This window comes from Chiroxiphia lanceolata, chromosome 4 (genome assembly GCF_009829145.1).
Source record: "Chiroxiphia lanceolata isolate bChiLan1 chromosome 4, bChiLan1.pri, whole genome shotgun sequence".
Lineage (NCBI taxonomy): Eukaryota > Metazoa > Chordata > Aves > Passeriformes > Pipridae > Chiroxiphia > Chiroxiphia lanceolata.
In genome coordinates this window covers 14,305,437-14,372,558 of record NC_045640.1, presented here as the reverse complement: position 1 = coordinate 14,372,558, position 67,122 = coordinate 14,305,437, and the positions used below count along the sequence as shown (strand labels likewise).

The 67,122-nt window shown below is 40.4% G+C and overlaps 1 protein-coding gene across 1 annotated transcript; it reads left to right on the top strand.

Moving 5' to 3' along the window:
- Positions 1-34,215: 34,215 nt before the first annotated feature.
- On the top strand, positions 34,216-53,766 carry WDR1 (WD repeat domain 1). The gene is made up of 15 exons (XM_032686157.1): positions 34,216-34,461; positions 34,724-34,845; positions 38,651-38,741; positions 41,640-41,787; positions 43,177-43,357; positions 45,194-45,271; positions 46,035-46,115; positions 46,234-46,467; positions 47,286-47,373; positions 48,286-48,442; positions 49,069-49,156; positions 50,028-50,138; positions 50,611-50,784; positions 51,937-52,081; positions 52,371-53,766. The coding sequence occupies exons 1-15, from the start codon at positions 34,446-34,448 to the stop codon at positions 52,478-52,480; spliced, it is 1,824 nt and encodes a 607-aa protein (XP_032542048.1). The 5' UTR covers positions 34,216-34,445; the 3' UTR covers positions 52,481-53,766.
- The last annotated feature ends 13,356 nt before the right edge of the window (positions 53,767-67,122 follow it).

The following is a 67,122-nucleotide window of genomic DNA, read 5'->3' as shown; positions in this document are numbered from 1 at the left end:
GCTGGCCCACTTTGGGTAGGTGACCCAAGATCAGGAAGAGTAATTAGCAAGATGACTTTCACAGGCGTTGAATCCCCATTAAAATACAGAAAATACTCTGTAGGAAAACTTCTTTTATACTATATCTTTCTCTGCATGACAGAAATATATTGTACCACCAAATATCAAACAGCGATAAAAAGACTGAACTCCTCCACATTTCTTTAGGGTATCTTTCAAAAATTAAACATACATGGAGTTTTGTAATTACTGATCGTACCACAATACATAAGGAAGAACAGACATGAATGAAAATCTTACCAATTTACCCATGAAATTCAATAACATCTTTTTCATGATCCAGGATATGACTCACGGAAACAAACAGTAAATATATGCTTAGAAACTAATTATAGCTCCTGTTGTTTTGGCTGACAGTGAAACCAGTCTTGTGGTCACCTACTGTTCCTACTCAAGCAGGCAAGAGCAAAATTTTAGACAAGCTTACTTAAACTCTCTATAGTCTTAGAAACATGAGTAAATAAGCAAATGGGAGAAAATACTGAATCAATTGCATAAAGAAATCAAAACCCTCAATAGATATGTAGAGAGAGAGAGAGGTGCTGTTATATCACTATATGGAGAGATATAAGAAGAAAGGTATTAAATCAGATTGCTCAAACTATCGTGGTATTACTCTGCTCTCCATCGCTGGCAAAATCCTGGCAAGAATACTCCTGAACAGACTAATACCCACTATAGCAGAAGGAATTCTACCTGAAAGTCAGTGTGGTTTCAGAGCCAACACGAGCACCACAGACATGGTGTTTGTTCTCAGACAACTGCAAGAGAAGTGTAGGGAACAGAACAAAGGTCTCTATGTAACCTTTGTCGACCTCACCAAGGCTTTTGATACTGTGAGCAGAAAAGGTCTCTGGCAGATTTTGGAACGTTTAGGTTGTCCCCCCAAGTTCCTTAAAATGATCATCTCACTCCATGAGGATCAGCACGGCCAAGTCAGATATGGCAACGCACTTTCTGAGCCCTTTTTAATTAAGAATGGTGTGAAACAAGGCTGCGTTCTCGCTCCTACCCTATTCACCGTCTTCTTTAGCATGATGCTCCAAAGGGCCTCAGCAGACCTCGATGATCAGGACGGTATCTACATTCGATACCGTACTGATGGAAGCCTGTTCAATCTAAGGCGACTGAAGGCCCACACCAAGACCTTAAACCATCTTGTCCGGGAGCTGCTTTATGCTGATGACGCCGCCCTTGTTGCCCACACAGAAGCAGCCCTGCAGCGTTTAACATCCTGCTTTGCAGACGCTGCTGAGCTCTTTGGGCTGGAAGTCAGCTTAAAGAAGACAGAGGTCCTCCATCAACCTGCACCTCAGGAAGTCTTCCATCATCCCCACATCACCATTGGCCAATCAGAGCTCAAATCAGTCCAACAGTTTAACTACCTTGGTAGCCTCATCTCCTCAGATGGTAAGATCGATGGAGAGATAGACAACAGGTTAGCTAAGGCATATAGTGCCTTTGGAAAACTCCACAAAAGAGTATGGCGTAATAAACACTTGAAGAAAAGCACCAAGATCGGTGTTTACAAAGCCATAGTCTTGTCTACTCTCCTATATGGTTCCGAATCATGGGTCATCTACCGCCACCACCTGCGTCTCCTAGAACGCTTCCATCAACGCTGCCTCCGTACAATCTTAAACATCCACTGGTCAGATTTTGTGACCAATACATCTGTACTAGAGCAAGCAGCAGTCACTAGCATTGAGGCCATGTTGCTGAGAACACAGCTGCGATGGGCAGGGCACGTCTCAAGGATGAAGGACCACCGCCTCCCTAAGATCCTGCTCTATGGTGAACTTGCCACTGGCTGCCGCATGAGAGGAGCCCCGAAGAAAAGATTCAAGGACTCCCTGAAACAACATCTCAGCTTTGGCCATATTGATCACCATAACTGGTCTACTCTGGCCTCCAATCGGGAGGCCTGGAGACACACCATCTATAACGCAGCTGTCTCCTTCGAGAACACACGCAGGATCACTCTCGAGGAAAAAAGGCAACGCAGAAAGAACCGTGTCTTGCAAAATACACCATCTAAGGAGTCTTTCTGCTGCGCCTTTTGCAATCGGATATGTCTGTCACGTATTGGCCTCATAAGCCACCAGCGTGCCTGTAGCAAAAGTGGATAGTGCCTTCCCAAATCTTCGTTCGCGAAGCCAAGCCATGAAAGTGAAAGTATGAATATACATATATTTAAATAAGCCACCTTGCCAAATTGGCTACTGTTTAAAATATATACACAACATTTTAAAGAAATTAGTGCTCTTAGAAAATTGATACAAAACTAAGAATATGAGATAGGGCAAATTAAGGTGAGTGAGAAAATGTTTCTTGGGCCAAATAGCTTTATGATGAAAATTTATAACATGATTTGAAAAGTGTAAAATAATAACTCAGGGTGTGGGGGGTTTACGGTGGATTAGTTGGATGGGGAACCTTCAGGCTCTGGGTACCAGCCCATTACCTGGAAGGTGAATGCTCTTCCCCCTTGCCCCCGCCACGTGGCCTGGCAACCCCGTAAGAAGCTCACACAGACCGCCAGGGAGGGATGGACGAAAGAGGAAGTTTATTGTGGGGATAGGGGTTTATAAGGCTTTTAAAAGGGTCAAAAGGGGACCAATTACAAGTTCAGGGGCACACAGAAAAAAACAATCAGGTAAAGAGTTAACAGCCAATAGGAAGGGGTTAACAAAGACCAATAAGAAACACCTCAGGACATCTTCCCAGGACACTCCTGTATGGGAGATAAGAGTCTTTCACAGGGCGTGTCGGGAAGAAGGAGCAATGACTTTGCAGAAATGCAAAAGCCATTTTGAAACCTGTTTAAACCACATTAAAAACTTCTCTTTCTATAACATTTGAGCAGTTTTCTTCTTTTTCTTCACTAGTCCATCTCTGACAGGACTTCTTCCATCCTACATATGGCAAATCCATTGCCACAGGGGTTTAAATCTCTGAGAAATTATACTATCCTAAATACTTGCACTAAGTTCAGTGCAAGACTGACAGCTATAATGCTAATCAATAAAATAAAAGCTTCTGATTTGCACATTTCAGAAAATGTAAAGTGATAGTCTGAAAAATAGCCTCTTTATCAAATACAGAATTCATACAAAATCACATCTATAATCTCATACACCTATAGAAAGTGGATTTGCTTATGAAGATTGCCACATTTACTTATTCATAATTTAAACAGGTGATGCATAAAGTAGAGCATGACATAACTCCAGAAACTGTCACAATAATGTCAAACTTACAGTTGGACCATCAAACCTGCTTGAGCCAGGCTTAAAGACATGCATGTATGAGCAAATGCTGATCTTGGAGTCCTATGGTTGCTCTAATCTAACAGTTCACCATAAAGAAAAAGGACATGACATAACCCTGCTACTGTGGAACCTTAGTAATTCAACTTGCTACTCAGGCTAGATTTTTAGCGATGAACAATGCTGTTTGACACTTCTGGTCTCCAAAATACCATTCTTGTTTTGCTGAACTAATGAAACAATAAGACTACCCAATAAATCAGGCCAGTGATGTGCTGTCTTGCTCTGTAAATACAGCAGTTGTGTTCCTGGATTATCTAATAGGCTTCTGCAAAAGACAACAAAGAAAAATAAATATATTTTCAGGTTTAAATCCACTTCAAACAACTCTACAGTGCTGGAAGAAAATATTTACAGGCTTGAAAGCTGAAAATGGTAGAGATATTACAAGGAGATATCACCAGGAGACTTAACTTTGAAAGACTGAATGAAAACTGGAAGGAGGGATTGCAGTGTTCTGTACACCCTTGGAAACATTACACTAGCTTGATGTTAAAGTTGTCATGGACTACACTACAGGGTACCACATCTCCAAAACAGGCAATAGATTATTCATGTACTTCATCTGTAATTGTCCTGAATGCAACCACTGACTCCAGTAAGCAGCTGGCAACTCTAACTATGGGATTAATAACTGTGACAGCTATGAGCATATTCCTCTCCCAGTTAATGGTATACTATGACAGGAAAGATGCATTTTTTACATGCTGTAATGGTTAACGTGAGGGATGTTTGGGGAGTCCAAATATGTATGCTTTAAATTCAGTCATCTTTGGACCAGATGCTACTAGTTAAATTGCATCCTGCTCCACACTGCTCCTGAATAACAATATAATTTAGGATTCCTGACAACTCATTAGGACACAGATGGGCTATGAGTAAAGTAATGAAAGAACTTGTATTGCTCTCTACTGTTTGCTTACAAATCTTTGGCTTTTTCTGTGTATGCATTTAGGGCTACTTAGGAAGATATGCTCCCTGAAAGTGCTGCTGTAGCAATATCTCTTTCTGCTCATCTGTTATGACACCAGCTGTCTCAGTGATTATATATTATCAGAGGCTAGGGACTGCTCATGATTTACAAGCCAATATCTTATTCTGTCTCTCAGACTTAAGGTTTTTGCACACCCAAAGACTGTAAGCTACAGCCACGCTATAGTGTTTGCAAAATATCTTGTTCCAACCAAGAGTGCTGGAACAGGAAGTGACTAGACTGGTCTTCAATACTTCACTTTGTATCTTGCACCAATAATCTGTGTGCCACCACCAGCTAAGCTTTTGATAGCTTACATCAGGAAGGAAAAGTATTGTGGGCAACCCGAGTGACCATGCTGACTGGATGAGTTTCCTTCTATTTTTGCTTGGGAGATACTTGTCACCCCCAAAGATGAAAAACTCCGAAGTGAAAAAGACACAGTCAGAAACTCTGTGCTTTTTGAAGAACACCTGTCTCCACTCTATTAGTCTTTTGCTCTTCCAGAGTTGTGTTCGAAATGTGACACTTGGATGATGGTGTGTAGTTGTTTAGTCTCGGCCTTCCCTGGCAACCAGTTCGAAACCAAGGAAACAGCCATGTCCCAATATTCCATCCCATTATTTATGTAAGCAGTAATATAAATGGAAGGGAAAGGAAGTTAGGGGTGGCAAAAGTGTGTTTAATACTGTGTATTTTATTGCTTTTTAGTTTCTATTCTGTTAGCAATAAGTTTTAATATTATTCCTCATGTCGAGTCTCTCTTGCCTGTTGTGAAACCTCTCTCACCTTTTAGCAATTTTTTGGGAGTTTGGAAAAATTGGGCCAGAGTAAACCCATGACATGGTGTTACGAAAGAAAGAAGTCGCAGTGGCTTTCATACTTCAGTTACTGAATATTCTCCAGGGAAAATATACACAGAATTCTTGTGCAGCTTTTACCTTAGAGTTATCAAACCTAATATAATTAACATCCAAAGCACTAATTAAGCTGTCAGTCCTATTTTGTATGGCAATGCAAAACCCCTTTCTTTAGAAGTTCTGGCCCTCTTTGGTTTTGACAATGCATCCAAGTCCAATGCAATCAGAAATTTTCATTTTTAAGCATTTACTGAGTCACAGTCATCAGAAAAGGCTTCAAATAAGAGCAGTTCTAGGAATGATGCTCAAGAATGGTCATTGCTCCATGTCCTGATGCATTCCTTTGCAACACAGCCCACTGTTCTCTCCTTTTTCACGAGCTCCCTATCCATTGTTATACCAACTCCCATCTGTGACAACCCACCTGTAAAGGGAAGAAAGCACCAAATCCACCGTGTGACTAAAGCCAACTTCTCTGGGACTCTACACCATCTTCTATACCGTACTTAGTACTTTCCATGTATTGCCTTTGAACTACAGTAAGGCTACTAGGAGAGTTCTTGATTAATAAAACCTGACAACATCCATCCATCTAAAATGTAAGGACTTGTACAGAAATGTCAAGCACATTTCACAAAAGAAACGAGTCAACAACATAGTGTTTACAGAAAGCCACATGAGATTCATATAATGTTCTTTCTGTAGAAAACTGGAAAGCGCTATCAGGATAGCCTGATGCCATCTATCCTGGTATATCTATATTGCATTTCACCCTGCTTTCCAGGTAGCTTCATGTCTTTAATTACTCTTTAAAACATATACAAAAGATTTATGTGCTTCATGTGCTTCAAAATTTATACACTTACTCTCATTGCTGTAATTGTCCTAATCCATGTGTTTTGTCAGGCTTCAAATTAAGAGTGGTTTTCTGCGTTTGTAGGCTTTGAAGCGTTACAAGAAAAATCCCCCCAGCACAAGCATATCAGAGCAGGCAAACAAAAATTATCAGCTAAATTTTTGTTTATTTGTTTAACATACTTCAAGTGAATTGAAGACTAAAACTGATTAGGCTTGAAAGTATTTCTTTTGATCCACATTCATCATGGCTGGTGCACACCATCTGCCAGGCTGAGGGGGAAGAAATATCAAATGTGACATGCAAAAGAAAAAGAGAAGTTACATTGTGCAGAGAGACAGGGGACAATAAGGCAGGCATTTTAGTGTCTTTGGCCCTTTGACTATGGCCAAACCTGCCTTTTTGCTTCCCAACATGGAATACAGATCCAAGGCTGACTCCAGGCTGTGGGGATCTGAGATGACCCTCTGTTCTTCTCCACAGGATCCAGTCAGGGCTGTATTTCAGAAAGAGCTCTGACATTTTCTCATTATCAAAGACCCTCCTCATTCTGTAGCTAAAGGGGATTGTGGGGGGAGTTTTCTGAGAGGTGTCTCAGTCTGAAGAGACTGGAATGTTTGCTTAAGAGGATGAGTTATGAGACAGACCAAACTTCTCTCTCTCAGCAATTGTAAATTCAAAAATTAAGGGGCTTTAATCAAGGAAGTGTGGGGAAAAAAAAAAAGAAATAACAACCCTTTATTAAAAGATATATGTATATTGGCAAGAACAGTAACAGAACATAAAAATAACTGAATAATGGTCCTGTACCCAGAAGTTCCCTTCAAACAAAAGAAAAAGTCTGAACACTTCTCTGTCTTTAGCGCAGTTCTAACCACGGTCGGCAGGGGGCGCTGTTGGGTCACTGGAGGTGCAGAGCCTGCAGTTCTCTGTGTTGGCCTGCAGGGGGCGCTGTTGGATCACTGGCGGTCACCACACGGGCAGAGGGGTCTGGGGGTTGGTCTTGGGTCGCGGGAGAAGCCGAAAAGAAGATGGGGGACCCTTCTCCCCCCAATGGAAGAAAGGGGAAAGGAAAGCCGTCCACCCCCAATGGAACTCACTGTTGTTCCCAGATGACGGTGTCTCAAAGCTCCTCTTCTCTCTCCCTCTCCGATGAAAACACAGTAGGCTCCAGAGTCACGAGGCAGTGTGCGAAGACAGCCAAGACCAGTGATCTGGCTTCACCAGGATGAGAAGCCAGAAAAGCCCAGCTTCCACACCTTTTCTCCAAAAATGCCCCCACACAGACTTTGTCTCGGTTCAAGAGAGAGAACTCAGCAGTCTGCCCCTCTCCCCTCCAAGCAGAGCCAGCCACCCTCTCCCAAAACTCCTCCCCTCTCCCCCCAGTCTCTGATGGGCCATCAGCTAGGAATGCGGTCCAGCCAGCCAGACCCTTTGTAAGGCTAATTGACCCCTTCCCCCTTTCCGTTCAAACTCCATCTTTCCTACAGTGGCGGGGCAGGGTGAAGAAAAATTCCACTCTTAGATTTATAACCTATAACAGGGGACTGTTGCTTGGAGGCTGAGCGGGCATCACTCAGTGGGAAGTGACTGCTTTTGCATTGTTTTGAGTTGTTTGGTTTGGTTTGCCTTTTTTTCTTTTTTTTTTTTTAATCCATTTATTTTTTAAATTGTATTCTCTCTCCCATCCCACTGAGGGCTGTGAGCAAGCAGCTCTGTGGGACTGAGCCAACATCCAGGGTGAGCACAACACAGTCCTTCCTGGCACCCAACACAGGGAACTAAGTGTTCAAGATAATGACGGATTTGATCAGAGCATGCTGGAGTAAACTAGTTATCATACCTGTTAAGCCATTGCTGTTGACTTACTTGTCCTTAACACTGACTTGTTTGTTCCCTTACCTGCTCTGTGCCATGCTCCTTGCTGTACATCAAATTTAAGAGTGTTTTAAGGGCTGGTTTTGGCTTTTGCAATTTGCTGTGCTATGTAGCACTTGGCCGTATTTCGTCTGGGAGAACTACGCTAAAAGTTCCCTGGCTTTAAGATTAGTCTGGTATTTGAGCCCAGCCTTGCAGCCATCCCTGCAAGCTGGGAACCATCTCATGAAAACAATTAATGGCTACACATTTTCTCTTTTCTTTGAGACCTAATTTATGGTCAAAATGAAGAACTATACCTTCCCCTTCTCCTGTTGGGGAGATGTTTTCTACCTTGTTACAATGGTCTCTCAGTCCCTTCCGCATCCTCAGATAATCAGAATGCCCACACTGGTGTGATTCAAGAATCTGTTTCTGGCTTTTCCTAAGATAAACCTATTTAGGAATTTCACACAGGGACATGTCCTTCAGCAGTATTGGTCATGGGTAACAAGATGTGTGGGAGAATACGGGCAGGTACCAAGAACGGTTTTCACCCCTGAGGGTGTGGGACTTCACCCCAAACAAGTGTGGAAGGATGGGGAAATCTGATGTGCAGCTCAAGAAGAACTAACCTTGGGTGAAAATAACCCACAATTTGAATTACATGGTGCCATCACTGTATGATGTCATTGCTGTATGAGACAGTAAAATATCTTCAGGATAAAAAGACTGATTTGGTCTAAAATGAGCAGCAAGCAAACAGTATATGAAAGAGTGAAGCCTACCTACAGGACCTGGGTTTTGAACTCTTTTCTTTAAGCTAAAATGACTCCACATTTGATGCATCAGAGCAGTATTGTGTCTAAGGTGTCTTGCCTGCGCCTGGTCCCGCAGTAAGAGCTTGCATCAGCAGCAGGAACTGGCTGGCACTGGTGTGGAGCAAGGCAGGGCTGCTGGAGCTCATCACTCGCTGTATGCACACTCCTCTATGAACAGGGAGACAAAAGAAAGGACACAATTACAAGCCTAGTGCTCATATTTTCTAAAACCAGATCAGCCTGATCACCCCATCTGCCCAAAAGGAAGGCCATGCCACCACCCATCCATGAGGGAAATCCATCTGGATCAAGCAGTAATGTTTGTTTGTATAATAAATGAGTTTGCATTGATTATACGACTCCATTCTTCTGTCCCACTTTTACTCACAAGCCTGCACTATAATCCCAAATGGAACACTGTCTGTTTGATCAGGCCATCATAATGACACACAGGGCTGGTATGATAAGCACAATACATATATATTCTCTCATACACACAGAGTTTAACTCTGTGTTTAAAGATTGCTTGATTTTTCACAGCAGTAACAGCATACACCGAGTACTTTATGTTTTTTGCATTTTTATAATGAGGGAAAAAAAGTTTAAAAAAAACAATTCCAGAATAGAGAAAAGTGAAGATATTAAATACATCCAGATTCACAAAATTGTTTTGAATTGAAACTGCACACTCTCAATGGGGAGTGAGCTCCATATATTACACGCTGTAAAGGGCAGACATTGTTCACAATTCCTTACTGTCCTCTAGCAAACAGCACATACTGGCTGGGAAAGCCAGGATTTTATAATTAAATTACAGAAACTAGTAAAGAAAATATTTCATTGTTTGTTTACTGCTTTAATAGCTATAACAATAATATAATATGAGAAACCTCTTTATTTATAATCAATGTATTATATGTTCATATATATACTGGATTCAGACTCTTCTCCATCCATAGCTGTGCTAGTTTAAAGGTAAATCAGCAGGGGAAATGAACACAACTCAAAAGAGATTATAAGTCAGAATAACAATTTAATAATACAATAAATACTATTACACAGACAAACAATTGGTTTTAAACCACAAAACCCAGATGTATAACCCAGCACTCTGGGGCATGAACAGAGTGGTGTTTGTTGGGACCCTCTCTCTGTGCTGAGCCCCACGTGGTCCCCCTGAGTCCAAAAGTAAAAAGAGAGGGAAAACCTGTTGGTGAGAGTGCTGGTTGCAGTCCGGTTGAGGGAGGTGATCGCAGTCCGGTTGGGAGTGCTGTTGCAGTCTGGTCGAGAGTGGTGGTCTCAGTCTGGTTGAGAGTGGTGGTCTCAGTCCAGTCCAAGTTCTGGTCCTTCTCTGGATGCCATGAGAGGTACCAGAAGTCCCAAGAACCCAAGATTATATGTCTTCAGGTTCAGGTAGGAATGCCTAGTACCTCCCTCAGGGCAGGGAGTTCCACAATGAGTATGAGGACAGGAGCATCTTCCTATCTCACAGGCCTCTTAACACCCAGCTTATAGCCTGAGGGGTCAGGCGTGCTCTGAGCAGCTGCTGTAAATGGTTTATTGTTAACAGTTTCTGGGAAATGGCATGGAAGGGTGTAGAATACACAGTTTTTGGTTACACCCACACAGTGATGAGCTGGTCCCAGCTGTTCTAACTAGGAAAATAGCTGTGTACAGTGTTGACTGTCATGGTTGTTGCTAAAATTTGTATTTGTTTCTAAACAAAACATATAAATAAAATATTTTTCATCCAATTTAATTTTCATTAAACACTGATTTACAAGGCATATTACAGGCACAAGCATGGTAACATGGGAATGTCGCAGATAAATCAGCATGTATTATTTCAATTTGTGATGATGAAATAAGAATCACATGCAGGTCTGAACATGATAAGAACAGGAACAAACATTTAGTCTGTATTTTGCTGGAGATTGTCAGGATTTTCCTATTATGTAGCAGGCAAACCACTACAATGGAAGTGAGAATAGATGGGGAAAACATTAATGCTTTCCTAGACTGCAGAACATAACTGGATATTGTATTTCAGTTGTCACCAATCTCTACCATCCGTGTATAGTCTCACATTCAGCTGATAGGAAAGCAAGGAAAGATAATAGTTTAATAAATTAAAATTACAAAATTCATGCTACAAATGAGGAGCATTGTCTACCTTAATGAGTCCCTATCATCAGCTAAGAAATGCAGGTATAATGGAATCAATGGGAAAGAAACACCAGAGGACTTCATGCAAATTTAAAGGTATTTTAAATACAGGGACGAGACAGATCTCTCAGCAACTTTTCTGGAACACTTATAGAAAAAACATAATCATGTGATTAAAACATATTGTCAGAAGACATTTGTTCCTGATGTCTGCACTTGCATTCCCAGTGGCCATTTCAACTCAGTAAGACTTGTCACTCCATATTACAAAAAGGTTGCTTGTGTATGCAATATAATAAAAAAAATACAGTTTGTATCTTAAAATCTATAGCAACATGTTACAAGATTTCTCACAAAGTTACTTGCAAGGCCTGACAACTAGGCTCATAAAAGAGATAAGAGTCAAAGCCAGCCCTTGCCTGAAAAGCTTGTAGTCCTACAGATGGACATAGGTCAGAAATTCAAGAATTTATGCCAGCATGTTGTTAAAGAACTGGTAGTGTGTGAAGTGTCTGACAGCTTCCCAGAAATACTTTATGAAAGTATAATACTCTTTATGAAAGCTTTGAACCTCTGATTGCAGGTCTAGCTCTAAAAACACAATGTGGAAGAACTCCTGTAGAGAGGAAGAAAGGAAGAAAACAATCCAGAGAAAAGACTGGAACCATTACTGGACCAAGGGGAGCAAGGTAAGAGAGAAGATCAGACTGCTGAACAAGATGGAGCTACAAGGACCTTCAAGACAAAGATGAGACATTTAAAGTTGCTGTTGGAAACAAGCAAAAAGGAGAAACTGTGGAAGTGGTTGGAGGGCGTTGAGTTTTGAGTGACAAGGAGTGAAGAAATACAGTTCCCAATGAGACTGCAAGGAAAGAAGTTATAGCAAGGGAGGAAGGATACCTGAAGGACAGTGGGTATGGTTAACCTGTATTTAACTGAGTAGAGGGAAGGAGCAGAAAGACTTTCACAGCCAATTCAGGATGTAAGGGATGGACAAGCTTGCTCAGTTAGGAGCCTGAGTGCCAGGCTGTTGTCAACAGCAACAGATAAAGACGGCAGTGAGAGGATTAAGGACAAGAAATAAGAAGCTTGGTGTCACTAGTGTGTTAAGCCTGAGCTGCCAGAGACACTCTGCAGCACAGCACTGGACACACAGCAAAAGGCCAGGAGTGGATTCATGATTCACCAGTGAAAAACTAATAAGGGAAATAGTTCAAGAAGTTTTTCAGGGTTGACAGATGAAGCAGTGAGTTAAGCTCCATACCACAAATTCCTGTCTTTCCTCCAGAACATTTGCTCTCTTTGGCCCATGCTGTGTACCAGCTTTGTGGACTGCCTGGCTCCTTCTGTGGTACCTTCAGTTTCCATCAGCTCTTGTAAGCATCCTTTTCTAGAGTGTCCAACAGTTTCTGCAGTTTCTATCTAATGCATGCACACATCTGCAAGATCTTCACTACTGACCAGGAAGGTGGTGCTCGCTTTACATTAGACTCCTGTACCTCTGCTTTTTGAGTCTTTAAAGGCTTGTCACTTCTTAGAGCATACTTGATCTACCACTTTCTTCTCCTACATTTATTTGTTTTGCAAAACTAACATGAATATTTTCACTTTAAGACTTCATTTTTCTGACATGAGTTTTTGTATTCATAGAATTTCAGTCTAAACAATGCAAAATCTTTTCTTCACAAAAATATACCAAGAATAATGCTAATAATTCTGCTGTGACCCAACTCCAGCTTTTCCTGTTTTATTTTTACTTAGGCTGTCTCACATAACCAAGAAAGTTTTTTTTCCTAATATGAGTATTTTATTTTGCCTTTTAATTGAAAATGGATCAGGCACTCAACAGATCTGTAGAAGAACAAGTTACCCATACAATATCTTTTATATGAAATACTAAAAAAGTGTGAGTTACAAGAAAATTCACTAACCTATTTTAAAAATTTGAATGCATGTAGTAGGATAGTGCATTTTAGGATATTCCAGTAAGGTGGGTTTTATTAGCTAATAACTATTGCTGTCTAGCTTTAAAGATAAATATAATTGGTAAAAAATTAATAAACTATAGAATTAAATACTTAGAATTAGGCAAACTTGTTCCTCATTCAGTGAAATACGATTAGTAATATTTCCATGTCTTAATCTGCCTTCTGGAGTGCTTTAAGACACACAGCATAGGACTAGGCATTAGAGAATGTAATCCTGACATTTGTCCCTACAATAAAACTTAAAAGATACCTCTGGCCCATTCTTTTCAGGATAACTTGGAAACCTGAATTAATTTAGAATTAATGAGTAATGTTACACAGGGAAATACATTTGACATAGCTGTCATTAATCTCTTCACTATGAACCAAGGCTAAACAGACACTTCTCCCTTTCAACTCTCCAAATATCAACCACACAGAGGTTTATGGCTCACAGCAACAGTTGTAACACTGTTTAGGGGAGAAATTTTGCAACAGGAGCCAACACAAGTTCTCATCACCTTCTGATTGCAGCAGGAATGAAAAAGTTTATATAAGAAATTTGCATAAAAGTATAGCAGATTTTAATTCCTGCACCAGAAAGAGAGGATGGCTTGAAAGTGAGAGTAACGCCAGACAAGCGGCAGATGAACACCCCTATCTTTTCTGTCCTACTAAAAAGAGTGGAACACAAGCTATGAGGCAGTGTCCCTTTCCCAACACACAGCAGGCAGCCTCACACTTAGCATTTAGATTAGCAGCTGCAACAAAAAGCCCCTCAAGCAAACCTGAAGCTGCCATTTCCACAAAGGGTGCAGAAAGCCCTCTAACCTATAACAGAGTATAAAGCTATTCTAAGAATAGAAATTAAAAGATACAGTCAACTTAGTACAGAAGGCCAAGTACTTAAAAACACAGCAAAAATCATCTGTATTGTTGGTATGGTCTGTAAGGAAGAAGAGTTACGAGCTACGGAGAAATTGATTCAAACAGGAAATCTCTGCTACTTCTTGCCTCTGGGAAGCCAGGTGTACACTCCTGGGGACATCAGGAACACCCCTGGGAACAGTGTCACAGACATATGAACTCATCAGTTTTGCTTGATAAGAAAGGCAGAAATACCTAAAACTCAGCCTAAGATCCCAGGAGACAACATAAGCAGGGATGAGATTGGCAAGTGAATGAGCACCAGTTCAAAAATATCAAAGCTCCTAGAATATCTCCATGTCTCAGTAAAAAGGGATGCAGATAAAGACTATAAATATTTTATATGTAATTAGCTCTACATTTAACAGTGATTGCAGTGGGGAAGACTAATTTCTGAACTTGTCATTCTGAACAAGGACTCTCCCTGTAGACAGACACTGATTAATGATACCATCCTCTGAAATCTGAGCCACAGAGTCCTTCAGACTTCAAGAACATTTTAAACTTAATTTATGTGTCCTTCCTAGTTCACTGAGCCCATTGTTTCATTGTGTCATATTTGCTTACAAGAGAAGAATCAAGACTATAATTGCCCAATATTTTTCATGTTTTCTCATAGCACATTGACACAACATTTGGGAAAAAATTATAATTTTGAGCAGCAGTGGTCGCTCTGATCATATATAAAGGAAAAGTCATGCACACTGAAGAACTGCATGTCTTTGCCATTGCTGTTTATGCTTCTAAATTATTTACAGTTCACATTTTTTACCTGATCTCATTATCTGTGTATCACAGTGGCACTCTACTAATGAGACTAAAATGTATTCTCATCAAGAGGATAACCCCCTTTGACTTGTTTTAGAGAGAGATTCTCACAGCTGGAGTATCTTCACTGTCTGCCTGATGAACTCCTTCCATGTTTTCACTTATTTAACCTGGTCCAAAGTGCAGATGATGGTGAGTCCTGAAATCCTTATCATTGCAAAAACCCTTCAAGGTCACTGTTAGGGATGAACAGTGAAAATTAGGGTCTCTGGCAAAGAATTACAGACAATGCTCAAACTGATATCCAAGCTTATACTTACTGGTATAAGCAGGAGTATAATAACCTCAGCTGTCTTACTGTCATTTACACTTCTTAATTTAAGGTTTTCACTTTTACTCTTCTTAGGCATAATCCCTAAAAAAGTAAAACTCCCCGGAAATTCACATACTTTTATGTCACTGGATCAAGTCAATCTATCTGGACTCTGCCCATCTCCAGGACAGGAGGAAGGAAAGGTATGATACTGCAAGCAGAAAGATTTGTGCCAGAGACAATTCTTCCCCATCATGTGAGTTAATTATAGAATCTCATAGAAAACTCTAGGTTTCTGATAAGCAAATAGTAAAAAGACTTTATTGCTTACACATTTTACGGTAGACGTATCAGGTTACAGAGGTTATGGCTTCCCAGCACACTCTTATCTTGTGTGGTACTTCTGCCACAGGAAAATCCCTTTCTCCACTTCTAAAGACATCCTGGATGAAGTCAACCCTGATACTGTATATGTTTGGGAACATAAGGAACAATCCTGATAGATGAAATATTTTGATTTTGTCTCCCTAGCTTGTGACAGGTTAAATGGATAAAAAACAACAATAAAATGGCTGGCAGAGACCAGGAAGATTGTCAGCTGGTCATAATTTCTATATCCGAGTGAAAGAGAAAATGTGTCATCAACAAAATGGATACTCACTATTTTCATTGTAACTTGAGCTGAGGATGCATTGCATGTCCCGTTTATCTACCAGGCACACCAGAGCAGGTGATAAGTGCAATATAACCAAAGGGCAAGTTAGGACCCTTGCCACATACTGTGGAGGCTGCAGCCTCAAATCCAACATCCGCTAGAAGAATAAGTTATAGAAAGATTGCGGTGGGGGAAGGGGGAGTGAAGAGCGATACTGTTAAGGAAACAAGACTAAATACAATTGGCTTCATGCAGAAAACCCGAGTGGAGCACCCTCCTATCCAAACTCCTGACACTAGATGTCGTTGGCACCGCACCTCCCAAGGCACCAGAGCCGGCTCCTGCGGCAGGGCTGCCTCAGTGCCTTGCTGCCAGAGACCTGTCATTTGCAACACGTAGGAATATATAAACCTTTTGTTCTTGTTGCTGCAAATATGCTTGTCCTTTTCTTCAGCCTGTTTTTAGTACTATTGTTTCAGATGCAGACTGGTGCCTGAACACACAGGGTCAGTCAGGGAAGGAAGCTACGGAAAAATCTCAATTCCTTGAGAAAGTCCCCAACACCCGCAAGAGGTGTCACACATCTGTAATTCTGCCCTTGCATTATGTCAGTAGATGTACAAGACACATGTGGACAGATATCTCTGCCTGTGCACATTGCTGACAGGAAGGCAGGAAGGGCCTCCTATTGCTCCAGTTTCATGTGCTCTTTGTAGGGAACTACAGGGCAGCATCCTCTTCACACTCAGCATGCCTTGCATTTTTCTCTGAGAGTGATGAAGGACTGTCTTCAGTCATATCAGCATTTCAGTCACATGCAGGGTTAAAGATTTATCATCCTTCAGCTTGATGCAAAGGAAATTCCTCTGCTTTCTCTCATAACAATTCAGATGTAGCTGGGGGTATCGGAAATAGTGTATTAAGGTTGCATCATGAAAAACACTGATTAATTAAAAACAGAAAATATTCTTACACAGCTGGTAGGTGGAAGATCATGTTAGAGAGAGAAAAAAAATGCCATAAAACATGCCATATTAAATTAACGGAGCATCCAACTAGCCCATAACTTTTCACTAACAAAGTTTTCCTAAGGTAGAAAAAAGTGATGCTCTTGATGATTAGAGAATTACTGACCTCCAGGAAATATTTTCATTGAATCCTCAAGAATCAGAGGTTACAATTTACTCCAATAAAGAGAATTTTTATATTTAGAAACTTTAGTCTTATGAACTGTAAAACTCTCTTGAGGTATTTACTGATTCTTAAAAACAAGTAACTCCAAGATTTGATTAACTAGATTGTTGTACCCTGCAAAGCATTGAAACTCATGTTTTCATACTACAGTTCTCACCCATGTTTTGAAGAGTGCTTCAGAAGACAGAATGTTTTTAGCTGAGTGGTGCATTTCTGAATCCGAAGAATGTGAAAGAGATTTTATTGTGTCCAATTTTGGGTCACCTACTGCCAGAAAGATAGATGAGGCATCCCAAGGGATGATCAAGGACATCCACGTCTAGAGCACCTGCCCTAAGAGAGGCTGAGGGAGCCTGAAGAAGAGATGGCTTCAAGGGGGGCCTGATAGCAGCTTTCAAATTCTCAAGCTGCCCTGAGATCGAGCTCCATGCAGTGCAACTGCCTTAGTTTCTGGATAGCCAAACACATGAGAACACAAGTTCGCTTCTGCTAGCGCAGGAGCAGAGTGCCACAACTCCTTGTTTTCCCTCTGCTTTTATTCCTCTCTCTGTAAAACAGGAAGAACAGGACTCTGTTTTTCACCTTTGTCTGTCTGAGCTGCAAATTCTTCACCTCTCACTATCAATGTGTGTGGTATCTAAAGCAGCTGATCTCTGCTAGGGTTTCTCCTCGCAGTGATGACACAGATAGATAGTGAAAATCATTAGAGCGCTCAGTTAAATCTCCTAGAGTGGTTTCAGAGGTTGAGGGCTGCCATCTGCAGTTTTTAGCTATATTTTCAAGGATTAGGTTTTTCATAAATCAGATATCACCAGAAGCTATTGTTCTCAGGGATCACTGCACCACTTGTAAGAAAAATTGCAAGTTATTTATCATCTGCTTAACAGGCATAATCTGCCACACAGCTCCATGTTCAAATAAAGTGTATTGAGACATAAAACAGGCATTCTTCATCTGTAACAGTGGATTTCTTCATTTAGCCTTTGGATAGTTTTTCCTGAAACTGTGGCAATCCCATTATGCTCTTACTAATTTTTCAGAAGGACTCTTTCTTTCATGACTTTCTTAATGCTCCTTGGTCTACAGGCAGCACTAGCAGAACAGTATTTTGGCAGCATCTCTGACTATATCTTTAGTTTCATGGTGTTTATTTTTTATTCTCAAAATAATCCTTATGCCGTAGTGTACCTTTTTGTGTAACATTAAATATTGCCTAAAAAGGATATTTTCCTTTTGGTTCAGTGATGCAACTGGGTTTGATGTTGACCCATATAAGGATGCAGCACATTAACTTTGCTAGATCCGAAGTACTGGCAGTCTTCTTCACTCATTTCTGCAGCCAAGGGAAGGAATCTAGTAAACACCTCCACTCCAGCCATGCACCCTGTTTCCAGAAAGATACAAGAGAAGTCATCATGGGGACTTCTTTCTTTGCAGGAATGAATCAGCTTAACCAACAGGATTTGTTTTGGTACACTCTATCTAATTTGCTGGAGAGCTCCTGATTTGCCAGAACAAAATGTCATGGTAACAGAGTTCAATAAACACTAGTACTTCCCTCTGCCCTAAACAAGAACAAGCAGCTGTCATCATGAACTTTCTTCTACTTCCTTCAGAGAGGCCAAAGAACACACCTTTAATGCAAGCCAAAAAGGCTACATTTTCTGTTTGGTTCCTGTGAGTGGAACACGTCAGCCCCTGCAGTGCTGCAGTATGACTGCAGGGAACATGACTGACCTGACTTTAACACAAGGAAGAAATCCTTGTGTTTTCAGCCTACTGTGCTTTGCAGCCAGGAGTACACAGGCAAGACAGTTACACGCCTACTCAGGAGTGCCTACAGAAGCCGTGGTTCCTGCAGAAAAGCCCTAACTCAGTACGTTGAGGGCAAACCCATTCCCTCAAATTTGCACTGGCCTCATGACAGAACTGCTGCTTCCCAAGCGGTTCACTCAGTTTTGTGTTCTTGGCTCCTGTCACGCTTCACGGTCTTGCGTCTTCTGCATTTCTCGGTCCCCTCACTCACATGCAGACAGTTCTGCTGGGCTGAAGTTAATATTGTATGACTGTTTTCTGTAGAAAAAAAAAAAAAAAAAAAAAAGAAAGTCCTTTCTCCTTTTATTTTTAGACTATGGCACAGTTTTAGATGATCCTGGGCTCATTTCTACATGAACTGACACTTGCAATTAACTTCACAGTTCTGTAAAGAAAATAGTTCTTAAAAACTAAAAAACTCCTGTATCTCTAGTAAAAAGGCTATGGAACTAAGCTGAAACCCAAGCCAGAAGTGAGAGCTGCTTCTCCCTGATGCTTGCTTGCCTGCTAGCATCACTTCTGCCCACTCCCCCAGGGAAGTCAGGCTTTCTGGTAAGTGGGAGGCTTATCAGATGGTGTCTGTCTACATCAAAGATCAAAAAATGCTGTTACACAGAATACAGAGGTGTTTTGTTTTGGTCCTTTTCCATATTTTTTCCTAAAAAATATGCCATCACAGTAAGAATATAGCTTTTATAAATGCTCCTTTAATAATGGCTCATCATTCTTTGGGAAACCATAAACACCCTACTGTTTCACTTCACTTAGGAAATTAAACATCTATTAAAGAGAGGTTGTTTATGCTTGGAAGTCTTTCAGAGTGTTAAGGCAGTGCTGCAATATATCCTGCCTTCAATATATTTCAGGGGATACAGACTAGTTCTATCATTTGAAAGTATTAGCACCTGTAGGCTAAATATCACTGTTAGAGGACAGTATATCATGCTGGATCTAACAGCCCCAGAGGTGAGGCTGCACCAGCCATGCCTCCAGATCCAAGCAGTAGTGAGGCTTAGATGTGTTCCCAGTAGACCCATGCACGCAGGGGACACATATGTGACATATATACCTATAAACATGCCCAGACACACAGATCACAGATACACAGACCACTCACTTGAACACTGAGGACCCATAGGAAATCTGCCTTTCTTCTTCCTTTCTTTTCAATACTCTATCCTTTTCTCTCAAGGCTCTTTCTCCACTGGCAAACCACAGCACTGGTAACTGCCACACCCGAAGTGTCTGTACACAACTTGAAAAGCAACTGAAATTAGTGTTCCTCAAGGAAAGGCCTCATTATAAACTCAACAGTCTTCTGTTTGCCTGCCAAAACCAGACAACAACACAGGTCTGTAAGGACTTAAAGAGCACAGTTGCCTGTCTCAAACACTTGTTAAGGCCACAGAAGACTTTGCCATGAGATAAGCACAGAATGGAGCAACAGGATGGTGCTAACTCCAGGCCTGATGGAGGCATGATCTGGTCAGCACCTCCTGGGTAATGCATCCAGACAAAAATTCCCACTGCGGCAAACGGTGTAAAGAAGCAACTGCTTGTACACATATCACTGGTCAAACAAAGACCACTCCAAGTTATGGAAGAGATGGGATCTGTGACCACCACCAACCATCGAAGCCTCCCCAGTCCCGAATATGCCTCCAGGGACAGCTGGAACTTGGACTATAAGCTAAGCTACCACAGTGCGAACTTGGTACTACTGTCTGGGTGTTATCACAGACCTAGGGAGAGGTTAACAAAGCTGGGGGAGAAGAATGTATCACTGATAATGGACGCAAAGAGTGTAGAATTTATAGGCCACAAGGAAAGCCAACTCAGCAACTGTGGTGAAGTCAGCTCCATCAGCTTAGAGTGGGTAAAAGGTAATTCTGGCAGAGGGAGATGATGGTGGCCACCAACTCACAACCCACTGACCCAAGAAACCCGCTGACTCAAAAGAAGAGAAACACTGACCATGCAGACTAATTAGTATTAGAAGAAAGGGAATGATTTAGCCAATAGAATAAGAGAACTGTGGCCAGTTGGAAGACGCTGGATCTGCATGTGGTGACTATCTTCTATTTGATCTCTCTCTCTTTCTTCTCTCTTTTCTGTTTCTTTCTATCTCTCTACCTCAAATTCATTGTTAAATGAAATCCATACTATTGGCTTTGGCATGTAGTCTTGTTTGCACCTGGGCAGAGGCATCTCTCAATAATCGGATCATAACAAGTTCTGTACTGGACACAGCTGTACTTAGGTAATGTACAGAAGACCTGGTGTGAAAATTATGGTCAGCTATTAAGTGAGGGTTAGTGGAAGCATTACAGGTGTGATGAGTGTCACAGGGGACAGAGCAGGAAAATTCCAATAAAATATAGTGAGAGGAGTGTATAAGGAGTACACAAAGCTTTAGAACTCAGGTGTTATTAGTTCCATCATTAATGTAACAAGTTGTTCTGCTGAGATCAGTGTAGAAAGTATGTCTTTTTCTTAAAGACACTAGAACCTCAATCTTGCCGTTAGAGGAAACTTTTAATGTCATAATTTCCACTTCAGTAAGCAAAAAGGGCTCTGTACCTGTGCTATCTCAGCTGGAATGCCTCAGGTAAAAGCAGACAAAGAGAACACTTCAGATTAACAAGCTTGCCTAAAGTATGCCTTGCTTCATTGATTGTCTTCAAATACTGAACTCCCTACTGATGTTACTAACAGACACAAGGGTGTTGTCGTAGAACTTCTGGCAAACAATTGCAAATTCAAATTTCAAAGGTCCCCTGGTACACACAAAAGAAAATGAATAACAATATGAGTTTATGTAAAGTATTTCTTATGGGTGCATAAATGTAAAAAGAAATCTGTACTTAAGTCAAAATTGTGTCATGATTACAAGTTACTGCTTCTGTACTGCCATGAACGAGCAGCAGCAATCCTGCAATCCTATACACAGAGTTTGGCTGGGAAGCATTAGGATGCTTTCTGAAATTACAAAGATGTCAGTTATGAAACAACATTTACGCAAAAAAAAGAAAAAAAAGACAAAAAGGAGACTTGCAAAGCTCAGGAAGATGCACTTATTAGTCAGTGTCTATTCATGCACTGACTAATGTGAGATGTCACTTGTACAGAACCCAATGTGTCTCCACAGCCTGCAGCAGTGGAGGCCCACAGGTGGTCTCCAGACAGTTACAGACTTCCCTTAGATCAGAAAATATTCTGTTTAAAGTGGGTTGATATTTTTTACAATGCACAGTTCAAAATTATAACTGTCTTCCCTAGGGTGTTGTGTCATTTTCCTGAACTTATCACTCTTTGAGACTTTGCTGCCTGTACTCTTCCCTTTCCTCATTCTCCCATTTCTTGTCAGTATAAGGGAACAGAGGAAACCACAGATACACAATAATTGTGTCCTTGCGCTCTTACAACACAGACTGATGTTATAACCTGGAATCTCACGGTCTGGAGGCAAGGGGATCCAGATGTGCTAAATAACAAGATACTTCAGACTGACGATGCAGGATAACTCTGAAAAAGCAAAGACAAACCTTGGCTGTATTAATTACAGTATTTCAAGCAGAGATAGAAAAATATCAATGTTCTTGTGTGAAGCATATCTGCTATCTTCTCTGGGGTAATGCATATCATTCTAATCACTCAGACTGAAATATGGCCAGAATGACCCTGAATTCAGAGACCCTGTCACACAGGGATGGCTTGGCTCATTTAATTAACCAAAGCAGCACTGACAAGTGATATGATCATTGATTACAAATACATTGTTGCATTGTTATGAAAGGAAAATTCTCTCAGAGTGAGAGAATAATTTGTCACTACTAATTATACTCTCATAATAAATAGCTTCAGGGTACAAAACCAGGAAAAAAGCTCTAAATAAAAAGTAAATTGGGCTTGTGAAACAGTCTTCCAGCTGCAATAAAGGATGCAAAAAAGATGTTAGGGCACACTTAGGGCAGGTGAGAGATCTCCAGGGGAGCCACCATGGCTCCCAAGAGCAACTGGGGGCACCAGGCCAGCCTCAGCCCTGGGCGTCAAACACTTCCCTGGGGATGGGAACAGTGCAAGGCAAGGCCAGACCATGCCATCAGCCCAGAGGTGGGTCTGGATCAGGGGGCCCCATGACTGGGCAAGGGAGCTGGACACCACCATCCTACCATGTCACTGGGGCTGGGATGGACCCCCACGTAGGGGCTGAAATGGCATCCAGGGCAAGATGAGGAGAGTCTACCATGGGCTAGGAAGGGACTACCAGGCCTCTTGGTGCCCCCAGAGTCCAGCGAAAAAAAAACCCCACAACCTAGCTGTTACTAAATTGGGTTATGAAAGTCATTCATTATACCATGCCTGTAATAGTAAAGGATGATAACTGATGCACACAGAGTTCATTTCCAGTCCTATATTCCCATGCAGCGTGAAGAAATGGGGCAGAAAAAAAGACTCCTATGGTTAATTCTTCCCGAAATCAATACAATATCTGGATCAGACATCTAAGAAGAAAATTGGGCAAAAAAATTGGTGCCAAAATCCTATTTTCTGCTTTCAGAATGAGTCACTCAGATGACAAAGGCTGGCAGGCATTTGTCAGTTCTGGGTACAGTTGCCAGACTACACCTTGAGGACACAGACCACAGTCAGAGACCAGACATAACATCTGCAGTTTCTCTAGAGATTTCAAAGTGCTAGCTAGTCTCCTTGATGCAGAGGAGCAGTCATCTTCTGTTGACTCAACTCTAAATCTGCCCCTGGACATTAAAGTATCAGCACTCAGTGATCTGTCAATAAATTTCTCAACAGCACAAATGATGCTACACCAGTTTAAGCACAGCCTGTCTGGAAGGTCCATTATCACCAGAAAGCCTTCCTTGGCACAGTTCACTATCCCCACTGGAACTGTACAGCCACTAAGTAGAGAGGGTCCTTGGTACTCCTCACCTGACATGCTTATTTTTGTCCATATTCTTCAGGCAAATAATATGCATGAGAAAGAGAAGAGGAAATCTACTGGCTAGTGAAAGCCTGTGAAAATATTCATGAAAAATTAATGAGCTGAAAGTTCTGAAGGGGGCACATAGTGGCTCATAGAACAGTTTACTCAAAAGACATATGTTCTACAGCTCCACTCTTTGCAAATTCTAATGAGACAGTCAAAAATGTTGGTCATTGTAACTCTAGAGCTTCACAGAGCATGTGTAAAAACTCTGACTAGAAAAACACCTTCTATTAAGCAGGATTCTATTCTCCTGTGACAGTACCAGGTTCTCAGTGCAACAGTGTATTTGGCCATGGCAGGGTTGTCACTGTCATCCCACTGCTGAGTCCTGCAAAGCCTGATGTGCTAAATAATGGCTTTTAGGCACTGGAGGCCATGGCTGAGAATATATACAGTACCTATGAACTCACTGTTCTTACACTGAGAGAACCAGCATCTGAATGATTTAACAATTCCATCTGCCAGAGATGTTTTTAGACCATAAAACCTACACATTCCTGATATAGCAAAGGAAAAACAAACACGCAAACCAACAAAACCCACCAACCCAAACCTTTTAGCACATAATTTACTGTGGTATATTGGGAGTCAAAACTGGATGATTTTAAAAGCTTTTAAAATCAGTACTTGTTGCCCTGGATTATGAACATTACTTTAAATTTGAATGTGCTGCCTGAGTAATTTGGATTGAAGAGGAAGGGGGATAAAGCACTATTAGTTGCTTTCTTACATGTGTGTAAAAGCTGGGTAGCACATAATGGTGCAAGAATGGAGGTACCCAGACAAAACTAACAGTTGATGCAAAGCCAGGTGAAAATTCAGCCTCTGAATAATTTATTAAAGTAACAAGATTGAATTTACTCTAAATTCCTTAAATGCTTGTGGTGTGATCCTGTATCCCAAGTCTCTGAGGTAGGTGCCCTCTGAACTTTGTCAATTTGAGTTCACCAGGCTTTGACTGTTCAAATCTATTAAAACATAGGCTGGATGCAATATTACAAAGGCATTAATAAACATTTATTTACAACTCAGATGTGGTCATCAGCTTTGTAAGAACATATGGTGTTATTTACAATACCTTTTTGAATGAAATTGCAGGAATGAACATGGTATGTATATGTATATCTGTGCCTCTGCATGCAATTAATACATGGTTTGCTAAGAGTGCTGTTAGAATTTGGTGTCTAATGTGGGTTAACGAGAGTTATAGTAGCTGACCAGGGAGGGTGAGACCAGACCATCTCCAAAAGTCCCTTAATCATGTTTTTATCCAACAATAAAACTTTTTTATTATCAAATAACTACTATAAGTTAGAGAAGCATGCAGGTCAGGCCCTCAGTACCATGCAAATCCTGGGTGCAGTTGTTTGTTGGAGTCAACACAATGGGCCATTGACATCTCTGAGCCCTGGTAAGCTCTGCCAGTCTAGCAGGAGTCACTCCAGGTTCATAAAGGCTTCTGAATGACATGTGACACTGCCTTTTTTCATGAGTTGCTTATGATCTCTGCAGCATGACAATATTTCTTGACAGTTAACTTCATACTATAATTCTCTGCATTTATGAAAAGTCTTTCATCAGGGGATCTCACAGAGCCTTACAAGAGATGGATTTTTTTTTTTAATATAGTAAGTTTCTATAAAAACATATTTCATATACTGACTCTGCTGCTTTACTCAGTAGCCAAACCTATTTCTTTTTTAATAAGTATGTCCCATTTAACCATCTCTCATCACCAGAACTGCATGAATTTCTGTCTGCTTTTTCCCTATTCTCTAGAGGAATTAGTCAAGAGTAGAGTAAATGACATTCATATGTGCCAAATAACAGCACAGGACCACTCACAACCTAAACTTTAAGTAGAGATCCAGTGAGAACAAAAGGGTGAAAACCAAAAAGTCTCTTTCTCTGAAGAGGAATTAGTTAAACCTGTAGGGAAAAAGAAAACCAATAAAAGTCTACACAAGTAACTAGAGTCCAGTATTCCTGTTTTTTAGAGGATACTTAAGGATAAACACATGAGAAGCCATTATTAGTATATGGATCTCCTTTGTCAATATATTTAATTTAATTGAGCTAACTCTTGAAATCAGCAGACTCATTTTTTTTAATTATGGCTGCAAATACTTTTTACCATTACTATAGTACGTTCTTCTCAGTAATGGGTGATTTCTGCATGGTTTTGCTATGACAGAAGTGAAGATGTGACCAAGTACAGGAAGAGCTCTGTGTCACAAATTCAATAATTTCTAGATTTTTTTCCTTTTTAATGAAGAATGTCACTTGATGTCATCTAATGAACAGGCCCCCAGGACAATTTAATGTCCCCACCAGTAAATGCTGTTAAGCTTCCTGTTTAAGACAGGCTTGACAACATGTCATCATTAACAGCCATGCCAAAATCCTAAGGAACATCAGGAAGTTCTTTCTAAAAATTAAAAATTCTTATATGCTAACATCAGTCTACCATGAGGTGATCAAAAAGAGGTGTAGGCTTATAGTAATTCATGGACACATAAACTGTTCCAAAAGCTATTTTGCTCATGGCTGAGCTTCGCGAACGAAGATTTGGGAAGGCTTTATCCACATTTGTTACAGGCACGTTGGTGACTTATGAGGCCAATATGTGACAGACATATCCGGTTGCAAAAGGCACAACAGAAAGACCCCAAAGGTGCCCACAGATTGCACAACAATCAATAGATTACTGGTTAAATCAGTTTAACATCTCCTCATGGTGTTTCCATTATATATATATTGCAGGTGATGACATTGGTGCAACATCACAGAGATTTAGGTTTTAACTTCTATTTAAAGACCTAATTGTCAGTGGTTTCAGTGGAAAGAAGGCAATTAAACAGGATTTAGGCATTTAATTCCCTTAAGGATGTAAGCCATTGTCTTTTGCAGTAGACAGATTACCATCTCTCTCCCAACCATTCAGTGTTGATGATTTTAGCTTTTGGCTCTACAGGCTCCAAGAAAGTTAGTTATTATATTTGATCCAGAAATTATAGGAGAAATTTGGATCATTATCAGCTATATTTAGCAATCCACTTGTAAAGCATGAATAACTCCATCATTAGAAAAACAACTTTATCATAATGTCTGCATACAGACAAATAGAGCTAAGAAGCTCATGTGAAACTTCCCACATTTAATTTTTGTTCTGCTACTTCATATTTGTACACTTTTGCACATACATTGAAGCGCTCTGAAACTGGAAAAAAAAAGGTTTTCTTTTTGTCCCATCTGGTAACTATTAAATTTGCAGATGTTTGAACTGTATAGACCTAAAGTTATTGGAAAGACTCTTACTTGGGCTTTGGATTAATATCACATTAGAACTATTTCTAATGCAATAGGGAGAGTTTCTTGACATTTAACACACTGCATCATCAGAGTGTAGTAATTTAAGAAATTGGTTACAAATGGAGTTAATCTAATCTCACTTAAGGAGCTTCTCAGTTAAGAAGATCTGATTCCCCTTTCAGTGGGGTCATCTTGCCAGACTCTACTTAAAATCAAGCTCAGAGAACCATGGAAAACAAAGGTCTCTGAAGGCTACTTTAATAGTTTGGAGTGAGATTTTGATTATGTGGAAAATGTTACTAACTTGCCCACAGTTCAATTCAAGTCTATCCTTATAAATGTTGCACAACTGAGTTCCCTTTGCCAGACTGAGTAATCCCCCACGTACAACATCCTCCATGAACATTTGGGTGGTTTACATACTGGAGTTGAGAAAGTCCCTCTTCCAGAGCTCTGAGTAAAGCTTTTTGGTTAACAACTTTTTGTGGATACATTATCACATCTTCTGAACCAAATCCTTCTTCACCATTTCAGTAGTTAGATGAATTATTCTGTGTCACTACTGCTTTTCTGAAGTCTTTTGCCTCTTTTTTGTTCCCCTTGCCTATCAGGCTTCTTTGTAATTTGCATATGTTAGTCTTTGTCTGCCTCATTTGCTTAATTAAGAATATGGTTCTGCTCTACTAATGAGAACAAAACCCAACTTCTAAAGAGCTTGTTAATGTAGAATGGAGAAACTCTCTTATGATTCTAATTCTTGGAAAGCAATCTATTCTCCGGCACAGGATTAATATTAATTTTAGAAGGAAGAACCTTCTCATGCCTCAAGATATAAGAAATATTCCCTATGCTATTAACTATGCTATAGGAACCTTGACAACATACAAGCCACCATCAGAAGGCTGAAGATCAACACTTTCAAATCTGGGTGCCTCAAGGTAATTACTTTAAGCTGCTTCTATTATAGGTCTGATTTTTATGTTGGCACCACATACATACTACACCCTCTCTTAACAGAAGTGAAGGAACATGTATGTGTTCACAACACCTGAAAATGAGGCAACCCTATTTTGAGGCCTGCATGGCATTCCTTAACACAGCTTTGACAATTTTAGCTTGGATTCAAGCTGTTAAAAATCAGAGCACAGCGAATTCAAGCAAGTGAATGGTACAGGAGAGCTGCTGCATCCCAGAGGGCTGTATCTTACAGAGTGCATGTCACATGGCAGTCAAAATTATTCTGGCTCTCACCAGTGGCATCAGTGGTATGTTACAGGGAGCAGAGACTAGGTCACCAGTGAAACGTGACAACTATAAATGGAGTGGTTGACTACCAGCTGCAAAACCAGCATGTAGAAAAGAGCACCATGACTCAAAATAAAATGCTGATGTCAAAATTGAATCCCATATATGGCATCAAGAGCTTCAGCAAATGAAGGACACTGTCTAACCCTCAGGGGTATCCCAGGTACACGAACGACAGCTGGAAGCCAATGAATTTTTTAAAAGTTCGTGTTTGGCCATAATACCTTTTTTTTTATTTTTAATAGCTAAAACTCCTCATATGATGAGAAACTTCATTTTTCTTTGTCTCCAGTATATTCTCACATTTCTCCTCATGTTGATAACAGCACTGTAACCAAATATTACAGCCTTTCTTGTCAGACCAAATCAACATTTAGAAAGGAATATGTTTCGTTTGTAGCTGCATCTCACTACAGACAGTGCATAATAGATCTCTGGGAAGAACAGAAGCTTTCCTGGTTTAGAAGCTATGTATTCCTTTTGTTGTTGACTACTACAGGTACAGCTTCTCCTGTGCATGGCAGTAGACCTGGAAACATTGCTAACAGAGTATCTACAACATAGCAGTCATCATAACAAGTGTATAAGGTGTTCTATTACACGACAAGTCACTCTTGTAATTCCATATATGGTAAAGACCCTTTTTATGCCACTTAAGCTTGTTTAAAAAGAGGGGATCTTTAACTGCTCAACAATTGTTGCCATTGTAAATTGCCTTATTTAATTTGATTTAGACTGCTGTGAAATACAGAGGTATAAATAGATATGGTTTCCTGAGCCTCCATTACATCTGTTTCAGTCAGGATAATTTTCAACAGAGTAAAATAGAGTAACCCATACCCTTTATAATGTTGCAGGCACCAGTCAAGCTATGTGCTCAAAGACATCACATTCAGGTGAATGTAGGGAAATTTACAGTACTCCCAGGTGGTGTACACTTTATGCCTTTAACCAGGAAAACAATTGCTTTTCTTCTTACTTAAGGCAATTACAGGAAGTATTCTAATGTATATGCCATTTTAAGTGTTACCTCTGTAAGTGACTGAATTCAGTGAAGGAATTGTCTGGAAGCTAGCCAGAAGCAAAGAATTCCATGGGTTAATTATGCACCATTCCTTCTATCTCTTCTAAATCAATTGCCTCTTGATTTCAATGTCTGTCCCCTTAAGAGGGTGAAAAGGATCTAATTGCCTCCCTGTGGACCACTTGTGACTGCCTATCCCTGTGAAATTCACTTTTACAGTCCAGTGCTGTATTTGCAACTTAACTTAATGGAAATTCCTTCCTTCCTCCTACTTGTTAATTATTTTGTCATCTCCTCAGATTATTTCTGATACATTTCCTAACAAGATGTTCAAATCAGAATGCTGTATTACTGATGAAAATGCAGACTGGGCTGATACAACAGGTTTAATTTTTTTCTACCCCTCCCCCCCAAAAAAATTTACATATAATTTTCCTTTCTGCTATGCACCGAAGGTACTAGAGAAACAAATTTTTGTCAATGTTACTGACAAAAACTACCTTTGTTGAGGTAGAATTTAGTTTAATAACGTTATGTCCTTGTAGTACTAATAGCTCCAGGTAAAGCTATATTGATTCAAACATAAAGACAGCTGTAGCTTCTGGAGAAGTGGGACTAGCAATAGTATTTCAACAGATAACCCTGTGTTTCAGAGCATCTGAGATTAACATTATATATATTGGAGAAGAGCACAGAACTTAAAAGTCCATACATGAATGATCCTCAGCCTAAAGTGTCAACAGCCTTTTAGGGCTCCCACAGTGTTTTCCAACAGACTGAGGTCGGAGAGAGACATGGATTCTACAACCATTCCTTAGTGCTGGGACATGTGGAGTGCATGAGTGGTTACTATTCCAATTGTCTCGTGACATTCAAGCTTTCCCTCAGATTTTCCCTTGGCTCTCTGACAAAGCTAAGAACCTGTAAAAGTGGGAAATAGCCAAGGCTTAGTTCTATAACAGCTGAAGCTAACGTAAATCTGTATTGCTGGTTTTGCAATCTTCCTGCATCCATTTAACAATATTCTTTTACTTGAAAACCAACCTGGCAACAATTTCATTTGTTTTGGTCCAGTTCGGGTCTCACATCTAGGAATGGAAACACTTGAATGCCAGTATCTGAGCAAGAGATGGAGGAATAAGGGGTGGCCTGGGGAAACAAGTGTGGGATTGCAGCAACCCAGGAGATTCTCTTAAACTGCAGGGAACTTGATCTTCACCACTGGAACAAATTCTGATCTTACAAAGGTCAGCAAAACCAGAATTTCACACTAATTCTTAGTATGCCTTTTTATATATTGAATTATCATGTTGCTTGCTACAGTACTTTTAAGAAGATAGTAACTCATGCTATTATATTTTTTTACCTTTTAGTGTATTTCAGTATACTGGGGTCAGAAAATATTCATCATAGTCTGTCTTTTATCACTGATTCGATGATCAGCATTCTGACACTGACCCCACATGAATCTAGCTGGAATAAAAATTCAGTACTCAGAGTCTTGTTGGTATTTGTAATAAATGTATTATTAATAATATATAATTCCTAAAGAACCCACATATTGACATCGGGTGCTTTCCAAAATGTTGTAATAATAGCAGCAGATATGATATGTAACATTAATTCTCATTTAAAACTTCTTGTTTCATTCTTGTTTGACTATTTGGGAGCAGATTTCACTATTTAAACCTTAAAACATGGAGAAAAACCAGCTGCAGCCTGGAAGAAAAACAAAACAACAACCAAAACACAGCACAAAGAAGTATTTTATTTAACATTCCTTTTAGAAAAGCTGATGGCTACTCAGCATCAGACAAAACTTGTATATAAATGCAATGCTATGCTAAGCGATGCAGAAATACCAAGACTGTGAAATACTTTCTAAGGAGTTGTTAACACGTGCCCGAGGCTATACTGCTGAGTTGCAAATATAAAGGGCGTGTTTTCATCAGTATTCAAGTCATCCGTTAGTGAGCAAAGGAGAGCAGTAAATAAAGGTAAGAAACCGCAAAAAGTTGCTACGAATTTTTAGAAATTCCATGTGCTGAGCAATGCAACAGCATACTCTTTGATTTTGCATTACTTTCTTAGCTAATGCTCTGAAGCGTAGCCATAAGTTCACATACCTTCCTCACAGAAACTTTCATTCTTTCTGGCCCAGAGCCTTAAGCATAACATTAGTATTCAACTCTCAATAGTGAACACCACCTTTGATATCACATGCCTAATGGTATATATCTACATTCCCTGGAGAACTGAGGCTGCAGGTTATGAGGCTTCTGGAATAGAAACTGATCCTTACATGTTTCACAAGCCACTATATGTAACTCTGATCCACTAAGTAAAGAACACAAAGTAAATAATAATATTTGAGCATTCTCTAAAGCAACCTAATACGGTGTCCATGACATCACTGCGTATTAATGCTATGAAGATGAAGCATTCTTGAAAAAGATGTAGTTTCCAAATAACTGATACATGGTTTGGTATGTGTCCAGCCCAGGGATAGCAGGCTTTTCCATCTCCACTTGTACACGGGTGCAAACTGCCTGCAGAGAGATCTGCAATGTAGGCATTCAAGAGAAGAGCTCCAGGACCAGCTGGGAGCAGTAACTTCTTCAACTATTCCTAATAAATCTGCAGCCAAATATGAGTCAGCTGTGATTCCCCAAGAGACTTAGTGCTTGCAGCTTGAGCTTGCTGAAGATGTCTGTTCAAAAAAACCCAATACTTAAAACTACGAGTGGAAACACAAAAAAATTTCTTAGATCTTCTAACCAGGTTATTAAAAACTAAGTCAAGTCTTTGCAAAAGGAAAAGTAACAACTCATGAATTCAATTCCCTGAAGAATGGAATCTTTAGGAGTACCATGCTGAGTCTTATTGAGAAGATCCAGATTTGGACTTCTTGCCTCTTAAATACTTGAGGTGCCTGAAAAAAAAATCTTCTGAAATTCTAACTCCAGATTTTTCACAGGAGTTTCTGCAGACATACTTGCTACTTCCAAGCTATGGTCATCATTTGGATATTTATGAGAACTTAGTTAATAAGATATCTATAATGCATTAGCTATATAATTTCAAGCAATTATCAAATTTGTATTAAAAATCTTGGGGAATGTGAGTAGAGGTCAGTGCTTTAAGAAACTACAAAGGCAATCCTTGGAAGTAGGTATAATACCTTCTATGTACTAATGTAGTTGCAAAAATGGAAACATGATTCTGGGCATGTAAGATTTTATTTACATACATAAGAGATAATACAGCTTTGATTCACAAAAACTTCTTATGGCAAACATAGAATCTTCCTTTCATCTTAGCATGAAATATTGACGTAATAATTACACGCAGATTCATGTATTTCTGGAAGATCCTATGAGGTGAAGGAAAAAAAATCTAGTTTCATATGGATAATTTGCTTTTTAACAGACATAAGGCAATCGATTGAGAGAAATTTAACTCTCTGAATGCTGAACAACGGAAAAACCCAAATACATTTAGCGTAGAAGTGAAAAGCACAGAAACTTCTTTCAGCAATCCTAACATAGTTGTGAGCAGCCTTTACTGCTCCTTAAGCAGAGTGGCTGCACAGGCCAATTCAAGACAGGTTCTCAGAAAATTCCAGCATCCTTTCAACCTGAAATGTTTACACCACTCAACATGAAAGGCTTCATATCCTCGTACTGCAATGATGATTCTTTCTGCATTTGAGAATCTGAAGCTTTGTTTCTCTTCCTCCCTCCCCCAACCTGTTCTCCCAGCCCCCAAAGGAGAATCCCACAGGGCTCCCCCATGCCTGTTTTACAGGTCAATGGGCCAAGAATACACCAAAAGCATTGCTATTATTATACACTGTATTCATATTCTGTGCAAGGCAGTCCTGTCATACCCATCTATCCTGATGCTTTTCCCTGTTTGATATGAAAAACTCACTTTACAAATGAAGTAAGATAAAAGGACAAAAGCACAAACCAGCACACATTTCATGGGTTTCTGCCCATTAGATATGAATGGTTTGTCTTGCTGTGTCATGGCAAACTGATGATATACTCATGATTTGTATTAATTGGAAGGAAAGGAAAAATACGATTTATCCAAAGTTATTTAGGAGACATGAAGGACTCTATGTGGTTCAACTTAATTTAAGCTGACATCCAACTTGGCCTCGGGGGACAAATCGGGAGATAAACTTGCAGCTTGTAAAACATCTCAGCAGCATCTGGAGCTGAATGACATAAAACCACGGGATATTAATAATTATAATTATATCTAAGGGAGAAGACTAAGACTGATTTAAAGGAAACAGTGTGGACAGGAATCGCCATTCAAACACTTCCGAGATGAGGAACTCAAGGATCAGAGGACCTGCATCGCCTCAGCTGTAGGAGGTCACTACAGCAACTCAACCCCTGCTGACAAGGGCGATGGTTCACAAGCAAAGCAAAGGTCTGTGCCCTGAAGGCGCACACCGGGTATCCCCACAGCCTCCGCTGGGACAGACTCGCCTCAGCCGCCACGTTCGTAGGCGACGCAGCAGCCGCACGGAGAAGGGCGGAGCTGGGAAAGGGGCGGCCTTGGAGGCGGAGGGGCTCGCCCCGGGCTGCTCCTCCACACCCATCCCCTCAGGATGAGCGCGGATTTCCCCCCGGAACCAGGGCGGATTCCCCCACCCCTCACCCGCCGCCCCGCGCACAGCACCGCGCTCACGACGCGCGCGCGGACCCGCCCACCGCGCCCTCGCCGCGCCCTCACTGCGCACGCGCCGGCCCGCGCACGTACCCGGGCGGACCCGCGGCGGGGCGCGGCCCCCGCGCGCACGCGCAGCCCGCCCGCTGCCAGGCCGGGCATTTTGCCGCCGTGTGGCGCCCGCCCGGCCCCGGCCCCGGCCCGCCCTGCGCGCGGGTCCCCCGCGGGGCGGGGCCGCCTCCGAGGCCGCCCCAGCGCGGCCCCGCCGGGCCCGGCCGAGCCCACGGCATTTCCGGGGGAGGGCGCGCGGCGCGGGGCTGGCGGGGAGCGGCGCGGCGCGAGCAGAGTTGACTATATATGGTCAAAGGCAGGGGAGAGCGGCGCGCGGCGCGGGCGCTTCCTGGTTGTGCCGGCGGCGCCGAGCGGGGCTGAGCGGCCGCACCCGCACAGGCCGGTCCGGTCCGGTCCTGCCCGCGCCCGCCGCCCGTCCCTGCCCCTGTCCGTGCCCCTACCCGACCCTCCCGCCGCCGCTGGGACAAGCGCTCGAAGATGCCGTACGAGATCAGTAAGCTGGCAGGGGCGCCGGTGCCGGGAGGGGAGGGGATGGGGATGCGGATGCGGGTGGGGAGCGCCCGGCGGCCCCGCAGGATGGCGCGGAGCCGGCGGCACCTCGCTGACAGCAACAAGTGACGGCGACTGCCGGCAGGGCAGGGCGTGTGCTGGTAACGGGGAGCACCTTTCCCTTTTCATTTATTTATTTTATTTTATTTTTTTATCATTTATTTTCCTTTTATCCCCCTTTCTCCCCCCCTTTTTTTTTCTCGTAGAAAAAGTGTTCGCCAGCCTCCCGCAGGTTGAACGAGGCGTTTCCAAAATTATCGGAGGTGATCCTAAGGGCAACAATTTTCTCTATACGAATGGAAAATGTGTCGTCATCAGAAACATTGATGTAACGTATCCTGATTTTTTCTGCTTCCTAGCGTAAGGCTTTCCCTAAGTTTCATTTTGCCTCGCTGCCCCTCCTTTAGCAGCCTGTGCTTCATTCACTCTGGGTGGTTTCAATCGAGGTCACAGATCTGTGATCAGCAGCAGGGGAATAAGCAGCGTGCATGACTCAGGCATAAAACCATGGGCAGCGGCTGTAAAAACCTGTGGAAAATCTCAGTAAAATGTACAGTTCTCTCCCTCTTTGCATAGGACTTAGAGATGAGAGACTGGTCTATTCTGGTTGGCCCTGTTTATCTTCTTAGGTATCACTATTATGAAGTTCAGTGCTGTGTTTGCCTAATAAATGAACTCTTCCCTCTTTGCCGTTTTGGGCCTTTAACCTGTAAGAGAAGCATGTAAATACTTGCAAACCCGTGTCTTTAAACGCGTTAGTCCTTTAGCTTCTTTTGCCCACCACCCCAGCCCCGAACTCTGGCAATCAAAACAGTTGTTAGTTGTTGGACTCCATGACAAGCTGACTGTGAGTTCTCAGCCCTGGCCACAGGGAATTTTACTCATCGATTAAATATTGGAATGCCCCAGTTGATGTTTTCAGTAGTGTGGAGGTTTGGGTGGTTTTTTCTTCTCTGGTGGCATCCCTATGAGAAGTATGGAGGAAGCATTACGTGTCGAGGCTATTGTCTTGCTACTGGTTTTCAAAAAATACAGTTCTCCAAAGTGATTGCTTTTTCTTTAGATAATCAAATTCTTCCCTAGATTTACTTTCCTACTGCAGATTTGGCCTGCAGTGGGGAGAGCTGCAGGGGGAGGGGCAGGACATACCTCTCTGGAATTTTTAGGTCTCCACAACAATGGATTTGTTTATGGCTGCTTCTGTAAATCACCTTTGTAAACTGAGCTGATTCCCTGTTTTATCTCATCACCCCCCACTATATTCAGACATTTCTTCATTGTCATGCCATAATAGAGAAGTGCTGTTAATAACTTAATTCCTTGCAGATTTCTTGTTTGCTATCAGTTTAAATTTATCTACTTAAAACCAAAAATAAGCTTATGCTCTGGTTTCAGTGTCTCAGTATAATGTTGTTGTAATAGTGTTTTGCTCTTGGTATCAAGAAAAGTTCGAGTTTCTGAAACCAGAAGCCTCAGTTAAACACTGTAATGGCACACAGTGTGATGAGAGAAGAGAGAAAAGCCACTCTGCTTACGTTACAGTTTCTGCCCAAGTCATGCATGCTGACCTCCTCCCTTGCAATGTCATTAATGCTCTTCTGAATTTTTTTTTAACCTCTTTGGAGGTTCAATTGGAAGAAAGCAATTTGCTTTTCCTGAAACAGCTCACTGAAGATTTGCCCAATGCAAATGTGAGTCCCAGTATGAGCCAGGGGTGTAGGGCATGGGGCATGACCTTAATATAGGAGAGGTGGGATTGTGGGAGTTCAAATGTAGACTGTTAAGGCTTTCGAGGGAAGTTGAGAATGGAAGTCGTGAATTTTTCTGTTTTATGGTACAATTCATGCTGATATGCAGACTTGCCTAACTGGCAAGGGGAGTCTGCTGCTGTTAATAATTGACATATGACTACAAAATGTGTTATAGTAGTGACACAAAAACTGATCAAACCCTGTACTATGGCTTATATGTTGGAGAATGTTGCATTTTGTAACCCGACATGCGTGTCCACTCTTAGTTAAGAGCCATGCCTTCTCTAAATACTGTATGTTATAATAGTTTGCAACAACCAAATGAAATGCTGGAAAGTCTGTGTAATCCCCCTGTGAACAGTTCTCCAGTGGGATGGTCATGCTCTAATTAAAAAAACAGGTCATCAAAATGCAGTGATCACCTTTCTCTCTTAAGTCTAAAGCTATCTAGCATTAGCTAATCAGTGGTGATGAATATAGGATTCAGGGTTAATGCCTGATCTTTGAACATGATTTAGAGACTTCCTTTAACAAGTAGTTCTGGAGCAGCACTGGAAAAGCACTGTGAGAAAGACTAGTGATATTTGTAAGGTTTCATACGTCATTAATATTTTATTGTCTTCATGGGTCTAAGACTACTTTGAAGCTTGGAACTGAAACTGCTCACTTTCATATGTGGCTCTGGTTTCAGTGTTCGAAATAAGGCACATAAGCTCACTCTGCTTGTTGAATCTAGTATTAGGTACTGCATTTGTCCCAGCTCACATTATAATCTTCTCCTAAAATATATTTTTTAAAGTGTTCTTTGTGGGGTGGGTTTGATATGAAAGACATACAAGTTAGAAAACTGACTTTACAAGGAGAAATAATGTTACCAAATAAAGAACATATGATTTGACAGCTCTAATTTATTACCTGGTTTCCGGAATCTATACCATACCTTAAATTTGGGACTCTTATCTTTCATTTAACTCTTTAAGTCAGTCTCAGCTTAGTTTTCTGGACTCTTGAAGATTCTTGCTGTAAAATATCAGCTATTTATAACAAAGCTTGGAGGGTTTTGAGCTCCCTGAACATGTAGGTAATGCAGCTGTAGAGTAGCAAAAACATTATCTTGTCTTACTTAGATAAAATCCAGTTGGACACAAAGTGGAGAGGGATGTGCATGCTGTAAATGCAGATGGTTGTGACTTAAGTAGGGCTGTAATGCACTCAAGCAATGTATAAAAACAGGAATGAAAAAGAGCTACTTCTTGCATGAGCAAGCTGTATTCTGTCTCCTGAGATGTAACTACTGCAACGGCAAGAACTTGGTTTGTGAGCAGGAGACTGCTTTCTAACACAGAGCGGGTGTTTTAGTTTTTCCTGATTGGATGACTGAGTCATACCATAACATCAGGTGGTTTTCTGGCTCAATTGAATAAATCTGTATTAATTATAGCAGTTAAAGTGGAATTTTGTTTTGACCGTATGAGTCAAGTTTCTGAAGCTAAAGCAAACCTGTTGGGAAAAAAATTTCTGAAGAGTAGTGTGTTACTGGTGTGGCACTACATTTAGGAGGGATGCAGAATGGCTTTTTATACAGTTAATTTGAAAGCAGTTTTTGCCTTAATGTCATCCTTGTTTTGATTTGTGTGGCACCTCTGTCATGTAACACTACTGATCTGCTGAGACATTGAGTCAGTTTTATTGTCCAGTGTGAAGCATCTGAAAATATGCTTTAAGACTGAAGAGATAAAATTATGATGGAGTGCAATGAATTCCTTTCCAAATTCCTGTACAACTCTAGATACAAGGGAGAATGCCTTTTCCTGTGCTGGTCTGCTGGCTTTATAAGCAGATTGCAATCAGCAGGAAAGAGCAAGCCTGATATACTTCATTGGTCACTAAATGATTTTGAGTACATGGTGATGATTAACAGCCATGTATTATGGTTAACTATATGCTTAACTTTCATGATTGACTACAGTAGAACTTTGGATGTGTGCTGCAAAGCACAGTTCATGTTTAGTATTCTACTTGGGTAACTGCTTTATCCCTGGGCCAGCCCCAGAAAAGAGCCTGATACTTGGCCTGTTATTTTTGGAGAGTGTTTGTCAGGTATTGGAGAGGAAAGGATCCCAGCATTTCAGGCTGTTAAGAGGAAATCCTTTAATTGTGTCAGTTGTTAGAAATTATTGTGTTGTTTCAGTGGTACTGGAGAGGAATGTTCTGCAATGTGTACTGCACTTCTCAGTTTTAGACAATTGCTCAATTTAAGCTGGAAAGGTGTGAGAGAAGGAGCGTGAGGAGAAATTCTGAACTTTATCTTTGAATTTCTGATTTTATTCCTTTGAAAATGAGAAAATACAACTCTGTAACTTTTTTCCTCCTTTAAAATAGAATCCTGCAATTGCTGACATCTACACTGAGCATGCCCACCAGGTTGTAGTGGCCAAGTATGCTCCCAGTGGATTCTACATAGCATCCGGAGGTAAAGTATCAGTGTGTGTGCTACATGAAATGTGTGGACAGAGATATTAAAGTTACTGGCAAAATAGTAGTAACACTTTGCATGTGTGTATGGAATATGCAGAGTCAGTATAACGTGCTTCAGCGGAATTTTATATACATGCCTGAAGGAGGAACGATTCCTGTAGTTGTTCCTCTAACCTCTTTCTCAGGCAGTGAGTTTAGTGACATTCTTGGTATTTTTAGAATTTATTATTTAAATAAAAAAAGAACCTGGAAATAAACTCTAATTACTTAGTGTGATGAAGACTTGTGTAAATGAAGCAGAGTGAAAAGTTATTTCTGAAATGCTATTGTTTCTCTTTGTTAACAAACTTTGATACTTATCTAACAGGGGAGGGATTCTAAAAGAGTGTATACTTCTTTCTTCCTGACCAAACTTGGCAAGACTTACAACTTTTGTTACCTTTGTAACCTGAACTAAAAAATATTTGTTTGGTAAGTTAGTAGAGAAGGAGGCTAATTCTCAGTTTCCATATAACGCACGTGAATCAATAGTCTGAGAATGGGCAAAATGAATTTCTGCAGTATGAATTTCCTGTATTGTTAGCAGAAATGACTACAATTTTTGGCTTCCAAAGAACTAAACAAACCCTTTTTAGTAGAAGTTTGCTTCATATAATTAATATTTTTTTTCAGGAGGACTGACGTACACTTGAAGAATATTGATAAATACAATACTGTAATTTGCATTTTTAAAAAATATCTGCAGCTAATGTATGGATTTTTTTAAAAACTGCTTGTCTTTGTCAATTAGAAATGCTTCAGAAGCAAGTAATATGCCCAAATACAGAAATATTTAAGTAATATATCTGAAAATAAAACATTCTGAATATGAGCTCCTTAGAAAGGGAGCCCACATTCCTGCAAAGTTCCTAGTAGAATGGGAGTTTTTCTGTAAGCAGTTTCAAGGGAACAATATTTTTTAAGTGTAAAACATTCTGTCCTTATTGGCTTCCTTCATATCAGAAAGCTATATTAGAATAGGTATCTTTTGAGTATTGGGGATCCTTTAAGAACACTGATAGCACAGCTTTTTTTGCCTTTTTTTCTTTTTCGCACATTCTTGTCTGAAAGGAACCACAGCCAGGATTTTCTTGGCTCAGTCTTGTGTGTGGACCATGTGTCAAATTGAAAACCTTAAAATCCAGTTTGCATTCTGTGTTCTACAGACTTGGTGCTCTAGGTTTGTGCAGTACTTAATCCTCAGAATAACTATCTAATTTGTTCTTGTAGTCTTTGTAGATTTCCAGTCCTCTGTAAAAGAACAGTAATATATACATAGCCTGATCTGTGATGGGGGGAGTATTTGGTTCACTTTTATTCAGAATTTTTCTCATACCCAAGTAAATGAGTTTAGGTTGCAATGTTTCCCTTAAAAAGTGTCTTCTGTGTGTCATTTATAAATAGTTTTGTGATACTGCTGAGCATGAGGTCTGAAGATAGTACCAGGCTGTTTAAGCTGTTTCTAAGTATAACATGTAAGATTCATTTCTCTATCTATAAATCTGCATTAGCCATGCAGCCTGCATTAATACTTCATGTACTTCATGAGACAGACCTTTGGCAGTATGCTTTTGGCTTTTATGGTAATTTCTCTTACTGCAGTCATAGCAGATGTAGTAATGGGAGATACTGCAGAGTTAAAGCTCTACGTGCCCTATCTATTAATAGTTGGAGAAAACAATTAGATTTTAAAGTCCACCTTAAAATTCTGCTTCAATAACAAATTCTCTGTATAAAAAAGGAGGATTCTCCATCTGTCCTTTTAGCAGAAGTGAAGAAAATGAGTCTATGATCAGGTGTTAAAGATGCGGGGTTGCTGTATGTTTAAATTGAACTGTAAAGATGCACCAGTAAATGGTGAACAGAACTCAAACGTTTGCTGAGGTGAAAGACGCATATTTTAGCACATGGTTTATTCTAAAACAGTGACTTTTATGATGGGTACAATACACACAGACTTTGCTGTGTGGGTTTCATTAGAGATGTGTAAATTTGTCTGTGTATAGAACAATTCCTCTGGTTACAATGCTGCACCACAGTAATTGCCCTGAATAGAATTAAGCTCTAGGGTTGTGCAACACTGAGGGGAAGCAGTGACACAGAAGCTTTCATTATCTTAAGTCTTACATTGTTACTGCTTGTTCTGTGTTTGCTGCTTTTGACATTTACTGTTTCTGGGTAATCTGTTGTGTAGTATTCCAGATAGTGCAGGTATCCACACTCAGCACAAGTGTGTATGTTCATGCTTCTGCATAGGAGTATGCTGATAAGAGTGCATGAATTGAGTTCTGTGGACAGAAATCTTTGTACATCTACATATGCCTGGTATTTGTGCACAGAACAGGTTTCCTTTGAAGGTACAAAAAGCCTGAGGTACAAATTGTAGTGCATCAGCCACTGTTCACAGGACTGCCCTCCTACTGTAGACAGTAGGGTGGCTAACTTCCCAATGAAGGGTCGGGGAACTGTCTTGTAGCTGGTGGGCAGGGGGGCTGGTTTGGGTTGTTCTTTGTGTAACACAAATACTTAACACATAGCAACTGATAACATTAGAGTTCTTACCCTGTTAATGTGCAGATTTTTCATGTGTCTGTTTGCAAATGTTGTCTCCCTGTGTTGTATTTGGTGCTGCATGTCTTGAACCGTATTATCTGGTTATAAACATAATTTGGTGAAATGTATATTGTCTTCAGCATTCCTAAACAAAGTGATTTATAGTGGTTGTAATAGGGTAGGATAGTAGGTCCCTAGTACAAGTGTTCAGTGTAGCTGAAAATCTGTATCCTGGCAGATAACTGAGTCATGTGACTGAGTCATGCTGGAACAATAGTTATGTTCTATTTTATTATGGCAGATGTCTCAGGAAAGCTGAGAATCTGGGATACTACACAGAAGGAACACCTACTAAAGTATGAGTATCAGCCGTTTGCAGGAAGAATAAAGGACCTTGCCTGGACTGAAGACAGCAAGAGAATTGCTGTGGTTGGAGAAGGAAGGGAAAAGTGAGTAATTCTTTTGTGTTTGTATGTATGTCTATATATAGATACATACATTTACTGTAAAGCTCTGCATCCTAACAAAGCAAGTTCTTGGCAGAAAGTTTTTAATTCTTCAAGGGAGGAAAATCATTGTTTCTTCCCTGTTTAGACTTAAAGTTGTGCTGTTCTGCGACAAAATTCTCTATGCAGTGTTTGACAGCTATAAATTAGTTGAAAAATTCTGTTCTCTTACAATTGCTCTGTTTAAAAATTATATGTATTTGTTTATTTCTTAGAGGTGGATATTATTTTCAGGGGTAGCTGTTTGATGGATTTTTTTGACTAATTCTGATAGAGTAGGAAGGGAGAAACACAGCATAATTCTCCCTCTTCTTTCACTTATTCTAGTGATGATCTTATGCAACTGATTGAATAAGAGTTTTCTCCCTTGGCAACATGTCTGTATTTTTAGGCCCTTAGTATGGTAATTAAATGAAATCACAAGCACTTGTCCTTTACCTGACTAAATGAGGTGCCCATTCAGGTTTGTGTCCTTCCTTTAATGTTCAAAGACTGTCAGAACGTTAAGGCAGAGACCAGACCAGGTAGTCTTATGCATAAAGGGCTGAAAAGCATTGTGTGGTCCTGTTCCCTGACCCTCTGCACCATTTTTTAATAATTATCTTGTACTGTGTCCTGATATTTGAGAGAGATTCTTTGTACTTCATTGCTCACTACAGCTCCATCTGCCCCTGGGTAGATACAATTTAAGTTTGCTCTCCTGCTTCAAAATTTCAGCCAGCTTCCTGTTAGATGGATGCATTTTCAGTATAAAATATTGCTGAAGTGATTCTATAGAAGGCCTTTTCAACAGCAGTGCTTTGTTTAATGCCATTGTTGTGACTGTACTGATAATTTTTTTTTTCCTTAAGGCCATTTAAAGTAAGATCTGACAAAAATGCTGTTAAAACTCTTCTTCCTTAAACCTTTAAGTAATAATATTTGTAAAAATGATGGTACCCAATCTAGGCTAAATAGGAATATAACGATGAAATCAGATCAGTTATTGAGCTTTCTGCATTCTGTGTAGTGACTAGGCAGATTTACTGCTTTCTTTTATAAACCAATAGTGTTATTGAAGAATGTGCATTGGATCTCTGGATTTCAGAAGCTTTATACACCAAACTACCTTGTTTTTCCCCTTCAGCAGACGTCTCCTATTGAAGATTAGATTGTCTCACCAGCAAGATCTCGAATAGCCCTCAGGGAACTATGATGCGCTTGCATGAGATTAACGAGATGACCTAATTTCTTTTCTTTGAGCACACTCAAATCTGCTGTTTGCAGATGTTGGAGGAGTTAATCTACGTGTGACTTTTATGAATTGTAGTTATTGTGTGCTTTCCTAACTAGATTCGGAGCAGTGTTCCTGTGGGATAGTGGCTCCTCTGTTGGTGAGATTACTGGGCACAACAAAGTGATCAATAGTGTGGACATTAAGCAAACGAGACCGTATCGTCTGGCAACTGGCAGTGACGACAACTGTGCCGCTTTCTTTGAGGGACCGCCATTCAAGTTCAAGTTTACACTAAGTGTAAGTCTAAGTGTGGCTCTGTTAAACTGTGTGGCAGGTTGACTTAAAGCTTTCCAGCAAGCTTGCAGTTCTTGTCACAATTGGCTGTTAGAACAAAAATTCTTAGTTCCCCATTTTGAGGCACAGCTGGTGTCAAGTGGCTTTCTTAAACCAAAGGCTCGTCTCAGGCCAAGAAAACTGAAGTAAATGATTGGTTAAGAAGAAAACCTGAAGTACTTTTTCCAGGTTTTTTTGGGGGGGGTCTCCTAAGTTATGGAAGGGGATGAACTAGAATGTTTTATTGGCCCTACTGATGCTCTCTGAGCTCTGCTTCCCAGTGCAGATGTGTAGAATTTCTTAACACTTTCCAAGGTGCTTGATTCAATAAATGTGGTGATTTTAATGGAACTTTCCAATCTGCTTAAGAGTGCTCAAATCTGAAATCCCAGGGCTGCTTAGAAAGGGTGAGTGTAGATGTTTGAAAGCATAACTTGATTTCCACAACGTGGAACAGGTGTGTAACTTGTGTAGTCAGTTTTGTGTTGCTACATTCCTTTTAACTCTGTTTCTTATTGTACTAGTTACAATCTCTTACATAAATGAAACAAAGCCTGGAACTACCACAGTTAAGGCATTCATTGTTGCTTGAGGCCAAAGAAAATAAAAAACCACAAGCTTCTGCAGCTGTTTCTGATGTCAGGAGACATGTCTCTTGCCTCAAAAAAACTATTGCAAAGATACTGGATGTTATTGCAGTAGTAAATTCAAAATGTTTAGTTTGTATTTTATTTTGAAAAACAGAGTAGTGGGCCTTTTATTTTCTTCCATATGAACCTTGAGTAGTCTTCGTGCCCTGACTTTAGTAAGAATTCCATTCCAGTTCTAGAAAAGGAATTGTTTTGAGCTCTGCAATCCAGTGAAATGATGTAGTTGCCTAATATATTTCTGAACTTAAGTTGATACTTCCATTTTGCTAAGCTGGTTCTTTTGGAACTCTGAAGTCTGAATTGCTTACCAGTGTTCCTTAGACTGGTATATGATGCAGTCTTGCTTTTAAAGTAATATTTGAGTTGATATATGGGATTCTGGTACGGACTGTTATATGATTTAGATTTGAGCTTGTAGTATCATTAGGGGGTAAAAAAAAAGTATAGTTAAAGAAAGTAGGTTAGAACCTGCCTTTCATAATACTAAAAATAGTCTCTCAAATCTCTCTTCATGGGAGCTTTGGCCTCATTGTGGTGCTTCCCTATTTAACACTTGTTTTCTAGTTTGCATGGTTTGAATATTCTCCTACTTGTAAATAGTCTATTTGGGAAGCGTGCATCAGTCTTGCCTCATTACTTCACAGAACTATTACTAATGCAGTCTCCCAGAAATGGAAATTCAGTAAAATAGCAATTTCTTCCTTGTGCTTGTATTTTTTTACAATAAGAAGGATAAAGTAGTTTTCTTTGTATAAAGCTTACTGTGCAATGAAGTAAGAGTTGGAATCTAGAGAACCTTGCAGAAGAATTCAGTGACCATTCAGTGACCAGAGGGGCAGGATCTTGTGTTTGCATGTAGGCTGCAGCTGAGAGGTTTTTCCTACTTATCTCAGAAACTGGGTCCTCATTCTCTTGCTGTGTGCTAAGTTGTTTGAACTACATCAGTTTTGATGTCAGAGTTTCTTCTGTGGACTGTTCGTGATCCTCATGATCCTCTTCAGATAGAGGCTAGACTTCCTTCTAGAGCAGGGATCTCCTGTACAGCTAATTTATGGTTCACATGTAAGAGAAATTCATATTTACTGGATTATCTTCTATGTAAAAGGGTCTGTTCTTATTTTGTTTGCTGATTTTTACTTTTTTCCTACAGGACCATACACGGTTTGTGAACTGTGTGAGGTTTTCTCCTGATGGGAACAGATTTGCTACAGCTAGTGCAGATGGCCAGGTAAAAAACGAGGACTCTTTGTAGTGATTTTAGTATGAGAAGATTATTCTGTGCATTTGGGAATAGGATTATTACTATTATTGTAAAATCCATGTTGCTTCTTTTTTCATGCTAAGAAATGACTGGTTTAAACTTTTAACTACCCTCCTATAAATCTGTAATAGCTAATGTCAACCAGATTATTCTTACTCAGCTTTTTTCCCCATTCCATCTGCCCAACATGTTCTCTTACAGGTTATTTTGGCAGGAACATGTTAGATTTTTGGAATATATATGTCTTTGTTATGATCCTGAGAAGTCTAACTGGAACAGTCAACTAACTCACGGATAGCGACCCAGCTCCATGTGTATTCCCTACTGATAAGACTGGGTTTGACAATTACACTGTTGCCATAGGTAGCTCTTCCTTCTAAGAAGGCAGATTCCCATGACAGCAGTGCTAAGTAGCTGCCATCACAACAGGAGTCAAAAATGTAACGTATTCCAGAATTTCAAATGTCAGGATCCAATGTACAGAGGACTTAGTGTGATTATTTACAGTTTTCAACTCAGTCATTTAGTCTTAATTATTAAATGGAGGATAGCTTGTGCCTCTCCTTAAAAAAGAGTCTAATGTATCAAACACTATCTAGTGTTTGATAAACCTACAGGCTTGCCACATAGTGAGTGATCTGTGCAGTGCAAGTAACAGTGTATTAGTTCTTGGGGTTTTTTTCTATTACTGCTTTTCCCTTTAAGTTGTATGTCTGTGTGATCTCTTAAGATTTTTGTCTATGATGGGAAGACTGGAGAAAAAGTGTGTGCACTTGGTGGAGGCAAAGCACATGATGGAGGTATTTATGCTGTAAGTATCACTTCATCTGTGTAAATGTTCCATAATGTTTCATTACCCAGTTCATGGACTGTGAAGTCTTGCAATAATAAATGCATTTACTCTCTTGTGGTGACATTTGTTTTTACAGATTAGTTGGAGCCCTGACAGTAGTCAGTTGCTTTCTGCTTCTGGAGATAAAACTGCTAAAATCTGGGATGTTGGTGCTAACTCTATTGTAAATACTTTTAACATGGGATCAAACGTGTTGGATCAGCAGCTGGGTTGCTTGTGGCAGAAAGACCATTTACTGACTATCTCCTTGTCTGGCTATATCAATTATTTGGACAAGAACAATCCAAATAAGCCTTTACGTGTCATAAAGGTAGGTTAAAGTTCTGTTGTTGCACCAGTTCCTGCAATAAATGACTCAGTGGTTGAAGTTGTTTTGATGGAATAATAGCTATTGAAAAACAGTTTTGTTAAATTAACATTGCCAAACAAGCTATTTGTGACTGATTCTTATAAGTCACATGAATCAAGAAGTTAAAATGTTACATGTGTGAGAGTGTGCTTTGTACAAATACACAGACTTTTTTTTTTGTTGTTTTAATTAATGTTATCATCTTTCGTTGCAGCTTTTAAGCATTCTTGAGATGAAAAAGAAATACAGCATAGATAGAAAACTACCAGTGATGTCTCATTCTGCCAGAACTAGTGTATTGTGAACAAGGTGACTAGGGTTACTGTGCAATTGAACTTTAATTTTAGGATTTAGAGTTTGCTGACACAACACTCTCATGGGAACTTACATTTTTACATGAACTAGAAACAGATGTCCCAGATTTTTTGCCATTGCTGCTATAATTCTGGCAGTTGGTGTGGGTACATGACCATATTTAGTCCCCTTCCCTGAATCATAAAGTACCTGAAAAGCAGTGATGAAAAGGCCATGAAAGTATTTTAGCCCATCAGGCTAATAAGGATATTCATAGTGCTTATGGCTTCTCTTCAAGGACATAGAAATAGCAGTGCTGTAACAGTTAAATGACTGCACTGTTGAATAGTGATCTGTATTTTGGGTGACTTCTAATGCTTGTCAAATATTTATTTTCTGAATAACCTATAATTCTTTTCAAATAGGTGTTTGCATGTGTTAAGATAAAAATTGCTCATTAATAATTATTTGTGTCCCATCCACAGGGTCATAGTAAATCAATTCAGTGTCTTACGGTGCACAAAAATGGTGGCAAGTCCTATATTTACTCTGGAAGTAACGATGGTCATATTAATATCCTTTGAATGATAGAAATATTCGTTCTAGCCTTATAGTGCGAGAGAGCTCACGAGGAGGGGAGATAAAAAAAGCTTTGCCAAAGAAATTTAGTATTTATTGGACACAAGTGAATATTTTATGTCTGAAGAAATTTATTTTGCTTTCCCCAACACCTGTTTTACTGCTTACCTTCATGCTTTTCTGCTAAGTATAAGCCAGCTCTTAATTTTTAGTTTTCACTTCTTTGTGGTATGTAGCTTGTTAGTGTGAGGAAGCAAATAAATAAGTTAGCTTCTTGTAACATCAAGAAACACCAATACATATTTGCATGTACGGCAGAATATGTTGAAAGTTATATTTCCAGCATTCTAAAGCTTAAACCCATGGTCTTTCATCCTGCCTGTTGTGATATGTTACAATGGCGTCATGTTGGCATAAACTGTTATAAATGTAGGACTTGTTTCTTTACAGCCCTGTAGTACAGGGTTAGTAGTTGAAACTGATGTTAACATACAACATCAGGGAAAGCCAGTGTTGCAGGACTTCAAACTATAATTTTTAAAAAGTATTTTCTATTCTCATACTTAAAATCTAGTTGTTCCACTGTTTACAACTGTTTGTGGTAGGTCATTTAACTCACTATAGAACATCAGAAGTTCATTTAATAAATATTTTGAGGGTACAAGGTTGTTCAAACCCTGGTACAGGTTGCCCACGGAGCTTGTAGAGTCTTCATCCCCAGAGATACTGAAAACTTTGCAGAATGTGCAGCCTGTTGTAGCTGACACTGATCTGAGCAGCAGACTGGACTAAACAATCTCAAGAGCTCCCTTCTAACCTTAGCTATTCTGTCAATTAATTAACTTATCATGATGTGGTATCTGACTGCACTGGTATCTTCAAATGTTCCTTAATTCTGTTATGCACATTATTGGGATTCTGAAACTGGAGAGAACGATGGCTTTTCTGGGAAAGGCCATACAAACCAGGTTTCTAGGATGGCAGTGGATGAAATGGATCAGCTGGTCACCTGCAGTATGGATGACACTGTACGCTATACCAACCTTAACAAGAGGGACTACAGGTTAGTTAAAGTGTTGCCTTTTGTTGCAGTATAATTATTTTACTGCAAGAGTTGTTTTATGTGTTTAAAAGAATAATGCTGCAGATTATTTAGGTTTTATGTTACTATGGAAACTGTAGAACTGATTGCTGTACCACCCTTGCTTTTTTTCTATGACAGCAGGAATTGCATCCCAGGCTTTTCAATTTGTCTTATCCCTTCCACGGGTTAGATAGAGATCTGCTTTGTATCGAGTGACTTAGTTGGGGGACTGTAGGAAGGGTGTCCACTTTGTGTTTCATCAATACCCAAGGATACCGATAATAAATATAGTTAGAAGGGGTGGGACACGGCTGTTTCTTCATGGAAACCAGAACTGAAGCAAAAAAACTTTAAGAATCCTATTAAGATTACCTAGTTAGTTAAAAAATTCTAATGTAATAACATTTCATTTCAAAGGTATGCTTCCTCATCAAGATAGTCAAGCTTTAAAAACTAAACAATAGGAAACCTTGCAGATTATTAATTAAAAATAATTTATGCATGTGTTTGATTATTAGTGGGTGATTATTTAAATAGGTGATTTAAAATAATTTTTTTTCTGCTTTGTGCTTCCCACTTCTCTGCTTTGCCATGCCCTCCTTCAGTGGCCAGGATGCTGTGAAAATGGACGTTCAACCAAAATGTTTAGCTGTGGGTCCTGGTGGTTACACTGTAGTTCTATGCATTGGACAGGTAAATATTAACTTGTGGATTATCAACACAATTGCTGTGTTAGTAATGGTTTCTGACAAGTCTATTTAGTGTGGGATCGCCTTGCACATCTACATGATTTCCTAATAAGAGCTACATGGAACATAATTGAGCAGGATACTTGATAGCCTTGCCTCTTTGTGTCCTGTACCAGTTTCACACTTACATATAGATTTAAATTTCACATTGTCCCTCGTGTGGATGCATCTGTATTTGTTGTCAATACAGCTTTGTGCTGTAAGGCTTACACCAGTCAGAATCATGCTCTTGCCAGATTTGTCAAGTGACATGACTTTGGGGAAAGGATGTCATTCTCCTGCATTTTATTTTTTTGCAACTGATCAGTTAACTAATGCTGTTGTAGCTTGCTTACCACTAGTATTCAGATCATGCAAAACCAGAAAGATTGCACCAGGGCTTTCTTGTATCAAAGCATGATTACCTTCTAATGATTTATACCTTCTGTATGGATTCTGGTTACATGCTTGGGGTATTTGATAGTGTTGTCTAAACCTCTTTTCCTTGAGAGTTATAATTCCAGTTGTCCGTAGTCTAGAACTGGATAGGAAATAGCCTTTAAAATTTAACATTGAGGTATTAACTTGCTACTGATTTGGTCCTGCCTCCCTTCCTTTACAGTGAACCACGAAGGGAGTTAAACATTGCTAAAAAATACTGGTTTACCCGTGTTTATTTCACCAAATGACTTTCAAACCAAATGAGGCAAAGCTGAAGGCAGTGAAGAATGCCCTGCACTACCTAATTTAGAGCCCAAGTACTCCACTACAGCAGTCATAGGTTTTGTATTAGGTAGTTTGAAGAAGGGTCTTAGTTTCTGGTTTTCTATTTGCAGATTGTCTTGATGAAAGATAAGAAAAAATGTTTTGCAATTGATGACCTTGGCTATGAGCCAGAAGCCGTAGCCATTCACCCCTCAGGAGGTACAGCAGCAGTGGGAGGAGCGGTAAGGTTGCACTTTCTAAAACTGTACTATTTTGAACACTGGAACTAGTAACAGAACCATTTAATAATCGAAGGTGTGTTGTGTTGAGAAGTAGTAGGTGGCTATTTGTAACAACAGCAGTATTGTAACGAGTAAGCTATACTTTATTCCTGGGCTTTCATTCTCCAGGTTCTGCCACAGTTGTGACCTAATGTCCGTTTCACTTTTTTTTTTTTTTATCCTGTACTTACTGCTTTTAACTCACCAAGCATACCCACTGTATGCTTGAAGTCAGCAAATTCTAGAAAACAGATCTATTTCCACACTTGATGGATTGTAGCCAGCATAAATGACATATTATTTAAACTATTTCTTAATATAAGTGCTACCAAATAGGATTGGTGCAAAAAGTTCCATAAACTCAGTAAGCCTTCCTCTTTCTATTGTAAAATGATTTTTCTACCTTTCTTCCTTCTTTACTGTTAATTTGCAGGATGGGAATGTCCGTTTGTATTCAATCCAAGGAACCTCTTTGAAGAGTGATGATAGGACTTTGGAAGCTAAAGGTCCTGTTACTGACCTGGCATATTCTCACGATGGTGCCTTTCTTGCAGTCTGTGATGCAAACAAAGTTGTCACTGTCTTTAGTGTCGCTGATGGCTATGCGGTAAGAACTGATGTATCCAGAGCTTTCTCTGTTTAAAAACAAATTGACTTACAGCTCATGCCTAAATATTTTGTGAAATACACTGTAGCTGGTCAGGCTTAATTGTAAATCACTGATACCAATTTCATGCTTCTGTGACACTGTTTACCTGCTATTTTGGGCTAGTATTGCTTTTCACAGCAGCCTGTGTGAATCCTTTAGCTTGTAAGAATAGTTGAGGAAATGTGCAGCATAGATTGGCTACTGGAAAAACACTGAAACCCATCTAATAACAAACACATGGTTAAATGGGGAAGGAGCTGAATTTCCACTGACTATTTCCACACTGTAGTTAAATACAAAAGATTAGAGTATGCAAGTTCCTTATGTGGGTCAGCTGAATCACAAGTGTGTTAGTTTGGGGGTTTTTAAAGGAAATAAAGTCAACAAAATAGGTGCCATGCCTGTTAGTGAATACATGTGCATTGTTGTAAAATGGACAAGAATGCAGGCTCAGTTGGATAAAAATCATGCAATACAATAAAATTTAATTAATAAATAAAGCAGACTTAGCAACAAAATTCTACTGACTGTGCTACACACTTCCGTGGTAAGGGATAAGCAATGAAAGAGATACACTAGGGCAGGGAATCTTGCTTTATCTGTCAATCTTCTGTCTTAACCAAAAGTCCAAAAATTGGCAATTTCCACTTTTCAGCTGAGCAGTCAGTGTGTATCAACCTGTAAAGTCATTAAGCTTTGACGAAAACCACACTGAAGCAAAAATGCAGGATGACATTCCACAAAAATATTTCATTTTCTAAGTAAAAATTTAACGAATTTTTCTTTAGAAACATCTGTGAGATTATATGCTTAGAGAAGTCTCTAAGGAAGGAGTCACTGCATATGCACTTAACAGGTGCAGCTTTCATAGAAAAAAAAGTCTCAGCATATTTTTTACAAAAGGTCTGTATTTTATTGGCCTAATAAGTGTTTAAATAAATAACATAAAATGAAGCCACCACTTGGTTTGGTTAGTGCATCCATCTGCACCTGAGATATACACTTAGGAGTCTTGCAGTATCTTGTTCTGATGCTGCATGTTGAAAACCAGTGATTTCCTGAAGTAGCTTAAACTAATGGAATAACCCTTGTTTCTCTGACTCTCAAAAGGAACATAATGTCTTCTACGGACACCATGCGAAAGTTGTTTGTATTGCTTGGTCACCGGACAATGAACACTTTGCTTCTGGAGGCATGGACATGATGGTGTATGTTTGGACTGTGAGTGATCCAGAGACCAGAGTCAAAATACCAGGTATGTTTCCTTCAAAATACTACTTTTGAAAGTCGCTGGTAGTTCTTGAAATCCAACACAGCTCCTCTTTTCTAGAGCTAATGGTAAGCAGGCTTTGAACGTTCCCCAAATAATTTAGCCTTTATGCTAATCTCTGTCTAGCTACAATTTTCCATTATGTTGTTTTTGTAGTTTTTAAAATCCAGTACTAGTATTTTATGCAGCTGAAAATTACAGTTGGAATATGTGCTAGTTATCTTGTCAGTCTGGCCTTCCTAATTATTTTCTGTTATTTTTCACTGCCATACAGATGCTCACAGACTACATCACGTAAGTGGCTTGGCATGGTTGGATGAACATACTCTGGTAACAACATCCCATGATGCTTCTGTTAAGGAGTGGTCTATCTCCTACAATTGAAATAAACCCCCTCTTTGGAAGGACCTAATCAGGGACTAGAACTACTGCAGTGGAACATAGCATTTCTCTTAAAGAATCTGTATTGGCCTCTGGGTCTGCTATCATATCCTCATATCTTTACAGGGTGTTCATATCTGTAATTAAATGTACTTTGAAAGCTTTAGCGAGTAACAGTTTGCACATGAAAAGCACTTAAATTATGTCTGGAGCTTAACCTTTGTGCTGAACATTCCAGAGGCAACAGCCGAGCAAGTTGGTGTGCAAGGTTCAGGCGCAAAAGATTCAAACTCAATCAGTTGTTCTTTTCTAACCAAGAAACATAAGACTGTACAGCATGAGAGTAATACTTCTCATTTTTTCTAATTACAGAACATTTCTGTACTAACGGTCATAGTAAGAGTATTTAGTTGTGGTCTGAAACCAATCAAGCTGTGTGCAGCTACTGTATATTGCTTTGCTTCTCTATACTGCACCAAACTGTTGCCTCAGATTTTCTCCTCCAGATAAGAAGATGGGGTACATGCATAATAAACTTTTTATGTATTTCATGTCAAATCTTTGTGGTTTATTTTAAGGTGGAAGTGTGGGATTTTAATGTACTTACTGTTGTGGGTATAATGTTTACAAATAATCGTTGTGGCAACTTGTTCCTCCAAAAACACAATTGTTACTTTCATGAATTAAGACTGTCTCGTCATTTCAATGTCGGAAAAGAAATCATTCTGTTACAAAGATTAAAGATTTTCTGTTTGAAGGAGGAGAAGCATGTTATTGTTTAAAAAATATGCAGTACTTCTACCACCTTTTGAGAAATACAGGAATTAAACAAAGTGAAGCATTGTTATGAGTTGAAGTGATTTTTGAGAAGATCGTGTTTGCTCAGTAAGTTTTATGCCTTTGCATGTGCAGAACAGTTGCATGGAAGTGTTACCTCATGCAAACAAATCCTGATGTTGTGTTTAGTTCCTTTCTCACACTCCACAACACACTTAAGTGATTTGAAGCCTGCAGTCCAACAAGGGTGGAGGAGGACACTCTGATGCAAAGTAGTAGGAAGATTTACCATCTCTGATGGCCAAAAAAAAGTTGTTGCTGTCTAGAACTTTGGAAAATTTAAAAAAACTTTTCTCTGCTAAGTCTCTACCACCACCACCACCTTTTCAGTTGTCTTTGGTTTTTATTAAGCTTTCCTTTCTGTATGGACTTGGGTGTTGTTTTTTTTTACCAATCATATTTCTAATGACACTAATAATACAGCAAATAAAATGCTTTTGCTGCTTCTCTTATTGTGGACTATTGCTCAGTTGCTGAAATATTGCCTTTCAAAAAATGAAATGTTTGTAAAACTTCTTTTAAAAAGGAAAAACGGTGATTTCTTTTTAGGAGTGGTGATCAGATGTCTTCTGGCCTGCAATCTGTTTTGCAACAGTTGACATAGTTGTTTTTTTGTTTTTTTTTTCTAGGAAGCAGAATATTTTGCATCATGGTTTCTTTGTGTTTGCTATGTCTCTCCATTAGCAGTTTTGCATGTATGCTTATTAACAATGCAAGGACAAGAGAAGTTTTGGAAAAGGCCATATTTGAAATAAGGGATCCAAATGAACAGGATTTCTCACTGTCTAGCCCCTTAAATTTGTTGTGCTTTTACATAGGGACTGGCACAGCAAGCACTTCCTCCATTGGTCCCTGAGTCTCATCTGGAAGAGTTGCTATTGAATCTGCTCAGTGGGTTTGTGTTGCAGTTCATTTAAGTAATGATAAAGGGGGGTGGGGTAGGGGTAGTTAAGCAGTTCTCAGAACTTGTGCACCATGTCTGAAAGGTGGTGTGTAGGATGAGCTATTTTGTGATCCTGCTCCTGCAGAATGTCTTGTTAGCTAGAAGCCTTGCATTGAGTATTTTAATACTAGTTTAAGCTGTGTTCAAGCATGGCTCCTCAAGCCCCATTACTCTTTAAGGTTTGTGTTTTAGGCATGAATGTGCTTTTGAGCTCTAGCTGGCAGTCACTGGAAAGCTGGTTTCACTTCACTATGGCTGGCAGTTTGCCTGCTTTAGAGTGAAAATGCAGCTTAATTAGGCCAGGGATAGACTGGGAGAGTTAATGTGACCAGTAATTCCTCACAAGGCTGTATTACAGACATTCCTCTCCCCTCCCCCTTTAACTGAGATTTAATCCTGGTTGCCTGTTCCATTTCTGCCATGCCTGTACAGCACATTGGCCTTCCAAGAAGCTGGTCTGTCCAGTCAGCCAGAAACTAACAGCACCTGCTCTGTGGAATATCACCAAATCCTAAATGAGATTCTTGAATTGGCAGTGGGCAGAGGGGAAGGTAAAGGACATCACAAATCTATTTGGAGATGGACGTTGTTTGTTATGTTGGATGCATAATAGAATTATGGATAAACCCACAATAGATGTTCTGGCACTTCTGTTCCTCTGCCAAATGCTTTTGCTCTTAACTATTAGTTTCTCAGAGTGAGCGTAACTGCCTTAAAATTTTACTTACATGAACATTTTTGTGAAGCAAAATGCCAAAGCTGTGGCATCCTGCAAGCTGGAATTGATTTTTTTGAAGGTACCTTTCTGAGCAGAGAACCCAAGAATTCCACCTACTGTACGTGTTAGTATGTCACTGCAGATACAGTTTCATGGCTCTGGCACAAGGAAGAATTTGCCGATAAAGTTTCCCTACGACAAATTTAACCATGTCTGTCTCTGTGGTGAAAGTATACTGAGGAGAAAAAGGTACCTTCCGTGTGCCCAGGAACAAAATGATGTGGTTAACTGGCTGGGCTGAGAACAAATCACAAGTTCTCATATATATATATATATATATATATATATATATATAGCAGGTGCTTGTTCTAGGAGTGCAAAGCTCCACAGGGAGGCTTGGGAATAAAACTAATCAGTGAAAGAATCATAGAATATCTCAAGTTGGAGGGGACCCATAAATATCAGACTGAGATAAATAAGTGCATATGTTTTGCATACTAAAGGCAGTTCCTTTAGCATACCAATATTTTAATTGACAGGAATGAAATCAATTACACCAATTCTTAGGTGTGTTGGTGGAAGGATACTGAAGATCTTGTCTCATATATGATCAATACTAGACCAGGTCAGCTGTTTTGTTTTCCAAGTTGGAAGAAACTTAAAGGATGGAGGTTACGCAGCCTCTTTGAGTAATCTGTTCCTCTCAAGATTTTAAAATCCAACCTGAGACTTCAAGCTGTACTGTGTGACCACTTGTTCACATTATTACTGGGAAGAGAAAGTTGAACACCATGCCCTTGGTATTGTCCCCCTGGAATATTTTGTTACCTGCTGGCTACCAGTTGGATGTTCAGTTGTTAACTTCCTCCAGTCTACATACCTCAGCTTTTAAGAGAGACGGCTGTGGGAGGAGGTGGCTGAAGTCCAGATGTGCTGCATCACCTCCCTCACTGCATTAAGATGCATAGTTATCAAGTGGTCTTCTGATTTGCCTGTGGCAAGTCCGTGTTGGTTATTCTTTTGTCCTGCAAATATTCAGGATTAAATTGCAAGGGGAAATGTACCTTCATCCCTTTGGGGATTGCAGTGGAAGCAAACTAGCCCCTGTTCCCTGAGTTCCCCTATCTTCATAGATGAGGTGGTGTGTTGGGTACTCTGATCCCTTTTTCCAGGGATCAGAGCCCCTCCCATGATAAACATGTATCTTTCGTGGATAATTAACTATCTTGTACATGGGCCAACCACTTCTACAGCTCTAGGTCGGTCCCATCACAGCCCTATGCACTTGAATACATCCCATTTTGAGGTAGACCCTAACATTGGTTACTCCTGATGGTTGGCCCTCTCCGGAGCACACTGGCACATGCAGACATGTGGGAGCAGGCCTGTTTGTGAAAACCAAAGTCAGAAAGTGTTGAGTACTTCAACTTTTTCTATCACCTGGTGCCACGCTTTTTCCCCCCACTTAAGAACAGGCCCCACTTTTCCTTGAAACATTCAAGAGAAAAAGGTGCATTGTGCACAGCTATAAATACTTGCAGAACTGCCATGTTTCTCTGTTAAAATAGAGACAGTAGAAGAAACTTTGTTTTGTTGCCTTGTTGCTTGGGACTTGCAGGAAGCACATCAGGTTTGAGGAATAAGCCTCACTTTCAAACTCATTCTGAACCTCCCATCTTTATTTCTGAAATACTCAATCCTGGAGATGTTGTAACAATTACATCCTGATGAGAGGAGATTCACAGATGGCTGCAGCTTCATGAAGTTCTACACACTAGCTCTTTATGAGCCAGGCTAAGAGAAACACACACAATATGCAAGGCAGGCTTAGCTGGGTTAGCTGGCAGCTGAGTAAACTGCTTGTGGAACCAGGAGCATCTGCAGTAGGGCTGTTTACTGTTGGCCCAGCTTGCACTGTTTGCAGTCAGCACTTACCTGTCTCCAAATTAGATTACTCAGTTCTGATTTCCCTTAGAGAAAGATAAAAGTTTGAAGTAAAATTTACTGTGACACCAAAAGGGGTTTCTTCTTTGATACCCAGAAATGCTTGTCATTCCCAGTTGCCTGATCTGTATGATTGCCAGCAAGTCTGTCCCACATGAACAGGTGAGTCACCCATATTTAGCAACCCCTGAAAACATGGCTTATCAACATTATTCAGGTTGGGTTGTCAGAGGATCTGAGTACCTGAAAGTTACTTAACATGTCAGTCAGGTGTTTTCCTGCTGACTTGCTTTATTCTATAAAGCTTGCAGACATTTAAAATAGAAAGAGGGAATCTCCTCAGGGTAGCCAGATGTGAATATTTTTGCCAAATAAATATTAATAGATGTCTATGCCATGATTCACGTGCTCTGAAGACAGCCCAGAAGTGACACAGATTTCTGGGTTGGTGTATCTAGTCTTTGTTTCCTGGACCCTCTTACCTATATGTGGTGTGTAACCGGTGCATGGCCTGTACAGAACACATGGGCTTGCTGCATGTGTTGCCTCTGTGTTGCCTCTGAAGGTCCATCATATACCCGCTGACCTGCAGAGGGGAAGCACTGGCTGGCTGCTGCTCTACTCATAGGGACACAGTATCGCTCTTAGTGAGGGACTCTAGAGGTACCATTGCAATCAGGTACAACTCCACAAGGTCGGGGTAGTGGTTTCAGGATGGGGAAACTGTGGGGAAGTAGCTGCAGCCAAGTAAGTTGAAGCATAAGGTATTTAAACAGTCTTTCTACAGATTTCTTAACAGCACCTATTTGGAGGTGGAAAATAGTCCCTTCTGCTGAGTGTTTTTGGTAATCTTCATGGATTATCCACTTCCAAGCAGTTAAAAACCAAATCTTTAGTGCATGCAGCAGACTAAGCCGTGCCTCAGTTTACAACTATGGAAATACCTGTATCATATTAAAATATTAAATAGAAACATTAAGATAAGGAAGGGGTTAAGAACACACCTGAGTAGATCATACATGTACATACTTGGTACTTTTTAGACTTTAAAAATTAGAATAGAATCATAGACTCACAAAATATCCTGAGTTGGAAGGGACCCACTAGGATCATCAAAGTCCAACTCCTGGCCTTGCACACCATCACACCATGTGCCTATAAATAATGGGTAAGCAGTAGTTATATCTTTGCAACTAGTACTTATCACATTCTAGGACACGATTTAGTCATCAGGACTGCCCTGTGCAAAGGGGGATGATATTTATTAGTATTAAAAGTCATACTTTATTAGTATTAAAAGTCCAACAGGGTTACAGAACGTTTTTTAGTTCCGTGGTGAATTTCCCAGATTGCTGGCTGTGCTGCCAGTGGTGTTGGCGCTCGGTACAGGTTCTCCCCAGGGCAGGGTGACATGCAGGAGGGAGGAAGGGAAGGAGGGAAAGAGGGAGGGAGAGAAGAAGGGAGGAAGAGAGTGAAGCAGTAGAGCAGCCGCGGGTACCGGCCGGGACGGTCCTCTGGCACCAGGTGGCAGAACAGCACTGCTGACGGCATCTCCCGCTCCATTCCCAGCTGACTGGCCTGTCGAGACTGACACTTTGAAATTACTTTTTTCGGGAATGATTTAGCTGTTCCCGTGTGGGATGGCAACCTGCAGCTCACCCAGGAAGAAGGGCAGCTTACAGCCCCGGCCAGACCGCGCTCACATCTCCATGCTGTTCCCACATGCCACCCAGCTCTGCTCTCCCGCTGCTGTTCCCTGACCCAGCGCTGCCTGTGAGCGAGGTCCCACGGCGCAGGGCAGTGTGCTTCTCCGGGAGCAGGGCTGTTTGGCAAGGAAATGATAGCCAGTACATCGTCTCAGATCAGCACATCACCATGATGACAAAGACTGTTCTTTCTGTTGCATGCTATATAGAAAAGGGCCACTAAGGGGGCGAGAACTTAAGAAGGCAAAAAGAATTCCAGAATCATAGAATAGTTTGAGTTGGAAGGGACAATAAAGATCACCTAGTGCCAAACCCTATGCTATGGACGGAGACACTTTCCACTAGATTGGGTTGAAATGAAGAGATGAAAAGGTAGGCAGTGTCAGAAATACACATTCATAAATCTTTATTAAATTTACATGCCTATGTTTAAGGGAAAATTTGTAACAATATTTCCTTAGAAGAGCAGAGAAAGTGATGCCTGATCTAATTTGAATCGAAGACAAGCTGATAATTCCTCAGTCTGCAAGACAGGAGGACCTGGTGGAAGAAGATGCGTACATTGGAGCTTTGGCATCTGTCGAAGTGGGCACTGTAGGAGTTGAACAGTGCTAACAGAGTCAATGAGGTGCTTGATCAATTAAGAACCACTCACGGCCGAAAACTGGAGGTTTGTATAGTGGTTTTGATACTGAAATAAAATATGCACAAATAAGCCTTTATTTATGAGGCAACCAGATTTACCAACAAAACAAGTTAAGTCAACTCCTCCGTATTGTGGTCAGCACAACCTGATTTATTAATGTCTAAATTAACAGTCAATGACAGCAGTGTATAACAAGGCAGCAAAATTGATTGTACAAAGAGCTGGAACTGGAGAGTTGCTGACCCTATGACCATGAATGCACAGAAAACGTCACAGCTGGACTGTGCAAGAGTCAGTGACCAGCTGAGCCAACAAAGGACTGATACGAAGGGGAAGGTCTTTCAAGGTGAGATTACACTCCTTGGTAGAGGACTGCTGCTGGGTTTTGCAGCAGCCTACTGAAGCTGGTCATTCTGCAGAGCCAGTCCTGCACGGGCAGCGTGGGCAGGTTCTCAAGGGCTATGAGGGATATGCCATCAGCAGACTGTTTGAGGGGCATAGGGATAACCCAGAAGACAATACCTGACATGACTTAGGTCTCCCAGCAGTATAGCTGTCTCTGGGCTTCTTGGTGATACAGATATGCCTGAAAAATCTGAAACACAACAATCCTACACAGGAAATGACTGAGAAAATTGGCACTTTCCCAGTGCATATACTGCTCAAACACTACTGTTCTCTTTCTTATAGGTGGTCAGAGCCACCAAAAAAGAGGAAGGGCTTCCATGAACAGTAGTCTCCCTTGATAGTATTGACAGTTCATCCTCTCCCATGAGCATTTCTGGCAGAGCAGTGGAGAGAGGCTGACCATCATCAGTGATTCCAGCCACCATCTCAGCGTCCTCCCAGAACAGTTCACCCTACTCCAAGAATACATCAGCCTAGAGATATGTCAGGCTGGTGGTCATCTGTCTTAGCCTTCAGGTCTGCTCTACTATTCCAGTTTCTTTTCAAGGATCCTTCTTGTAAAAGTTTATGACATTGGGAAATCAGCTGTTTTCTCATCTCTGAAGGTGTTCAGGAGGCTTCCTCTGTACCTGGTTACGGAATACCAAAAAGGAAATAAGGCCAAGGCCCACACTGGGTACAAAGAAACTCAGCTGAGTTGAGCTGTCAAGGTCAGGTCCAAGAGAGCACAGCTAAGCACTGGACAATAGAGCTAGTTGACTTGTGTGTCTCGTGGGAACAAGGGTTAGTGTCACAGGACCTGGATGGACAGCAGGAAGAAGGTTGCCAACTGGCCCTTCCTGGCCCATGGCACCCTGGTCCATGGAGAATACACTGGTGGGATGGGGGGACTATCCACACCAGAACTGGAGGCACTAAGAGTGCTGGAGATGGGCACACGGGCTGTGAGCCCCACAGGGAGAGTACCAGAGTCTGCAGGGAGAGAACAGAGGGAACAGAAGCAGACAGTTTTCCCATGCGTACAGAGAAGACTATGTAGAGTTGGCTGGATTTGTTTACAAATATTTTTCATTCCGCCTTTTCCAGAAGATGAAATTTCTTTATTCAAAAGTCCATAGTTTAAAGTTGTGTTATAATCTAGAGTCAAAGCTCTTTCCATGTGCCAGCTGTGTGCATTTTAAGGAAGAAGCACAGGCAGTTGCATTTTTGAGCCAGGTTCCTGTCACAGCAACTGGGATTGGGGTGCAGGCTTTGTATGATCTGACTTTTGTGCATCTTACCGGGCACTTCTCTTTTTCTAGAAAAACAGTCATTGGAAGCTTGGTGGGCACCTATATCATCAACTGCTATCAACTCCCACTATTTCAGTTGTTAAGAAGTTAAACAGCCATTTCTTCTCAATGGTTGTCCACCTGCAGGCATCATGGCACCCCTGTATGGACAAGTGACTGAAAGAGCATTTTTAACAGCAAGTAGCAGAAAACATCTGGCTCAGCCAGGCAGACAGTTCTGTCCTCTCTGAGAAGTTATTGGATTTCATTTTACAAGGTTTCCAATGCTTACTATTATAAAAATCTACTACTTTTTGCCAGGCTCTAGCAAGATTGTGGCTTTTGATTAGTGTATATTTGAAGAGAACATCCCCAACAGCTGACCAAAAGAAAATCAAGCCTCAACTTCTAAGGCATTTCTGCTAGACCCATGTTTTATCCCTTATTTGGATCAGGTGTATAGCTGGGTGTTCATGTGGCTGCTCTCCCATTCCACATGATTCACTAAGAGGAGGAAGATCTCACCAGTCAGCACTCAAAAGCTCCAATGTGATCGTATTGGTTCCCATATGGCCTTAACCTGTCACCACAAGGTCCTGCTAGACGTTTGGTAATGCCATCCTCAGATAGAAGCTACTTAATTTGAATTCTTTATGTCATTGCATCCTTTCCTGTTCCCCTGGAGTAGCTGCTGAATGACCTGGCCAATGAACTTTCTTCCATAAGGTAACACACAGACAGCACAGATCACCCCATTTCTGCTCTGAAGCTGTCAGGTTTGTGAAAGGAAAGCTTGAGTTCACCATGTGCTCTTGCTGCTGGTTTTCCCCAGATTCACGGAGAGTTTAGTAGAACGCAGCATCCACCCAGCACTGTGGGCCAGATACCACATTTATGGGCTAGTCCTCTTCCTTGTACCTGGTGATATGCACGAATGCAAGAGTGGTTTTCAGTGGTTATTCACAGAAAGGTGAGTTGCCTTCCCAGGTATCAATACTCTCAAGCCTCTGTATTGGCATTAAATTATGGGACATTAAATTAAGTGGTAGTGCTGCAATATTGGATTATAGTAAAAAGTGGGTCCATCACTTACCAAAATTGATTCAATTTATGCCAAATATTTTTAGCTTTCTGGATATTTTTAAGGAAAAGAAAAGCAAGTTTGGATAATGGGAACCTGCATGTCAAAGATAACATCTTCTAGGAGTGGTTTTCTAAATAGTACCAGATCTCCATAAAAGTAATAGATACTCTTTTTGAATATTAATATGTCTGTCTGTTTTGGTGTTGGGTTGTGAATTTTGCTTTAAATCATTAAACTTTACATTATCAGATTATGATGGCAGCATAAAAATGCTTTGAGGAGGGATTAATATATAAATCATAATTGTCCCAGTTCAACTCACGGTGGTTAGATTTCTCTGTAAAACCTACAATCTTAGAGACAGGCTGTTAAAGAGATCAACTAAGTTATATTTTGGCTACTTTTCTAGGTGGAAGTCAACAGCTTAAAATTCTTCAACTGTAAAATCCTTCTTCTTTACTATGACCCAGGCAAGCCCTGTAATAACAACAATGCACTTACTGGTATGTAGATTGGAACAGAATTCCTTTAAAACTGGAATGCTATACTTGAAAATCTTCTTCCTGTGTTTTTATATGAGTTTGTCCATTATCGGCTAATGCATGACACATCAAATACTTAGGTGATGTGTTTTCATGACCAGCAGTATGTTAGTGCAGTGCAGTATGTATTATTGAAAGCATATAAAACCGGTTTGCACTATTTATTTATCCATTTAACTCCTTGGTTTGCTCTATTATTTGCCTTGTTTATTATCAGTACTTGCCCTTTCAAAGGAGAAAGAGAGCTCAAATGACCACCAACAACCACATAGGGAGCACTGCCCTTTAGAGATGTGCAGTGTGCCCACCTCCCACAGCACAAAGTGGTTTTCAAGTGGTTTTGGTAGAAGTGGAGGTAGGAGAGGAGCCTGCAGTCACTCAACACCAGTGTGTGTCCCCGCTGAGTCACACACGCCTGCCTCACGAGCATGGTAGGATTGGTACTCTGCCAGTATGATACTTTGCCAAAATTGTGTTCTGTGCAGTATAAGTGGCCATTCATCAAGTGCAATTGATGACATCCTAATGATTAACTCAGGTTTATTTGATTATAGAAGAGACTTTTTCCTTTACCTGCTGTGAGCGGAACAATTTCCTGTTTGCTATACAACATGATCACAGTTTCCATGTCTCTTTTGCAATCCATACCGTCATGGTACACCTAAGATAATGCCTATATTGCAATCATTGCTGAATGCCAATAGATTTTACTGGGGTATTTTACTTGATGTCATGTTCCTGTTACCTTATTTAACACAGTTCTGTCTTAGTACTTTTTTTCCCCATAAATTGTGTAATTTCTTTTCTGAGGCAAGAAAAGACTTCCCCTGTCATTTATTACCTGAGAAGATGGAATGTGTCATGCCAAAAAAATTGCTAAAGGAAACAATTCAAGCCACTCTTCTGTGGGTTGTAGTTCACTTCCCAGTGCCCCCTGGTGAGACACCTCCCTACGCCGCATATCTCACCGAAGTTAAGGTCAGAGGGAACTATTAAATCATCAGATTTGGCTTGATACATATCAAAGGCATTTAAGTTTCACCCAAGAATGTCTTGTTTGTTACCTATTAAGTTTTCAGGTGATAAAAATACACCATTGTCTAATGCTTAGGAGCAGCTGAGGTCACTTGGTTTACTGAGCCTGGAGGAGACTGAGGGGAGACCTCATCACTGTTTACAGCCTCCTCACAAGGGGAAGTGGAAGGACAGGCACTGATCTCTTCCCTCTGATGATCAGTGACAGAATCTGAGGGAATGGTATAAATCTGTGTCAGGAGAGGTTTAGGCTGGATATTAGGAAAAGATCTTTCACCCAGAGGGTGGTTGGGCACTGGAACAGGCTCCTCAGGGCAGTGGTCACAGCACCAACCCTGCAAGAATTTAGGAAGCATTTGGACAACACTTTCAGGAGCATGGTGTGATTATTGGGGTGGTCCTGTGCAGGGCCAGGAATTGGATTCAGTGATCCTTGTGGGTCTCTTCAAACTCAGAATATTCTGTGATTCTATGATTTAACAAGATTGACCCCTCTCCCTACCCCAGCTGAAATCCTTCGTTTTCTCACCAGGACCGAGAAGCCTGGAGGTCAAAGACCCTATAGCTGCATACAGACTGTAAAATCAAGCAGGACCAGCTACATACTGCAAGATAAACAGGGTGAAAGTGGAACAGTTTGCTCGTGTCCACACCGCACAGTACTTGAATTTGTACCTCTCTTGAACATTACAGTTTCTGAGCTTCTAGGGCACAATATTGAGTTCAACGAGTCTGAAATAATGCAAGTGCTGTGTTGCAACCCATCAGGGCACAGTTTGATAACACAACATGACCTGGGTGTGTTGCATACCTTCAAAAATTGCCTGAGGGTACAAAGTCTGTTGGGATGACATTGGAGGACTGTGTAGGGTGGAGGAGCCAAACCTGACACAGTTTTGTCCATAATGCCTGTTGTGAATGATCCTTGTAATGTGCTGTCTTCCAGACTGGGCTATTATCATCTCATAGTGGACGAACTGGGACATATCAAAAACATGCCACATACTGGCAGTCCCTACCGTGCTATTTGACAACAGACCTAAAGATTACTGCATCTCCCTATTATTTAGCAGAATGCCCATATCTTGTAACTGTGTCAAGCAGCCCTTCTGATTTAAGGAGAAGGTGATTCCAGCTCAAACTAAGTATCAGTACAGAAATGGGACCTAAATTCCCAGACCCAGTAAGATCTAGCATGTCTTTTCCCCCAGAACTCACAAACCCATGAAGTTTGGGTCTTCCTTCCTGGAAGACATATATGCAAGATTTTTTTGACTGAAGATGGATTTTCTTTGAACAGTAATTTTTTGAATAATGAAAATTGGATGGTGATGGAATAAGTCTGTCTTTTCCTCTTGAAACCATCAACAGTGAACAAAGAACTAACCTACTTACAGATCACAGGAGATTCCTTCATTCTGTAACAAACTGCTAGATGAGGAACTGGCTAGATGTAGAATCCTCCACGATGTCAGAAAAGGTTGATTTCCATCGAGTTGTGCTTACATAAATACTGAAGGAACAGAGCCATCAATCAAGCAAAAACAGGTAATATTTTACTTGGTTTGATTTCCTCGTGCTCTTTTACTGTGGCTTTGCCATGGCCATTAAAACTTCTTGAATTTTAAAAATAATAATTACCTTTTCATATGTATAATATTTTTACAGAATCACAGAGTTGTTGATGTTGGAAGGAACCTCTGGAGATCATCTGACCTAAACCCCATGCTCAAACATGGCCGCCTACAACCAGGACTGTGTCTAGATCATGTCTGGACATCATAACAGTAGCACAAATATTTCCTCCTGACATTCATGCATGACTTTTAATTATAATTTTATCATTGGATCTCTGAAAAGCAAATTTATGCTTTTCATCATCCCCAGCCAAACTCTTTGAGTGTGAGTAAGACTAATAACTTCACAGTAGCACTGATCTTGGGAGTCTGTGTATTCCAAGATTACGTGTTAGAGAGCCCAAAGAAATTATTTACCCCCTTGTGGAGTATTGTTTGCTTTTTAAAGTTGTATTCATAAAAATATTTTTTATTTCTTTGTCTGGGAAAACAATTTTGGAACCATAGACTAAGACTATTATGGTCTAGATTGATCTTTCTGAATCTGCCAGTTCCTTGAAAAAGCTGTTCACTGACTGTGAACTACTTTTTGGGATTCTTAGCATTACAGGCTACCATATTATTTAGTCTTTCTTTTCTGATAATTTGTAAAGACCTACTTTAGCAATATATCCTAAATTCACCAATTCTTATTCAGTTCCAGCTTGACTCATGATAGCACTCAACACAAAACATTGTGACCAAATCAAAAATGTGAACTGGCAACAAGTCAGTATAATTTAATCTTTGGGTAAGTAACCAGGGTAGTGCCTGCAAATATGTTATTCATTAAAAATGGAGGGATTCTTCCCTCTAAAAGTCTTGCTACTGCATACCACAGCCTTTCTGGCCTTCTCCTTACTCAAGGACTCTGATGCAGATTGCAATCCAGTTTGCCATGTCGTAGATTCTGAAATGTTTCTCACAATTGTCCTTGAATATTAAACATCAGAAAGGAGTTAAATATAAGAATCCCTTCCCAACAGAATCAGAGCATGATGTCTCTTCTGCAGCCTGGTGACCAAGCAGGACAGGACAGTTCACTGGTCCCTGATGCCCCAGGCACTGCACAAGGGATCACCGTGTCTTCTTTACAAGTCCAGGTATTTTGTAGTTTAACACAGTTTTAAATAGCTGTTTGGAGTCCTGCTGTCACTGCTATGAACACAGCTCATGCAGCCCTTAATAAAAATAATTATCTAGATATAACAAGAAATAACAGCAAGAAATGATTCTCTAGAGCAAACCAAGCTCCTTGTCCAAGTGTGGAGATTGTTTTTCAGCTGCCTCAAAAACATAACAGCAGAGCACAACTTTGAGGTCTTCAGTGTGAACAAGCAGCAACAGAAATCTGATATTAAGGAAAACTATTGTATGCTTATGCAACCATGGCACAACAAGGTTAAGACAAGTATTGAGGTGAAATATGCAGTGGCAATGCCAAGACAGGTTATAGGTTAAAAAGGGTCATTAATTTTGCAACAGAGGTACTCTTTGCATGTAGGTCAGGAGAGTACATGTTAACCTTAACTCATCCCACTTCAGACCTTCAACTGCAAGGGACTCATAACAGTAATGAACTGTTAAATTAAAAATGTGAGAGTAAGAGGTAAAGTTTTAAAAACTTGGACTTTTTAATCAGTAAACAAGAATTAGGAATCTCGTACATTTTTTAGTAAATCAATACGTTATAACATTTTTCCTTGTTGCCTTGTCCAGCTCGAGACTGTCTCTAGTAAGGGGACAGTTACATGACAAGATACAAAGGTTTGGTACAGGCCACTTCACTGCCTGTGCAATTAAATCACACCCACTACTGAGTTTTTGGTTCAACAATTAAGCTGATACTGCTGAGGCCTTATTCTAGGTGTGACTAAAGGACACCTACTCCATTT

Bases quoted from the DNA above. Each gene is read 5' to 3' on its own strand.
- WDR1 (XM_032686157.1), top strand. The intron at 43,358-45,193 runs GTAAGTCTAAGT...TTTTTCCTACAG, and splicing joins AGTTCAAGTTTACACTAAGT to GACCATACACGGTTTGTGAA. The intron at 48,443-49,068 runs GTTAGTTAAAGT...GCCCTCCTTCAG, and splicing joins CTTAACAAGAGGGACTACAG to TGGCCAGGATGCTGTGAAAA.